This window comes from Eptesicus fuscus, chromosome 5 (genome assembly GCF_027574615.1).
Source record: "Eptesicus fuscus isolate TK198812 chromosome 5, DD_ASM_mEF_20220401, whole genome shotgun sequence".
NCBI lineage: Eukaryota > Metazoa > Chordata > Mammalia > Chiroptera > Vespertilionidae > Eptesicus > Eptesicus fuscus.
The window spans coordinates 17,652,308-17,724,396 of record NC_072477.1 but is presented as its reverse complement, the minus strand read 5'-3'; the positions used below and the strand labels follow the sequence as shown (position 1 = coordinate 17,724,396).

Genomic DNA, 72,089 nt, shown 5'->3' with positions numbered 1-72,089 from the left:
TAATTCATTTAATCCAGAAAAGAACTCTAAAAGGTAGGTACCATTGTATTCCCATTTCAAAAGTAAATAAATTGATCTTTGGTTAAGTAACTTTCTCAAAAAACATAGTTATTACATAGGAGAACCAAGATTTAAAATTAGGTCTGTATTAGTCCAAAGTTGAAAATTCTTAATTACTCACCTGGAAGATGCATTTTTAATGTGAGATATTTCAGATTTACAAAAAGTATAAAAATAATGTAACATAATCCATTGATTCATCACTCATATGAATTAAAGAAATAAGAAATAAAATATCACAGGTAAAACTGATAACTCAAGTTTCTTCTCTTGCTGCTAGAGTCAACAACTTACCTAAATTTATTGTATGATTTATTGTATGATCTCCATGTGTGTGTTTATAATTTTACTGCATATAAATGCATTCCTAAAGAATATGTGGTATTGATGGCATATTATATAAATGTCATCCTACTATCTATCTCCTTCTGCAACTTCCTGTAATTATTCATGACATGCATTCTTAAGGATGTGTGTTGTCTCTCTTTCATTTATGTTCACAGTAATTTCAGTATAACATTAGGTTCATACCAAGAAGGCCAATTAACAAATTGAAGGAGAAAGATTTCTCTATTGTTCTAATCTATGCATGAGAGAGAAAATAGAAAAGATGTGAAGAGTAGCATGTGTGACTCCCACAGCCTCCCTCCTCATTATACCAATGTAGCATTTAGGTTGGAAAATCAGCTAACTGCACTCTTTATTGTCAAGTCTGCTCCACTGCTTTTGGTCATGAGGAGATGCCTTTAGGTCACCTTATGGAAAATGCCCTAGTAACCTAGCTACTTTGCAAGGTTCCTCTGATGTAACACAAAATCCCTCCTGGAAAAAGAGAACTGTTTCTGGCATATCTGTCTCATCCCACAGCCAATTAACTCAAACTTTGATGAAATTTTGGATGTAGAATTTTTCAGAATACTTGGAAACCAAACATTTGTGGGAGTGAAACTTCTTTGTCAATTAATTAGTTTTGGAAAAGAAGCAATTAGGTAGAAATATCACACCAGTTTTTTGACCAACTAGTGCAAGTTTTTATACCAATGAATATAAATGGAACAACAACAAATCTCTCTCTCTCTCTCCAATCAATAAATAAAATGTAATATTTAGGTCCTTTGCCCATTTTTGATTGGATTATTTATCTTCCTTTTGTAAAGTTGTATGAATTCTCTGTAAATTTTGGAGATTAAACCCTTATCCGAAATAGCATTGGCAAATATGTCGTCCCATGCACTGGGCTTTCTTGTTTTGTTGATGGTTTATTTTGCTGTGCAGAAGCTTTTTATTTCGATGTAGTCCCATTTGTTTATTTTCTCCTTAGTTTCCATTGCCCTGGGAGCTGTGTTGGTAAAGATATTGCTACGACATATGTCTGCAATTTTGCTGCCTATGGAGTCTTGTAGGATTTTTGAAAGAGAACATACAGAAGGCCGAGAGTCATATGAAAACATGCTCAAAGTCACTAATCATCCAAGAGATACAACTCAAAACAATGAAGAGATACCATCTCACACCTGTCAGGATGGCTATCATCAACAAATCAACATATGACAAATGCTGGCGAGGATGTGGAGAAAAAGGAACCCTCGTGCACTGCTGGTGGGAATGCAGACTGGTGCAGCCACTGTGGAAAACAGTATGGAGTTTCTTCAAAAAGTTAAAAATGGAACTCCCATTTGACCCAGAAATCCCACTTCTAGGACTATATCCCAAGAAACCAGAAACACCAATCAAAAAGGATATATGCACCTCTATGTTCATTTCAGCATAATTTACAATAGCTAAGATTTGGAATCAACCTAAGTGCCCATCAGCAGATGAGTGGATTAAAAAACAGTGGTACATCTACACAATGGAATATTATGTCTCTATAAAAAAGAAGGAACTTTTACCATTTGCAACAGCATGGATGGAACTGGAGAACATTATGCTAAGCTAAATAAGCCAGTAGGAGAAAGATAAATATCACATGATTTCACTCATATGTGGGATATAATGATCAACATGATTTGATGAACAAAAATAGATCCAGAGACAAATGGCAGGGGAGGTGAGGGGGTTAGAGAGCAACCAAAGGACTTGTATGCATGCATATTAGCATAACCAATGGACACAGACACTGGGGCAGTGGGGGTTTGCCTGGATTGGGAATGGCTGGGGAGGGGGAGAGGGGAAGGTCAGACGGGGATAAAGGAGAAATATGTAAATCTTTAGACAACAACAACAAAAATAATAATAAAATAAAAAGTAAATAAAATGTAATAAGTAGTTTCTTTTAACTACAGGTTTGAATTGAAAATGCTGTTTGGTTTTTCTTCAAGAAAATCTTTTCTTTCTTTTTACATAATAATATTAAGTTGAAGTTGAGGACTGATTAAAAGAAAAAACAGAAGAGAAACAGGAAAAAGAGAAATTTTCATCCATCCTCTGTAAATTAATACCAGTGCAAGAAGAATCCAGTGTGGATATTTCTCTAAAGAAACTTGCAGACATTGCTTTTTTAGTACATGTCTCTGGAAAGGCCTTTTATAAGAAGTCCAGGGGCAGACTGACCACGGGAAAGGACAAGCCATTCTGGAAAAGTCAAGTGGACCTTACTAAATATCCCCAACTGAATAATGAGAGTACTTGGTTCCACACAGCTGCAATGAAAATGTATCCTGACATTGGGCACCAGTGTTTCCTCTTGTCTGGGATGTTTTCATACTTAATTTCCTACCTCCTTCCTCCCCTCCCATCCCCTATCCCTCTTCTATTCCTTCCAGGCAAAAAAGATTCATAATGGAATGTTGACTTGGTGATCTCATTCCAAAGCCCTGTCTATTTAGACACAATAATTTGAAGAGGAAATAAAACTAGTCATATTGGGAAAGGAAAACTAATAAAAAGATTTCAGCCAGTCACTTAAAAAGAATAAACTGAATTCAATCTCTGTTTCATTCCCAAGTTGGTCTGTACATGTAGGCCAGGCCTGGGTAATAACTCAAAACCCAACAAATTAAGATTCTGTTCCTGAGAGACGCAATATGTAGCTGAAAGGCCCTCATATTGGTGTCCTTCACTAATAGCTGATTTTCAGTCATTTCAGGGATGGAATGTGGCAGCTGTCTCACAGCTGGCTAACATCATGGGCTGGTGATGACACTAGGAAGTGACAAATAGCCTTTTGAATTTCAACTGTCAGGTTGATGAAGGAAGAAGAATTCAGTCCAAAAATACTTCAGGTTGGAATCTGGCTATAATTTTGTATTCAACGTTCCCAGTAATAGTCAAAAGGGGTCAAAGAGACCAATTAACCACAGAAATCCAAAGTTATATATTTCCCCCTTCAGGAAACTTGAGTTGTTTTCCCAATACATAATGTTAAGCCAATAAGCCAACAACTCGGGCATGATAACTTCTGACAACATATTTTTAAATGAAATGTAGCTTTTATATATATTTCTTGGTGGTTAAAAAAGAGAAAGAGAGAACTGACATGTATTTAACACCCACCCTGTGTCAGGCATGGTACTGGGAGATTTACATACATAACCCCATTAAATTGCCACAATGGTTCTGTGAGCTCCTGCAAAGAGAAATAAAAGCCCTTAGTAGTGTTCCATTTTGGAGTCATACACATAAAGAACTAGGTTACTTTCCAACAACACTAAATGAGATTAACCATGGTGATAAAATGTACTAATAGAGAACAGGTAGTTTTCTCATCTATCCTAGAGAGAGAAGAGCTTTTGAACTTGAGCTGAACTCTGATGGCATTACTAGTGGGTGAGATAGCAGGTAGCTTTGGAGGGGCAAAAGAATTCTCCATAAATGGTAGTAAGGAAGAGGTTATTTCGGTGGAAAAACTGTATGAATTAAGCAGACAGCCCCTTTAATAGGATCCCAAAAGACTTGATTTACAATTGAACTAATTGATAATTCTGACTCCTAAAGAAATTTGCCCTTTCATCTTCAAATTTGGATGAAAGTTCCATTCAAATAAAATCATGGGAAATTATTTACTATGTGAGACAGATAACCACAGTGCTGTCCTTTCTTTCGAATAACTTGCTGTATAGCTACTATTTATGGCTGTGTAAGGAGGGGGTAGAGTACAAGGAATCTGAGGAAACAACTCAAGCACAATAGCAAATGTAAAAAAAAAAAAAAGAGTTTAAATCAGCTTCAAAGAAGTAACTTTTAACCCATCCCAGTAAGTTTTTCCATTGAACTTTTCTAATCAAACACATCATCCATTAATTTCAATATTTAATAGATAAGGAAACTAGGACTCAGAACTCTGAAGTAACTTGCCCGTTTTACATGGCTTGTCAGAACCAGGCTTCTTTGTTGCCTCCAATGTGGTTTCTCTGATACTACTTGACTCACTGTGCCAAACTATTTCTCAACCAATTTTGAAACATAATTAATTAATTAAAGTGATGATTTAATGTATTTATTTACTTTTAGTTTTAGTGGGTTGGCCAACTGTTTCAGTGACTGTCCAACTCAACCCAAATGGTCAATCCTATACCTTAGATATACCCAGCTTCCAAAACTTATCCCCTCATGGCATTAGGAATGATGTCAACGTGCAAAGTTATTTGCCAGAGGACAGCATGAACTGCCAATCAGCCTGTTTGGAAAGATTCTAGTGACTAAATCTGGTGATGGTGTCAGCGCTTTGGCAGCATGGTCATGAAAAATTACAGGTCGAATCCACCTCCATCTGGAGTGATTACTCCATCTAAAGTCCTCTGATGAGAGAGGGCACGTTGTGTTGCCATGCCCATCTGAGATTAAGATAGTCATTTTAACAGTAAAAGACCAAAGGCATTGGGAAATATTTATTAGTAAGCTATTAAGCAATTCCTGCCTTGGATTTTGGCCTGAGTATTGCATTGTCATTAAAGTATGCTTGAATTATATTGCTTGGATATTTTGATATCATTAAGAAGGCATGTATCTTGTATTGGGATAACCAAAAATGTATATACATTCACTTCTCTCAAAATGTGGAGTGATATACATTTATAGACTGAGAATTCTGCTAAACACAGAGAAAAAAACATTTGGAATTCCACTGAGATTATCCCTAATATCCTTGAAACTTTTCACTGACTCATAGTTTTGGAATATAAACCAGGCAACCTTGTTCAAGAAGTTGATGCCTTCTGAATGAGTTGGGCAGTAATTGTTTATCTTGGGTAATTATCTCAACAATTAGCAGCCTTTGATATTATTGGGCCTAAAGTCAAACTAAAGTAACTGTGGTTTTTGGAAGAGATGGATAGATTTTATTACAGTGGTTCCTTTCAAATTTCTTGGAGAAGATCTAAAATGAATAGCTAGAAGAATAGTTATCTACCTAAAAGATCAGTTTATGCCTTTCCTAAGCATCACTAGCTGAAACTCTTAGGAAAGAAAATAGCAGATTGTCTCATTGAGTAGCAAATACAAAACTGGCATTGCCACATAGGACTTCCTACCTTGCATTCTACCCTTCACCTAATATACCAATTTCCTCCAAGTCTAATCACTCTTCTTCAAAGATCACTAGAAATTTCACCTGTTCCATAAAGTTTATAAGTAAGAGTATGATGGTCCTGCTAGGTAGTCTCCTTGATTGGAAGATGAGTGAGCAATGCCATTTTGATTTTCTTTGTATAATGACTTTTCAAAAAATATATTTTAAAATTATTTACTTAAATATATCTTAATTATTATATTTTAATTATATACAATTTAATTATAAATATATTTTCATTATATATTATTAATTATACTTACTAAAATATAAAATATTTTAAAACAAAATATTAAAATACTTAAAAATATTTTTTGAATATTTTTAATGAACAGGATAATGATTTCATGTTTAAAGTGCCAGGTTTCCCAAGTTTTCCTGTACTGAAGTGAATAGATCATTTAAAAGCATCTACAAAGCTAAATAAAATGGCAATGTGATTACATCCCATAGTGACATTTAAGGAAACAAGATGGCCTCCTGAGGTTCCTTTAAGATATTTTTGTCTATGGGTCAATTATATGATCATTTTTATCATGGATCAGTCAGCTATTCAAGCCCCAGTCTTCATACAGCTATGGTTATTGATTTATTACTTGGCTTCTGGAGTCATATTGTCTGAATTTGAAATCTGTTTCTTTCACTTTACAGGCAACTGGTTTTAAGCAAGTCAACTAATATCTCTTTCTAGGATTCCTCTTCTGCAAAATGGGAATAATAGTAATGTTTGTGTCATTGGTTTATTGTAAATTAGATTAATATGTCATTATATATATTTATGTATACACACACACACACACACACACACACACACATTTGTATTAATACAAGTGAAGTGCTTACTAGTAAGTGCCTGACACAAAGTCAAATTCAAACAAACAAGTTATTTGAAACTAGGTCACCTTCATCCACTTCAGTTCAGCATTTTTACTTTCCATCTACTTCATCTTGTGGCTAAATTCCACTTCTGATTTACCCATGCCAACACCTCACCCTGACTCATAGTACCACCGAAACTCCTTAAAGCCAGAGACCATGTCCTTTACCTCTTTGGTTTCCTATATGATCTAGCATTGTATTATGCATATTGTCAGTAAAAATTATTTATTGAAGCAAATTGCCCTGGTTGTCCCTTGACAACTAATTGTCAGTAGGCAAACATTCTTCTCTAGTATCTTAGAAAGATGACCCAACACCACTCTTGAGAATTATTAAATAGACAGTCTGTAATTAAGCCATTAAATTAAACCCTCACATTTTATAGGGTATGATCTGTGACATATTCATTACTTGGTACTCATTGAATTATGGGCAAAAGCACAAAGGTCAAGAACACATAGAAAGCTAGTTGCCAGCTAATAAACTCTGATATTTAGACTATGAACTATGATGGTCAAGTTATTGTTTCTGAAAGGATAACTACATTATAAATAAGTGATAGGTTAAAGAGGAATCAATTTACAAATTTCACTGACACATAACCAAGAACCTACCTTACCTCCTTACTTGCATGATCTGAGACAATAGCCAAAACTAAACATTATTAAAGCATGTGAATAATTCACTCATAGCAGAAAAAGATGAATTAGGAAAAAGGGTTGCCCAGCAAAAGTTAGGTCACTTTACCACTCTCTAGTTGTCTTTTTTTTTCTCCCCTTCCTCATCTATATAGTGTGGATGAAAAAAGAATTCTGTAGAAAGTAACCTCACAGGGTGATCTAATGGTGAGTAGTTATGCCCAGGCTTATAAAAAGGTTTATCTTTTGTCTTAAGCAAGCCCTGTCCATTGTTTTTGTACATCTAAGTTAACACACCTTTGAAATATCAGAATAATCCTCTTTCCCAGACACCTTGGAGGCATAACCACCCTCAAGAAAGCACAAAATCTTAACTATCCTGTAATCCAATTCTCACATTCCTTTTCCCCACTTTCATTTAATCTTCTTTATATTCCCTCCTTAATACCAAATGCATTAAAACACACACACACACACACACACACACACACACACACACACACACACAAACACCTACAAACCATCCTTCTAGGAAGCATTTTTCTCAGTCTATTGTGATCTTGCTTCCAGGTGTACCCTCTGTTTGGCTCAAATACATTTATATAAAAATTCTCTGCAAGTGTGGCCATTCTTGCATCAACAATAAAAACACAGGGGAGGTAGATTACTATGTAATATATAGGGTGTTCCTTCCATTTTAAGCAATCTATGATTTGAAGGGAAGCAGAACATTTTAGCCCAAAATGTGCACTTTGGCATGTGGATTACTTTGGTATTTTTTTAATATCTCAAGAAAAATGATTTTATATGTAATAATGTTACATCCAATAAACACCAATTATTCAACAAAAACAATCTGAAATATAATAATACTAGTTACCCAGTGCATGAATTCATGCACATTGAAAGGAAATTAATTAGAAGAAATAATTTAATATCGCTATTCGCCTTCCTCTATAATAGAAGTGTCAACAAAATTCATGATTGATAATGACAGATCGAAACACACATGTGCTGCAAGAGCTTTATATGTATCGCACATGTGCGAGTCAACTTAGCCTTTTGTCTATATATATAAAAGCCTAAGCAACCATCACGACCAAATGGACAACTGAACAGGCTGCGTGGGGCGACCAGGCCGGCAGCGGGGTCAGTGAGGGGCAACCAAATGACCAAACAGCAGGCTACGCAAGGCAACCAGGCCCACGAGTGGGGGGGGGGGGAGGAGAAGGGGGCAGTTGGGGGCGACCAGGCCAGCAGGGGTGGGCAGTGAGGGGCGAACAGGCCAGCGTGGGGGGGGGGCAGTAAGGGGCAATCAGGCAGGTAGGCAGGTGAGCAGTTAGAAGCCAGTGGTCCTGGATTGTGAGAGGGATGTCCCAGATTGGAGAGGGTGCAGGCTGTGCTGAGAGCCCCACCCCCCATGCATTAATTTCATGCACCATGCCTCTAGTCTAGATAATAAAAGCCTAAATGACTGTTATGGTGGAACCACCAGAACAACCAGTCACTATGATATGCACTGACCACCAGGGGAAAGATGCTCAAAGCAGTAGCTGCCCCCTGGTAGTGCGTTCCCACAGGGGGAGCACCACTCAGCCAGAAGCTGGGCTCATGGCTGGCGAGTGCAGCCCCAGTGGTGGGAGCTTCTCCCATTTCCATGGCAGTGTTAAGGAGCAGTGAGCTGAGGGGTAAGGAGCAGTGAGCAGGTGGGCAGTAAGGAGCGAGGGCTCCTGGACTGCAAGAGGGATGTCTGCCTGCTGGCTTAGGCCCAATCCCAGGGGAGTTGGCCTAAGCCAACAGGCAGACATCCCCCAAGGGGTACTGGACTGCAAGAGGGCATAGGCCGTAGTGAGGGACCCCCCACACACACACCCAGGGCACGGATGTTGTACATTGGGCCTCTAGTATATATAGAATAAACTTGCTTAATTAGACCTGCTTTCTGATGTAGTGAAACATTTTTCAGCCCAGTGAAGCACTCCAACTTCTCTTTCAGTTAATTCTCAGCAACATAGCAGTAAATATCAACATGAAGCAGATTATTATTGTAGGTCACACAGGGAGAACAAAGGGTAAAATATTTAACTGCAGCAGTGTTTGACTATATTCTGCACAGTGAGAAAACCTGAAGTCATTTTCAAGGTCTACCATTTCTTACTTCTTTTCAGTCAGGTCAAGTTTCTAAGTTTTCTAAAACTCTGTTTTCTGGCTAATGAAAAGAAAATAGGATTCAATCGAGTCTCCTATCTACCTACTCCAGGACTTCTGTGAGGATCAAATGAGAGGAGGCATGGGAAAATGCTTCAAAAACATTTGGTTAAAGTGTAAAATGTTTCCACCTGGCTATAAAGCAAGGAAACTCCAAGGAGGCTAGTCACTAGGGAAAAGAAGCTGGACATTGCTGCATAATGTCATTATCCAGCGCTCACAGCCACCGTTCCCAGGCTGGGCTGGGCTGTGGGCCACATTTTACACCATGGGGTCTCAGCAGCAGTGACTGCGATTTGGTGGGCTGTCGCTTTGGGGTGGTGGCGAGGCCGGTGTCCCACTTGGGGGAAGCCAAGTGTTGCTGTGTGGGAGCCAGGTCCATGGTGCCATTTCTCTGTAAATGGTCAGTGTGTGTCATAGTGACCGGGCAGATGGTTGGATACTTAGCATATTAGCCATATATATACATATATATAGATTACATGCAATAAACATTAGTATTTCACGTGGATTACTTTGAGCTGAAGGCAATCAAGACCCAGCAGAATCAAGAAAAACTTTCATTCTCCCTTAATTACCTAAAAGAATTTAGGTAGGGGGACTGGCCCAAAAAGGGAGCTATCACTAGAAATAAACCTTCTGTCTGAAAGAATTACCTGTATGGCAGGGCAAATATGTAAATATCAAAGATTTATTCTTCTGTGAATTGTCCTCCTCCCCTTCAAAGCTCCAGGCCCCCATCCTATTCGTTAGCTCAGGATGTCATATAGGCCTCAATTCCCTGCCTTTGGGAATAATTTTTATATGACTCTCATATGTACAAAATTAAATTGTTTCTATTGTTACTCTGTCTTATGTCAATTCAATTGTTAGACCCACCAAAGTACCTAGAAGGATAGAAGGAAAAGAAGAAAACCTTAAGTCACCCATTTAGTATCTAGTCAATTACTTTAACAATACCCCCAAAAACAAAAATCAAAGAAGAATCCTATTATTAGTTAACCTTATCTCTCTAAAGTGTAGCCAGGCATCTTTAGGTTCAGTAGTGTTCACAAACAAAATGAAAAGCACAAAGTATATAATTTTTAATTAAAAAATGATAAATTTTGAAAGTTTCTATATAAACCCATATTTTAAAAATCCAATCATAGTTAAAATGTGTTAGAAAAGTTTTGTATTTAAAGTAACTATAATTCTTTCCACATAGCAAATGATTGACGGTTCATGTATATGATTCATATATTCACTTTTTTCATTAAGCAGAGTCCAATTCTACCACAAAAAGAAGTGCCATAGTGCCAGGGTTTCTTATCAGGTTTATTCTTGCCTTTATTTGTGAGGATTAAGCCAGTTGGCATAGGTAAACCATTCAAACAGAACCTAACAATTGTAAGCATTCAAGAAATGTCAGCTATTGTTTTTCTTGTTGCTTCTTCTTTTTATGATAGTATCTCCATAAATTCCCAAAAATTCCCTAGTGAGGAGGGTTAGAGAAATATCTTTCTTACTTCTTTTCCATAAACTTTCCCTCACTACCAAATTCTCCCTGAAGCAAGTAAAAGCTCTAACTGGAAAAACAGGATTAAGTAAATTCTTTAGAGATTTCACAATCAAATTTAGCTTAAGTAATGCATAATTCATCATAGAGTTCATATTTTGGCTAAGATAGAAAGTGAGCTATTAGCCTTAGTGATAGTAACTTGAGTAGTAAAATCACACTTGTATTTCCATTTCACCTTTTATTGTTAAGTCTAATCATTTATTGGTTTAAATAAGTTCATCTGCCTTGCCACTTATGAAAATAGTTATTTTGTTTATGGCTTTGATTTTGTTTTAAATTCCACAAATGTTTTTGAATTTTGAAAACTTTACCACTTAAACCCACAGATATATATTTTACATGCTACTAGTTCTGATAAATGGTACAAAATGAAGAGTATAGCATAGAATTAAAAGACAGGTTTCAAAACAAAACAAAACTTAGTCCTTCCCTTTGTCATGAGGCACATTACTTATTCTCTTATAGCTTCAATTTTCTCATCTCTTCTCTCTCTCTCTCTCTCTCTCTCTCTCTCTCTCTCTCTCTATATATATATATATATATATATATATATATATATATATATGTGTGTGTGTGTGTGTGTGTGTGTGTGTGTGTGTGTGTGTGTGTAGAAATATGCTACTTAACCGGGACACCATAATGGGTCAACCAGACAGGAGGAGGTTGAGCACGCAGCATTGGGGGTGGGGCAGCAGGGGCCTCTGTGCATCTGCACTGGGGAAGGCCTGGTCAGCAGCCACCGAGGCTGCTTCAAGGGCCAGAGAGGGAGGCAGGGCCAGACCCGCAGTGGCCGCAGCTTCTGTGGGGCCCTGGGAGCCAGGCAGGGCCCAACCGGTGACTCCAGTGTGGGTGGTGCACCCGGACCCACCCCCAGGCGGGTCTGGCCACACAGCTTGACAGCAGATAGCAGGGCCTGCTTGGCCATAGACACAGTGACCAGGGAGCAGGCAAGAACAGCCCACAGGCAGCACCCAGCATGGCCTGCTTGCCCATCGCCACGGTGTGAAGCAGGCAGGCCCCACAGAGAGCAGAGAACCATGGAAAGCAGGCCTAAGCCATCAGTAGGACATCCCCTGAGGACTCCCGGATTGGAGAGGGTGCAGGTTGGGCGGGCTGAGGGACCCCCCCCCCTCATTCATGAATTTCATGCACTGGGCCTCTAGTTTTTAATATAAAGACAATAATAGAATTTGTAAAATTATTGTGGGAAATTACATAATTTAAAATAAATGTCAAGGACCTTGTAAATAGTTAATTCTCAATGCTCATAATTCTATAAAAATTGCAGAGATGTGCAGAATGTCAGAGGTCATTAGAGTAGCCTTTAAATAGAAAATTATTAGCCTCAGCAACTCGTTTATAAAAGAAACTAGAGGGCTGGTGCATGAAAATTCATGCACTGGAGGAGGGGTTCCCTCAGCCCAGTCTGTCCCTTATCATTGTCCTGGAGCCTTCAGGGGCGAGTGGTGACCTGGCGATCAGGGGAAAGTGAGGCCCCCATCACACCTCTGCTGCTGCCACTACTGGCAGCGCAAGCCTCAGCTGGCCCTGGTTACCTGCATCTCAGGCTGGCCCTGGAGGCTGGGCAGCCGCCATATGAGCCGTGCCTGCACCTTGGGTGTTGGCTGGGCAGCCAACATCTGAGGCTTTCCTGCGTCTTGGGCATCGGCTGTGCAGCTGCCATCCAAGGCTTGCCTGCACCTCAGGCCAGCCCTGGGTGGCTGGGGGATTGAGGGGACTGGGGGACTCCGGTGGCAGGCATGCAGAGCGGCCAGACCCACTTCTGGGTGGGCCTGGCCATGCTGCGCACCTGCTGCCCCAGTGGGGCTGAGGGGACTGAGCACCACCATCTTGTGGCTGTGGGTGCTGCCATCTTTGAGGGCGTGGCAGTCAATTAGCATATTCCCTCCTTATTGGCTGTGGGCATGCCATCTTTGTGAGGATGTGATGACCAATTAGCATATTCCCTCTTTAATAGATAGGATAACTGAAAATATAATACATATATTGTTCTTTATATGTATTTAAATACAAATATTTAGTTGGATTTTGTCCATTGATATTTAGTTGCATCTAAGAACACACACATATTTAGATAATTACATATCCTACCTAATAATAGACAAATATGCAAATTGACCGCACCTTCGCTATGCTCAAGCCATGCCCACCAGCCAAGCCACACCCACCAACCAATCAGGATACATATGCAAATTATCCCAACCAAGATGGCAGTTAATTTGCATATCAAGACAGCGTAGAAAGAAGTGAAGAGCTGCAGAAGGGAGCAAAGCTGCGGAGAAGCAAGCAAGCCGGGGGGAGGAGAAGGGAGGAGCGGAGGTGGGGTCAGGGGAGAAGGAAGGAGAGTGGTGGGCTGGCGGAGAAGGGAGAAAAGCAGGCGGGGCGGGGGAGAAGGGAGGAGTCCAGGTGGGGCCTGGGGAGAAGGGAGAAAAGCAGGTGGGCTGGCAGAGAAGGCGGGGCAAGGGAGAAGGGTGGAGAGCAGGCGGGGCGGGGTAGAATGCAGCAGGAAACTCTATTGCAGGATTCTTCCTGCAATGGGAACGCTAGTACTTTATATGTTGCATTTATGTATACAACATGTATATTACTGCTCTGTAACTTCTTTTGAACAAATTTAAGGATGCATTAACTGAGTCTCTTCTGAACTCAGGATTGACTAAGTTCTCATTGAAACTCAAATTTTCTATGATCTAACATCTTCCTACAGCTTTTAAAATACTTACCAATATATATTCTTAATCCATCATCTGTTTTAAGTTCTTTGTACTTTATGTTTAAATCTGCACCATCTATCAAAACTCTAGGAAGTGCATCCCCTTCTCATAACAATTTCCAACCCTTCAATTTGCAAATGTATTAATCGTGTTTCAAAGTCACTTCCAAGACCTATAAGTGTTTACTTGGATGGTACCCAAAATCTCTTTGCTAAAAGTATATGAAAATCACTCAAGAATGAGAAAGCATTCAATTACTTACATATTGGTAAACCTTGATGTTTGATCTTACAGGGAATATAAGGTTGTATAACCTACTGAAGTTTAGCAAATAATAATGTTTTGTCTTCTCTAATAAATATGGTGCTACCGATTTATTTCACAACACAGATGTTAGTTTTTCCAGTGTAGTGATGGATTATATAAACTATGGATATTCTTCTTTTTAAATAAATTCTGCTCTGCTTGCTCCCCACCCCCTGCAACCTCTCCTCCATTTTTTTCATGACCAAATACTCTTATGCCAGGAGTAACTGGGGTTAAGAATACAACATATATTCTCCAATAGGTAAAAGTTAATCAGTTCATATTGAGCTCCTGACCCTGACTTCATTAAGAGATTATAGTCATTAAGGGAACTAACTGGTTACATTAATTTATATTCATTAGGTTATTGAATAATTTGAATTAGTCTTAGTGTGGTTTCAACATCCTTATGGTCTCAGAAAAAAGAAAAAAAAAACTAACTACCAATTGAAGTTATATTACTTACACCCCTCTCTGTTACCCACATTGACTTTGAGGGCTGCAATATGACAATCTTTGAGTCTTCAGGGTTCTATTTTTTTTCCCCTCTAATCTGTGCTTTTCTAGATTTTTGTGTGTTTGTGTTGCAGAGGCCACTTATTCTGTTTTCTTGCTATTGTGAAGGGCAGGGAAGAGAATAGCAACCCAGAAAGTCAACACCTGTGATCATTATTGACCGAGGGTATTTCCGCTTGCTCCTGATTTCCCTGCTCACTGAGAAGGCAAAGACAAGACTTTTAGGAGAAAAGTAGAGAAAAATAACTTAAATAAATAATTTTCTCAATAGATTCTCATGGTAATTTGAGTCTATTATATGCCGGCCATCCCACTGAGCATAGATGGGATTAGTAGGGGCTCAACCAGGCTTCATGGCGTCTGCTGTGTACACAGTTTTCCAGGAAGGGTCTTTTTAGAGCTTGGAAAGTGAAGATCTTAGAAACTTAAGCTTCATGCACTTCACAGTCAATTTATCTTTATGTGTTTTTTTTGTTTGTTTTTCTCTGAGTTGAAACCCATGGTGGCTTCTTGTCACCCATCACAGCATTTCTCAAGCTTTAAAAAAAAAAATTGTTTCTTTAGACATGCATAGAAATTTCATGACTCTCCACACCTATCACTGTGATCATAATAAATCTCTTGTTCTTTCCATCATCACCCACCAACCCACAGACCACAAATCACTTAAATACAATTCGGACTTTTTGGAGTGACATTAATGTCCTTTCACAAGCAGACCCCAGTCTTCAATTGCAGGCTTATTTCCTATTACCTTCACACCCACCAGACAACAGAGCATGTCCTCTAGTCAAATCACACGGTTTACTGGGTATCTTTAACTTATGCTAAGTTGATTCTCAGGCTGTGAATTTCTAATGCCCTTATTTTAAATAACTGGCAAAAATTATCTTTCTTCAAGACTTAGTTCAAATGTCTTCCACTATATTATCTCTAAGCTTCCTAGACATTTATTCAATTGACAAAATTCTTTTCTGTTCTAAATATTCTACTTAGCACACACTAAATTATACTACTGTTATTTGTAGTTGTGTCTCTCTTCCAATGAAATATACACACCTACAGGGAAACTAGTACTTGTGGGGGGTTCAACAAATGTCCACAGTTGGAAGTCTTAAAGGAAGGGAGGAAGGGAAGAAGAGCTAAAAAGGAAGTAGAAAGCCCAGCAGTTGGAAAATGTATTTTTTTAAATGAAATTTTCATTCCATAATCTGGCTTTTGCCTCCTTCTTATATTTTTTTCTTTCCATTTCAAAGTGATACGATTTAACTGCAGAATTTTTAATATAGTTTAAAGAAAATAACCACCTGCAATCCCCTTAACATTTCTAATAGTTTTCTCTTTGATCTTTTAATTTCCTATATAACTTAAAAATGTTATTTTTGTGCAAGATGTGAAAAACATTTTTTATTATTGTTGGAGATTTGTTCATTTAAAAAGCAAAAAGAAAAAACCTGTAAAACATATCCTAAATATTTACATGATTTGTCTTAAGTTGTGACTGTACATTTTGTTGAGAAAATATGTTAAAATGATGAACATATGCTATGTTCTCTCCAAAATTTCATGCATTTAACTAGCTTAAATAGAAAATCAAATTTGATGTATTGTGCTATTTTTAGCCATTGTTTTATAATTGATAACATTATGTTTTATAGTGGAATGAAAGACAAAACTTAGCAAAATTGGCTGAAAACATTATTCTTTTAAAAAGGAAAGCAATTTTTATTTTTAAGTTAATCTTTAAAGTAATAGATGACCATGATTAAAATTCAGTCAGAAAAGACATGATATGAATGGTTTTACTCAAGATATAACTAATTTAAACAGCTTCTTGTTATCCTTTTAGAATTTTCTGTTTTCTTATATGCTTTTAAAATCAATTTTTAAAAATATATTTTTATTTCAGAGAGAAAGGAAGAGGGAGAGAGAGATAGGAACATCAATGATGAGAGAGTATCATTGATTGACTGCCTGTTGCATGTCTGCTACTGAGAATCTAACCTGCAACCTGAGCATGTGCCTTGATCAGGAATCCAACGGAGATCTCCCTGTTCATAGGTCAACACTCAACCACTGAGCCACACTGGCAGGGCTCAAATCAATTTTATAATATTAAAAATTGTCTGCAATGTATTCTTTTCAAATAACAGAATACTTTAGCCATATCTACATATTAGTGAAAAAAAACTTATATATCTCTATCTATGTTAGATGGATGGGTGGATGAATTAATGGATGGATAGACTAGATGATTGACTGATTGATAATAAATAGATAGATGATAGATATCTGCCTTTTTTTAAGTCTCTGTAGAATATTCTGAGGCATGAACTAAAATATGTTTAACTATCTTTAAACTAATTGAAATGTAGGTGTTTTCCAGGGTTTTTATATTCTAACTAGCGGCCCAATGCATGAAATTCATACAACGAGCTTGGCCCTCACAGCGGCAGCTGCCTCGGCCCTTACAGCCCCAACTTCATCCAGAAGGTCATCTGGAAGGACATCCGGAAGATTGTCCGGCTGTCCAGTCTAATTAGCATATCACACTTTTATTATTATAAACAATATGGATTATTTGTTTAATTTTTATTGCAGTTTGTTTTACAACCAAGTTGAAAGTCCTTTTTCCTTTGAAAAGATATTTTTTATTTATTTATTACAGCCATTTGTTATGACAGGTAAGTTGGGTCTTAAAACTATTTGTTATATGTATTTAATTTTTTTTGGTTTTCTATCATTATATGGTGCCTTATCTACTTTATTTTTACTCTTCTATATGGATTTTCTTCATGATTATATTTATAATACATGTGCTATTTCTTGATATTTTTTACCTTTAGGCAGTATTTATGCCATTCATTATTTCCAATTATGAAATATGACAAGATTTCCCCATCTACACTTTCTTCCATCTCTATTTTTCTACATTGTCAGATATTTATGTACCATATTTTAATTTTATGTTGTTAAGGCTTTTAACATTTACATTTAGTTTTGTCATTATAATCCCATTGTTGTTCAAACTGTGGGCCATATTTAAATTGATTCAGTGTTCCTTGACAATTCTTTCAACCCACACCCTCTCTTTCTATATTCATTATCTGATATATCCTTTTGGGAGATTTGAATTTATTCATTAAGGAAGGTTTTTTCAATTATGCTTTTGGTTGTCTTTTTTTTATATTATCCAAGAGAGGTTCATGAGTGCTATATTTCATGAGTCTTTGCTTGCTTGAAATGTTATTTTGTGGTATTTATACAAAACCAACATCTTGGCTAGCTATAAAATTCTCTCTCTTTCTTTCTCTCTCTCTCTCTCTCTCTCTCTCTTTCTCTCTCTTCTCTGTGTGTGTGTGTGTGTGTGTGTGTGTGTGTATGTGTGTGTTGCATGTAATGAGGAAGCTCTAAGACCAGATCACACTTAAAGGTTAACTGCTTTTTTTCTTTACAGGATTAATCTATCACCCCCACATCCTAGAAATTCTTGCTTTTTATTTGTGAGGATTTCTATTGTATTTTATCTTTGAATAGATTTCTAATGCTATAAGTTTTATACCTCAGGTACCTCCCTTATCTTTCAGATCTAGCAGTTCTCTAATTATATTTTCCTTTGTGACATCCTCAAGCCTAAATATGATATCATTGACATGATACTTTTGAGGTTTGAAATGTTTTGATTAATATCCATTTTATTTTTTGCTGCTGCTTTTAATGTAGTTTCTATTTATGTAACAGTGTTATTTTTTCTTAACCTCTTTCCTGAGCTTTGCCAATGCTCTTTCTATCTTCTAATACTGTTTTTCAATATCTTTTAATTTTTAAAATTATAATGAGATAAAAGCGATTAAATGGTAAGTCTTTTAATCATTTAGCTCATTACCTTATTCCCCCCAAAAATACCTGCCTCTCTAATTCTCTGAGGGTATAAAGAAATATTTGGCTGAAATTTTTCTTCTATTTCCTAGGAAATGTATATTTTTCTAAAATGTACTTTCATCTGTCCTTTAATGTAAATTATGTTCATTCATCCCTCCCCCCCCCTTTTTTGTGGCAGCTGTGCCAAGATCTTGTTTTGGAAGCCTTCTGCTTATCATTCATCTTTGCACATTAGCAATTCTAACCTGGCCTACTTTTTTCTAAAGAACAGTCTGAACAGGCAGGTGTGTGACCTGTGTCAACTGGTTTGTCATCTATGAACTTTTTCTCACTGAATCTGTGCTGTCTTCTGTCCTAGAGGGATCTTTTTGCAGCAGTTCAACCAGGCAGGTCTATGGGGCTTGCAAGGAAGCATCTTATCACAAAGGTGTTTTATTTGGAGATTGAGTGAATCTTTAGTCAGCAGTACATGCCCAACAATCATGTTCTTCACTTTTCTCATGGTCATCCACACCCTCACTCCCTATTGTTTCAATTTAAAAAGAAAATCATTAAATGAACCCATTAGGAACCTAACATATTAAGAAGAATCTAGACTCACAGGGGCATCCATTGGTTTTCAGTGACTTCCATCCATTTGATCTAATTCTCACTATATTTGATGGATGGTTACAATTCATGAATTATGTTTGGGGATTTTAATAATTTCCAACTTTCAATACAAGTAAGAGTTTACATTTCTAAATGAAAGTTTTATGTTCATTAACTATCTGGCATAGGGCAGAGGTAGGAATTAAAATAAATGTGCCTTTACCATGTTTATCAGGAAACCCTTTTCCCTTTTAAATTGTGTGACATCAGTCTGTTTTAGGGAATTTATTCTCACACATGTCAATCACAAGGTTGTTACTGGATTTAATTCAAAATGTCAGAATAGTATGAATCATTGATGTCTACTATCTATATTACATATCTATATTTCTGGTTGTGGAAATGTTCTAACTATTAAAAATTTAAATTTTTGATAATAAAAGTAATATTTGTCAACTTCTAAAAAATATGGAAACATGAATATATTATAAGAAAGAGAATTTAAACCATGTATAATTTCACTACCCTATAACCAGTATATTTGTTCATTAGAAGATAGATATTTTCTAACATTTTATTGTCTTATAATTGGTTACATGTCATAATTTAATTAGCAGAATATTTTTATTTCTTAGTGGTATATAAAATTATGGTTCATCATACTTCTGATACCATCTCATATTTAATGAAACATAGTATATTTTATTCTAGATATATGCACTATTTTAAACCATATTTAGGATCATAATTATATAATTTTTGGCCAACTTTAAATGAAATGTAATAATTTGAGCATCTTGTAGGATAAAATAAATCACTATCATAATGTCATGATCCTTCAATAATGTTATACAGTTACACATTTTTTATAGGAATAGAGATGATCATCTAGCCACAAACTATATGGTCACTAGCAACCCAGAAAGATTAGTTAGACAAAGGACATCAAGGCTCTAGAGATCTAAGACAGCTCTTATAAAAATCTCACTGAATACTAATGGCAATTACCAAATCACATATAGCTTGTGTTATATTTATTGTGAACAGTGCTGCTCTAAGCAATGTAGATAAGTAATGGTTAATAAAATGTTCCCAAATGAGCTGAACACTGCCAACATAGCAGAAAGAAAACCTAGTGGGAAAATGTTTTTGGTCATGTCCACAGCAAATGAGACTGCATTCTAAAAGCCTTGGTAATGACCATCACACAATTTTATAAATGAGTGAATCTAAACACCTACATATAAAGAGGAAGTATCGGTTTCAAAATCCACAGGTCACTTAACTTATCTAAGTCTCAGTTTTACTTATCTGTACAATGAACTTACTAATAATACCTGCCACCTAGAGAAAGAAACCAGGATGATTCAATTAAGTGCTCACTTGAATATTAAATACTGAGTAAATGCGAGTCATCAGAATTAATGCAACTAGTTGCAAATATCATTAGTGATGATTCTTCAGTAAATGGCCCCTTTGCATTTATCTCAAAGACAGATGATTTTATTCCATTAAATAGACACTAACTAGCACTGGGAAAACAAGGCCAACCACAACTTTTGCCCAAAGCCCACTATGAGCCAGTTTACTTTCAAGATCTCATTCATTTGTTTTGGTTGAATAAATTGATTTTCTCTGAACATTCAGTGTTCTTCACTAACCACAGACCAAATCTCTTTCATGCACTTTATATTCTCATGGAATATTTGCCATTTTCCTCAAGACACCCTTTGTCACCCTATCTCTGCAATTCTTATATATAGAGTGTCTTCTTCATCTGTAATAATTCTCTTCCTCTTTCCTATCTCCAGATACAAATCTCTCCTAACTCAAAGGATATTTTAGAGTTAATTAATAGGTTCCTTATCATTTACATTCTGTTCAAGTGAAAAAAGAGAAATAAGAACTTGAGAAGAAATTGGTTCACACTAGTTATTGGGCAATGCCATTCACATGCAACCTTTCTTTGTAGCCTTCCCAAGTCCAGCCACTCTGATGTCATTGCTCCTTCCTCCATACTCTCCAGAGCATTAATTGCATTATTTCTTATCACAGTTTACATCATAGTGTTTGTGTGCAAGTCTTATGTGGCCTAGATTGTGAGGTTCTTGAGGGAAGAGATGTTATTTGTCTCCATAGCATCTAGCACACAGCACATGCATAATAACTGGTTTTTTAATTGAATTACTTTAGTCACTTGATTCTTAAGACCACTATCAGTGTTATTTATCCCTTGAATTAAAGCACTCCATCCACTTATTTGAATAACAACCAATGTCTGACATTTTCATATCCTATATAATAAAGAGGTAATATGCTAATTGACCCTCATACCATCACAAAGATGGTGGCACCCACAGCTAATAAGGAGGAAATATGCTAATTGACTGTCCCACCCTCAAAGATGGCGGCGCCCACAGCCACAAGATGGTGGCGCCCAGTCCCCTCAGCCCCCCAGCCACCCAGGGCCAGCCCAAGGCACAGGCAAGCCTCAGATGGTGGCTGCCCAGCCGTCCAGAGCCACCTGAGGCTCAAGTAACCAGGGCCAGCTGAGGCTTGCGTTGCCGGCAGTGGCAGCAGCAGAGGTGTGATGGGCATCGCCTTCCCCTGATTGCTGTGTCACCTCCTGCCCCTGAGGGCTCCTGGACTGTGATAGGGGGCAGCCTGTTCTGAGGGACACCCCCTCTAGTGCATGAATTGTCATGCACCGGGCCTCTAGTATATATATATTAAATGTCAGTTTTCCAAGGCTTTCAACAAAAACAGCCCTCTCTTTGGTGTTCCTTTCCAGGTCTTATCCTCAGCTAACATTTATATCTCTGTTAGCTCTTCCTTTCCACTTTTTGTTTCTTTATGTCTCATAGTAGCACATGTACAGTGCTTTCTTAATGCATCCCATATCTTTAAAGGAAAGAAGAACACCAATCTTTTTGCATGCCCTCCTTGCCTTCCTTTTCCCCCCACGCATATGTTGCCTCCTTCCAAACTCCCAATAGAGTTAAATTTAATTCCTCCATGGGTCATCTACTGTCTTCTTCTGTCTGGACTGTCAATCTTGTGGTCTGTTTCACAGCTGCTATGCAGGAATCTTTCTTCATCATCATGTTGGCTATTCCTTTTAGTCCTTGCCTGTGTTGGTTTCCATGTTTTCTGGATCCCAGGTCCTTGTATTTTAGTTTATTTCTTACTTTAGTGTATCATATATTTGGTAGTTTTGAAGAAATATTTTATCAGAAATAGTATTGACTTTTTTGGTGGAAAGCTATTGGAAGTTTGACTTAGAATAGAATTCTAGGTTAGAGATGACTATCCCTCAGAATTTGGAAGGCATCATCTGCCTCAAGAGGACCTGATGAAGTTCAGGTAAAGGGTCTCTAGGATTATGTCAAAGGTAAAATATTTCTTGTCTGTGGGATGCAAGACACAAGGTCAGGGAAGGTAATTTATGAGGCAACATTGGAATTGGGAATGGTGGCACTGTGCTGAATCAAAAGCCAAGAAGATTTTTCCAAGTCACTGTTGATTCAATGACAATAGAACATGGTAGAAAAGCCTGCTAAAAGCAAAAGGAATGAAAGTAGAGACTGTGATGTGAAGCCAGAAAAAAAAAAGGTTCTGGGACAAAAAATAAAAATAAATATGCTATCTCCAGCCACTTTCAACTTGGTGTCAAGCTGGCTGAGAGGGAGCCTCTTCAGGGGCCAACCCAAATCTTGGCACCTAGACACTCTCCCATCCCAATTTCATTTTCTTAGATGAGGTTTGCTCGGCTCTTATGAATTCCTATGTGACCCTGAAACATAAAATGCAATCATACCAGGGAGCAAAGCCATTCATGTTTGCTCATAATTGAGGATCTTTCATTCCAACAACTAAGGCCAAGAACAAAATGGCTCCAGTGTTTTTTTTTTCCAATCATCGTGCTTATGAGGGCCCTTTAGTTCTACCTCGTTAGGCAGCTGCTATCTCTGAAATGGGAAGGTTAGGCATATTGGCCAGGCCAGCATCAACTACTGAGAAGCCTGAACAGCCACCAAATGCAGAATTCTATGAGGACACAGAATTCCATCTGAGTCAACACCAGCAAATGAGTATACAGTGACTGTGTTATGTACTGCCCCATGCTACTAGAAATTTTCTCTTTAGCGTTGGTGCTAGTGCACTGCCTGGCCTTTCAGAGTAGTGGTGACAGACCTTCAGGATCTAAATGGTGCCTTAGTGTGCCCTTCCCATGCACAGTGTAACCAAGTTTGGGTGCCAGATATTAACATGCAGTGACTATAACCTATTGCAATTACGTAAAGTATGCTTGGATCTCTTGCCTCCTCCAGAGCAGATGGGCTATGTATCTGCTCAGAGAAAGAAACATTCTTGTTACATGCTAATCTCCCACTTAAACCTTTTTGCTTAGAAATAATACTTATTTAAGCTTTGAGTATTTGTGATACTAAAAAAGCATTGGGGAAAGAAATACATCCCTTTGCATCTCAAGTAAGGTCAAGGGAAACCTGGAGGAAGGTCATTAAAGGGATAAGAATACTCTCTTGCCACCCAACTCCTCCTCCCCGCTTTGCCAAAAAGGTTTACAGGTTTCCCCTTCAGTCCTTGATTGAAAAGTGTGGTCCTCTTGATAGCAGCCTCAGAATCTCAATATTTCACTAGAAATTCAGAATCTCAGGCCCTATCCCTCCTCAATCAGAAACTTCATGTTTAACAAGATCCCTAGGTGAGTCGGATAAACGTTAAAACTTCAGAAGTACTGCCCATAGGGAGATTGCATAGTATTACGAGGCACAGGATGACAATGAGTTTTATTACTGGTGATGTTACTTTTAATCATTTTTATAAGGTGGTGTCTTCCATGTTTCTTTACTATAAAATTACTTATTTTCCCTTTGTAATTAAAAAGCATTTTATGCTGGGATACTTTGAAACTACATTAAGTGTTCTATTTCTCTTCATATTTTTGCCCACTAGTTTTAATATCTATTGACAACACGCAACCGCAACAATTACTACTACAGAATTTACCAAATGGGTGATTTAAAAAAATTAATAGACTATTTTTGGACAGTTGAAACATATACAGGTATCCCCCACCTAATTTCTCCTATAAATAACATCTTACATTAATATATTTGTTATAATTAATATTGCCCCATTATTAACTAAAGTTTGTTCAGATTTTCTTAGTTCTACCTACTGTCCTTTTCTGTCCAGAATCCCACCCAAGATACCACATTACATTTAGTTGACAATTCTCCTTAGGCTCCTCTTGGTTTGACAGTTGCTTAGACATTTTTTTCCACCAGGCCTTCCTCATTTCTTCATTGTTGTTCAACTTAAAGAGCTACCCCTTCCCCACCACTCATTTAATTATTTATGTCTGTATGGACTCATGGATATTCATTTTATGCCATGTATCTTAAGCCATTATTATAATTACTCATTTGACTACACAGATTGTCTCAGATGTGGCATTAGGAATTCCTTCAAGTTGACTCCCTGACATGCTCCCATCAGCTTTTGAGCACTTATGTTCTGGCATCATAACATGTTCTAGGCTGATCATGCTCTTTCTCTAACCCCAGCCTTTGAATCAGATTTTTTTTTTCGAGGAGTCTGGATCTTTTAACTGGTGAATGGTATTAAGAAACCAATATCTGTGGTCTGGGTGTTCTTTTTGCTACTGAGTTGTCATTACTTCTAGGCTCTCTCAGTGGCAGAGCTAGAAATAGATGGGTGTATTCTAACCCATACATGCATATGCTCCTTTACCTATTTCCATGTATATTAAAACTGGGAGATCATGCTGATATCTCTGATTCCAAACCAAAAGCATTCTCTGTAGCCTCCCCTTTTACTTATTTGCAAAATTTTTTTCTGACAAGAAGAAGTCTGGCTTTCATGATCATGCCACTATATTTACTTATTTATTCAATCCTAGAATACAAATAAAAAAAGTTGCAGAAATGCTAATTCATATCTCTGTGAACAACAAATTTACTAACTAGAGCACAAAATCTATGTACAGTTTTTTTCTATCTTTAGCCTTACAGTATTCATTGCAATAACATTTGCCAATATTACTTAGTTCTTTCTTTCCCTACCCTCTTTATTGTGGTTATGTGGTTCATTTGTAAGACAGTGAGATTCATTTTTACTGTTTGTATTCTACTTTGGGTCCTAGGGAAGGGGAATGTTTTGACTATTGAAGTTTCCAACCTTCAACAAAAAGTTCAAAACAAAGCAGGTAATATTCCAGTATTCCTTGACATTATAAAGTATTTAATAGGGAACAAGAGACGTAAGCCTCTTTGATCAGTATATGATTATCAGTATTTTGAAATTCTCATCTCAATATAATTTAAAGAAGCAAAGTAAGATCTAGTCCAGAAAAGAGAGACATTCCTAATTTAGGCTTGTTCTAAAAACAACAGTGTGCCTTCTTTCTGTAATTTAATGAAATTTCTAACCAGAATTCATACATCCAAATAAAACTTGGGAGGGGGCGGAAGAAGTGACAAGTCAATAAACCATTAGTGAGAAAACATATTAGGCACTTATTAAAATAAGACTTGGGAGTCAAAAACAGTGTTGTAGAGAGTCCACAAGGCACTGGCTACTCTATGTAGCAGCCAAGGCATAAATAAGTAAAATATTAACTTATAAGAATAAAATACTTATCTAATACTTATCCCTTTGGTCTGGATATCTAAAAGCCACTATAATATTCTAATTGTTTTTTAGCAAATTCAAATCAGAGGTTTAAGGTTCTAAAGTATCAAAGTATCAATGGAGTTATCTTCTTTTTCCTTCAAGGGAGGTATAAAAACTGTCCTTAGCTCCTGCACAACTGATAAGCTTCAGCTTGACCCCCTTGTTTTTTATCCAATGCCTCTTGAATACCTTTTTTCTCTGTATTCTTTCCTACTTGCTCCTAAATACCACTAAATCTCTCTCTTCGGAGTAAAATTTATGGCACCTGATCTGTCTCATTCTCCCCATGGATGGAGAGAAAATGGTTTTAATACCTCTCTGGAAACAATTAAACAGACATTTGTAAAGACATTTTAACATTGGTTTTAGTTGTTTCTGAAGGAGCCCAACTGCTTAACAGCCCTTCTCACAACTTGGTTGTTCCTTTTCCCTTTCTATTATGTAAGCTACCACAGTGTATTCAGTGGTCAATACCATTCCAAAATGTTAGTGGCTTAAAACTATACCATATATGTAATTTTACTTACATATTCTATGCTGGTTGCATCTTCTCCATTGGTTGACTTTTCTTTGAGCAGTGACTCTGAGACTCAGGCAACTTTCATCGAGTTCACCACTTCTCTTTGTCTTGAAGCTTTTTCCACTCGGGAATAAAATGGAGGAGTACAGGGTGGAGATTGCACAGGATAGGGATTCATGAGTCAGGCCAGGAAGTGGTATATATATCACTCCTGCCCACATTTAAGTGGCAGAACCCAGTCACATGGGCATGCCCAGCTGCAGGGAGAATGGGAAACGGGTGCAGCTGAGGGCCCATAGGAGTGAAGCAATGGGTTTGTTAACAGCCAACCCGTCTCTACCACACACAGCCAGTCAACTCCTACCTAATAGGTTCCTATTTTTGCTTAAACTCATTTGATTTGATGTGTTGTCACCTGCAATCCAGGGTATAGACTAATCCAGATCTTGGGTACAGGAATCTAAGTTCGGGCAAGAACAAGTCCTAAATCCCTTAGATAAGCATTCAGGTAATTGCAGTATAAATTTCATTGTTCATTTTTTGTTGTAAAAAGATAAGAACAAAAAATAAGAACATAAAGCAAAAGATGGTAAACACATTTTGAAAAAAGATTACAATATCTAGCAAAATATTAAGGAACTGGCATTTTGTTAAGAGCTAAACTTTTTCTCTAACCACTGACATGCATTACTATCTTATAGAGTGATTTATCACTTTTTAAAATATATATATATTTTTTTATTGATTTCAGACAGAGGAAGGCAGAGGGAGAGAGATAGAAACATCATTTATGAGAGAGAATCATTGATCGGCTGCCTCCTGCACTCCTGCTACTAGGGATTGAGCCAGCAACCTCTGCATGTGCCTTGACTAGAAAACGAACGGCGACCTCCTGGCTCAACCACTGAGCCACACTGGCCGGGCTGATTTACTACTTTCTAGCAAGGTCTAACTGAGGCATTCACTGTTTTTATAAACTTTCCCAGTTATTCTGCATATGTCTCCTCATAGACCAATGGTTCTTAGATTTGGCCATGCATCAAAATAACATGGATATCCAGACCAAAACCCCAGAGATCATCATGCATCAATCAATCTAGGTTAAGATCTATAATTATTTAATGCCACAGGTGATTCTGAGGCACAGGAAATTTGGAGAACAACTGTAACAGGGTATAGAAATAGATGTGAATCTGACCTAACAACTATATATTTTCCATTCTTCCCCAAGTTAAATTTTAAATCATTATAATACTGGGTTACAAGGACCACATGGAAGATATAAAAAACTATCTATAAGGATAATTTTCATAAAACGTATGGTAGGCACTTTGAATTTATAGATGCCCTGGCTGATATAGACTGTGCAAGCTTCATGGTGCAGTTATTTGACCTGTCCCTGGTAAGTAAGTTGAATCTGATGAGAAGACAGGAAAGGCCATTTCAGACAGGTTGAAGAAGAACAAAGTCATAGTTCAGAAAGCACGAGGAAAAATCAAGGGGATAACAAGCAGACCCAATGTGGCTGGAGCAGAAACAATGAAGAAAAAATACAAGGCAGCACAACCGAATGTTAAACTGCACACTCTGAGCTCAGAGTGCTGTGGGAATTCTAAAAGGAGAGCTTTGGGTTAGAACAGCCAAAGAAACTTCATGAAGAAAGCAAAACTTGAGCTGGGTTACAGAGATGCTGTTAACAGAGGAGAAAGCGGGATCAGGGTAAAGAAGGATATGTTGTCCAAATACAGCAATTATTAGTCGGGTGGTAAATCTGCCCATTCTTGACTCTGCACTCTCAACTTTGGTCTCCAACTTTGGCCCCTCCAGATGTAGTGTTCATTTTCATTCTCAACTGAAATTTGGTCTTTGGCTCTATTCTTACTGTTTTTGACTGAGCCAACTCATGTGGTCTCAGAATTTTTGTTGTCTTGGATGAGAAGGCCTGTGTAGCTTCAGCAATGCGTAACTCAACCATTAGGTTGATCGCTTGGCTGGGCCATCCCCATCTATCCTCAAGGAATAAACACATAGCACAACTCCCACAGGCAGTAAGGACTAGAATAGAACTGATATCAAATGGTAGGGTACAGGGAAGGGCTTGGGAAGCAGAGAGGATTGATTTTCATATACATAATATACATTGATATACCAAAGACAATACAGTTCCCTTACCCTGGGATAACAATATGTTTAGATGTGTTATGAATGAAATTCTGAGTATCGCACCATAAGCAAGTATAAATACAAAATCTTCTCCACTTTCGTTGACTTCCTTGAATTATTAACAAACAAATCATTTTCCACCACAGGAAAGTACACATTTAAAATCATGGTATCAATTGCCCTGTATAAGCAGAACCATATAGAATTCAGCCTCTTATCCCACTATTGTAGTCCTACTTTTACTCCCCAATTCACAGACAAGATCAGGTTTAGAGTGTCTTTAATTAAAGTGGTGTCAAAAATAAATAGACTGAGTGACACTGGATGGTAGCAGGGACAATTAAAACAAAGTTACTTGGTGTCTTATTTATCTGTCATATGGGCTGATTTATAAGCTTCCTACAAGGAGAAATGTAATGGCTTTTTAATAGAAAAAGACTTGATAAAATACTAGCAGACAGTATTGTGGGTAATGACCCAGGCTTTAATGATTTTAATAATGACTTGTCTTATCTATTTACCTGTTCTCAAATAAAGGCTGAAATTGCATAAATGAGCATACATGCACACACATTGTCTTCTGGTGGACTAGGCTGCCTAATAGCCTTCACTAGAGAAAATGTAAACATACTTAAGTAATTAAAATTATGCAATTCAAGAAAAGAACAAAACTGGAGAAAACAATAATAATAGTAATAAAAATAGATGATACCATCCAGACAAAAACTATTTAGTATCCATTCTGACTCACCTTGGATTTCCATCAAGAAATATGTGGCATCTTCCTAGAGAACAGGCCTTTTAAACACTCCCAGCAGGTTTCACAGAGATCTTGGGTTAGCTACTGCTAAAAAGGATGAATAGAAATGGCTTATATCCCTCAAGTAGCCTTTTGGCATCCATACACAACACAGGCAACTCTCATAAGCAGTAAGAATAGCACAGGACTCATACAAATGGCATCTCTTCTACTGATTGTCTTTCAATCCTATTATCTCAAATACAGATCTGGCAGCCACAGCCACGTGCTGGATAGCTTCCCCTGCAGGAGTAAGGGAATAATTGGGAACTTAGAGAAAAAGACCAGGTCAAGTGTAGTGACATCCTAGGTACTGTTTTATTTTAGGTATTAAAAGTGTTTGAGGGGCAGAAGTCTGGGTGCAAGCCAGAGGGTCAGTCAGGAGCAGAAAGCTGGAAAAATCCACAATAACCAGCACCCTTGGCCATCCTAGACAATGGGATCAAGGAACATCCAGGATCTTATGCCTCGGACAGAGCTGAGTCAGTTTTGGGCACCGTCTATAACTGGTCTCTCTGCAGGAAAATACCAGCTCATTATTTCAGGGACATTGAGCTCACCTCTGACCTTTGCTCCTTGTGCCCCAGACAGCAGTACTTGCCTCTGGCCAGAATGAGACGGTCCATGAGCTCATTTCTGGGCAAGGTTTCTATGAAACAGAGACAGGGTCCACTGGGGCTAGTATGTGAGGGAAATTTCAGGGCCTTGTTTCCTAAGAGAGCTGGAAAAAACATTATTAAGTACTAAGAAGAATAGCCAGTGGGCTTTTTAAATAAAATTAAAAAGGAAAAGCAAAATGAGAATTTTCCCAGGAAAACTTGACTTGAGCATACTTTCTGCGGGTGGAGCAGCAGACACCGGCACTGACCTTGCTGGCCAGCCTTGGGGAAAACCAGGAAATAAGCAAAGCTCATCCTCTGAGCTCCTGCTAAGCAAGCTGTCTCTTTCCTCTCCTTGCAGCCCCTGGGAACCTTTCCAGGTTTACCTTCCCAGCGGGTAGCCCACCCTGAAAATTAACAAGTCCTTTTTCTTACTTGTCCAATACAGTAGCCACATGTGTCTATTGAGTATTTGAAATGTAGTTAGCCTGAATTGAAATATGCTATGAAGTATAAAATGCATAACAGATTTTAAAGATTTCGTACAAAATAAGAATGTTAAATATCACTTAAATGTTTTTATATTGATTACATGTTGAAATGAAAATATTTCAATAATAATATATTAGGTTAAATAAAATATATTATTAAAACTACACCATTTTTCTTGACTCTTTTTTAAGAAAATATGGCTACTTTAAATTATAATTTACATCTGTGGATCATATTATATTTCTACTAGAGGCCTGGTGCACAAAAAGTTGTGCACTCAGGGAGGGGGGTCCCTCAGCCCAGCCTGCACCCTCTTGCAATCTGGGCCCCCTTAGGGGATGTCCTACTGCTGGTTTAGGCCTAATCCCACAGGGATCCCTTCTGCGGAATCGGGCCTAAACCAGCAGTTGGACATTCCTCTCACAGTCCGGGACCGCTGGCTCCTAAACGCTTGCCTGATTGCCTTCCTGATCACCCCTAACCACTTGCCTGCCTACCTGATCACCCCTAACCACTCTGCCTGCCTGCCTGATCACCCATAACCACTCATCTGCCTGCCTGCCTGCCTGATCACCCCTAACCACTCTGCTGCCTTCCTGATTGCCCCTAACTGCTCACCTGCCTGCCTGATAGCCCCTAACCACTCTGCCTGCCTGCCTGGTCATCCCTAACCCCTCTGCCTGCCTGCCTGCCCGATTGCCCATAACCACTCGCCTGCATGCCTGATCACCCCTAACTACTCGCCTGCCTGCCTGATCGCCCCTAACTACTCGCCTGCCTGCCTGATCACCCCTAACCATTCTGCCTGCCTGATCACCCCTAACTGCTCACCTGCCCACCTCTGCCTTGTCTCCCATCTCCACAGCTTCATCCGGAAGGATGTCCAAAATGAAATCCAGAAGGTCGTTCGGCTGTCGGGTCTAATTAGCATATTATGCTTTTATTATTATAGATTAGAACACACTGCTTTCCAACCTTAGAGCTCTTATCTACCAAATAAAAGAGTAACATGCTAATTGACCATACCTTCGTGATGCCCACCAGCCAATCAGGAGTGAGTATGTAAATTAACCAACAAAGATGGTGGATTGATTTGTATATGCAGGTGCAGATTGGCCGGGGGCAGGGCAGGACGCTTGCATCATTGCCATGGCAACGACGCAGGTGTTCTGCATCACCCCAGCTGCTCCAGGCCTCTGGGCAGCGTGGGAAGGCAGAAAGGCAGCTCCAGGCCAGAGCGGAAAGGCAGCTTCGGCCAGAGCGAAGGCAGCCAGGGGAAGAAAGGCCCATTCTTGCACGAATCTCATGCATTGGGCCTCTAGTTTCTAATAATAGAGGCCTGGTGCATGAAATTCATGCATGGGTGTGGTCCCTAGGCCTGGCTGGTGATCAAAGCATGAGTGCTGGCGTGGAAGGGCAGGTCCAAGCTGACCTCTGGGCCCTGGGCAGCACCTGGGCCTCCGAGCCCCAGCACACCCCCTCTACCTGAGTCATTGGGCCCCTGCCCAGCTCCCTCAGCACCTGGGAGCTGGGGGCCGGCCCCGACCCCCGCCGCTGCCACTGGTCACCATCTGCGGGGCGATCGGCGGGGCGATTGGGTCCCTCTTGCACCCGCCTTAGCCTGGTGCCACCCGCTCACCTGCTCCACCATCCCACCACAGTGCCATTCTCGTAAGGGCCCATCAGGGCCAGCAGTGCCTCCACTGCTACCTGCTGCCAGCGCCGCATTGACGATGCTCGCCATGTTCCACGCCGCTGCCTGGTGGTCAGTGCACATCATAGCGAGCAGTCGAACTCCCGGCCGAACTCCTGGTCAAGGGGACAATTTGCCTGTTAGGCTTTTATTATATAGGATAATAAATTTAACCTTGAGAATGACAAGGGTAAGCTTTTTCAAATAACATATTTGGTTTTAACAGGGCTGAGAGGAGAAAGGTATGTGGGGGAACATGTAATTAATTATCTTATCCTGGAATGTGTTTCCTTTTTCTTTACTCTGGCAAACTCTTTTTCACCCATCAAAATCCAGAAGAAATGTCCCCTCCACCAGGAAGCTTTCTGTAAATCTCCCAGGCAGAGATAGTCCCTCTCTACTGTCTGAACACTCCATGCAAATCTCTATCAAAACACTTTAAGTTAATACCCTAATGCATTTATTTTAATATTCATGTCTCCCCTAAGTTGTGAACTTCTTAAAAGAACTGCCTTATTAATTTTAATAATAATCGTAATACTTTAATAGTCATACTAAAAATGCTTTTCTGATATCTTAATTTATTCATTATACATTTATAAATTTAATTCATCCTTAAATCAAGCCAAGCTATTCAACTCACAGCAGTATCTGCCCACACCCCTTCTTCTTCTTCACATATCCCCTAAATCACCTTGTAGTGAGCATTCCCCTCATGAAATGCCAACCCAACTTCCAATGAATTCACATGGAAATAACTATCTTTGATAATGGAACAAGGAATTTCACCATGCACTTTGACTGCCTATGTAAGTGTCCTAGGTTTATCTCCTTGTATATCTTACACATTATCCAACCCAGGCCAGCTTTGTCCCCTGCTCTTGCTATTCTGTAGGTTCTGTTGTAAGCTATCTCCTTACTTCACCCCTATGAATATTCTCCTGCTTCCAAATACGATGTTTGTTACATTGTTTGGCTGTTGACTCTTCTCAAAGCCAGTGGAATATGGGATTCACTAGGAATATGATGAAATTATGATTCAAAAACTTAATGATTTAGAAGAATTGTGTCCTTTCTTCCGACAGCTGCCAACCTGAGAGCTGGTAAAGTCAGCTCTCTAATACATCCAAACTAGGCTATCAATTTGGTCCCACCTGTGACTTTGTTATTCTTTATCATGGAGACAGGTGTCCTGTGTGTAGTAAAAGGAGTCAGAACTTTGCTTAACTGGTTGGAGATGTTGCCCTTGTGCAAAACACCCCATGGAATGCCCAGGGAGAGGCCCTGCTCCTGTAGCCACCCTTTTTCTAAAGGTTGCTGTGTGAGCAGCCCATACCACTTGGCTTTGGAAAAAGTATGTTCCAGCCTTTGTAAAGGGTGGCCTTGAAAGAGGAGACAGCCACAAAGTTCTTGTGAAAGGGATACAGTCAAAACTCTATCTTCAGTTATCATTGAGATAGTAAAAACAAACCAGATTGCCAAAGAATTACCATTGAGTAAGTGAGAGGGTAGGGGAGAAGTGTTAAACTTTCTTTGCTCTTGAGAAGGTAGTGACAAAGCACTTAATTTGATTCTTAAAGAAAAAAGGAAATCTAATTGATATATATCTTCATATTGAAATCGGAGATTACACAGTTGTGGAAATTCAGTTCTTAGCTTCCTTGCCCAATTTCTACTTGTCAGGTCCATTGGGATACTTTAGAGATAAAAATGAGAATAGCCTGGAATGCTCCAAGCCCTCCCACTTTGCCTGAATAACATTTACCATTTCTTCCTTTCCTTCTCAGCTTGGACATCACCCCTACTCTGATTTCCCATGACAGACAGAGAAGTTCACTACTGTGTGTCCAGTTTGCAGCACAGTGCCTGATCCACATGAATGGCAGCAGGATACAGGCAAAAAATATTCAACGTGGAGGTCAAGAACTAGCTCCACCATTTATCATGTGCTCATCTGAAAAAAGAAAAAGAGGCAAGGGGGAGACAATAGTATCTACTTATAGAGCTTTCTGAGAGCAAGTAAGCTTATGTGTGTGAAAGTCATTTATAAACTAGAATGCCTTAAAAGATTTGAAACTCTAACTGCATTTACCCTTTTTACTACATATTTTGCTATGAGGGGTGAAATATAATGCAACATCTCAGCATGTGAGCCAAAATGATCTGGAAAACAGGTTGGAGAGAGCCTGCCAACCATATTCTCTGCTAAATGCAATTCTACAGTGAACTGCATATAATCAATGCCTGATATGCAGAGAATCCCTCTGGGTAATTTCAGCAGCCCAGCTCAGAGGTTCCTGGAAATCAGAAGAGGAGAAGATACAGGATATAGATAGTTTTATGCCTCTCATCACCTATGACTCTGTCCACAGTCAGGTTCGATTGAGTTTTGAGACCTGCAATCAGTGGGAGAGCTCTGATGTTCTGTTCAAATGTCCAGTGTTTCAATAGCTTTGTCAAATGATTGATTAGGTTGAAGATGAAGTTAAGTATATTATTTTGCCTTCCCAGGGAGCAGTTTCTGGCAGTCGAAAGGGTGAAAGAGATGCATACAGAAATTTTGCTCACTGGTCTCTTAATTCAGCATAACATTTTGAATAAGCTAAGATGAAGGGCAGACTAAAGTAAAGGAGAGGAAAAATTAGTCAACCAGGAAAGATTAAATTTGTTCATTGCACCAAGGCGAGTGTGGATATTTTGATAAGGTGATGATCCCATTTCAATTATCACTATTTATGAAGTAGAACTGAGTTGTGGAACAGAGCTTAGTATGAGGACAGCCAAAGAAAGAAAACCAAGCCAAATTTCTGACTCAAATCTGCTATCAGTTTTCTAAGTGACCTTGACAAGCTGTTTAACCTCTTGTGCTCCAACATTCTTACATGAGAGATGTAAGGTCAACATGACCAAATCTAGTAGAGTCAACTATTGAATCTTAAGGATCATGAATTAAGTTCCCCAAGTGTAGTGGACATATGTGTCTTTGTGATTCTTTGTTACAAGGAATAGGTACCTAGCCTCACCCTTAGAAAATATTTGTGCTATAAGAAAACACAAGAACTTTTACAGGCAGTTGAGAGAAGAAAAAGGAAAGCAGGCCACATGAGGATAAGAACTGGAACTGGGAAGTCCAGGAGTGAGGCAACTTTTCTGTTTCTCTTGGGCAGCATGGGCGTTGGCATCTTGGTCTATATCTCTGTCTCTTTTTTATTTTGATTGGATTCCTCTGGTTGCACATGATCTGACATGGCATCTTAGGCAATCTATCATCACTACTTTCTAGTACCTAGGAAAATTGACTCAAGCACCTCCACTTGGATCTAATCACCTGTGGTCATTAAATTTGGGGTCACGTGATAGAACAGGACAGTAGGGCTCTGTGTAGAGGCAGAGTTCTCAAAGAAGGGATGGAGGCAGATGTACAAGTAGCGAAATCTATTCTCTGAAAGCATATTGGGGCTTATGAAATGATATGGAAGGAGGCACAGATTGAGGAGAAGCATGAGAGAAATGGTCCTTATTCACAAACCAGGCCAATAAAGCAGAAAATCAGGGTAGACCAAAGTGTGATCATCTCTCTTTTCTCATGTGTGCTTTCACAAGGAAATGGTGATTACAGTCTTCTGTGAGTCATCAAGGGAAAGGAAATTCTGCAAGTGGGCCTCTAATTGTGGTTTAGAAGAAATGCCTTATAAAAAGTCTGTGTTTAATTTTCCCCTTACCAGCCAGTATACTCAGCAGATTAGCACCAGTAACCAAAATATTAATATACTCCTAGATTTTAAGTGCCCTTTAACTGCCCTGCACATTGTCTCTGCTTGACCTCTGCCAGGTATTTTGAGTGATTCAAGGCATAAGTACAAAGAAAGGCCCCATATTGTGGCCCTCTCACCTTCTTTCCCACACCGACCTCCATCTTTCACCACGGAGAGTCTTCGCTACATGGAGCATTCCTCCTCCAAAACAATCTATATTCTGCCTCCAAGTGGGTCATGGGAAACACAAATGTGTAGCTCACTCTTGGAAGAAAAGCTTGGGGAAAAAAAAGTGAACAAGCCCTGAGAACAACATCTCAGGTTCCCAGAGCACTAGAGGAGTGAGGAGGGGAGGTTTAGTGTGGGGGAACACCCTCCCTCCGGGCTCTGCAGACTCCTCACACCCTATGGGAGAGGCTGACCTATAAAGTGCCAAGTCCAATGTGGGGACACTAGCTGCCAAGGTCTAAGAGCAGATCTGGTTGGGAATGTTAGGAATCACCTAGGGACTCTTTGACTGAGGTGGGGCCTTTTATAATGGGAATAGAGCTATGATTTCAAACTCACAGCAGGGACAAAAGCTGGCATGTGTCTGTGTCATTGGCCATAGGGGGTTGGGAGTCTGGTTTTTCTGTCATGTGCTGTCAAGGAAGAGAAGGATCATTCAATGAAATCATTAAAACTCCTAAAGAGTATTTCCTACATGGAAGGCAGCTATTATCTAATAAAACCCCAAAGATGTGCTGTCAAATTCATCAAACTTTTTCCTATATCTTTTTCCTCTTCCTGCTTCTCTTCATTATCCTATCCCTGTTCAGAGCATCATTGTTCTCCCAATAAGGTTGTCCCCATATTTCTTTGGATCTCTCTTTCCCAAACTCTAATACTGAATGCTGTCACCAAGACCCCTGGACTGTTCCTCTCTATTATATCAAGTGTCTCTTCTTTTCCCTATTTGTGTTGCAGAGATGTAGTTCTGACCCTGTTACTTCCTGTCTAGACCATTACAATAAATTCCAGTCAATTTTCCACTTGAATCCAATTTAAACAATAACAATACTTCTGTCTTAATCTTCTCAAAATACAAATCTACTCATATCACTTCCCTTCTTAAAATGCTTCAGTTAGTGGCAGGAGAAGATTTGACTTTGGGTGGTGGGCACATGATGCAAATACAGATCTTGTAACATAGAAACCCACACTTGAAACCTGTATGTTCATGTTGACCAATGTCACCCCAATAAATTTAATAAATAAATGAATGAATAAATAAATAAATAAATAAATAAGCAAGCAAGCTTCAATGGCTCCCCATTGACCAAGAATGCATCTAAACCCCTTAATCTGCTATTCAAATCTACCACAACACAGCCCTAGCCAAGCTCTCAATGGCATTTGTTTGCTTGTTTGTTATAAAAATAACTCCAGATAACTGTAGAAAACCTATGGAAAAATATGAAAAATTATATAAATCAATCTTAATTTCACAATTCAAAGATATTTTGGTCTATCTACATATGTCCTTATTTACAAAAGTGGAAACCTATTTGTTTGTTTTTTCATTTGATAGTATATCAGTAGCATTTTTCCATACTTGAAAAAAATTTTTAATTATTTTTAACTAGAGGCCCAGTGCAAGAATTCATACACCAGTGGGGTCCTTCAGCCTGGTCTATGGAATTGAGCCAAAACTGGCTCTCTGACATCCCCCAAGGGATCCTGGATTGCGATAGAGCACGGGCCAGGCCAAGCGACCCCACTGGTGCACAATCAGGGCTGGGGAGGGACACAGGAGGTTGGCCAGCCAGGGAGGAACTACAGGAGGGCTCCAGGGCGTGTCCAGCCTGTCTTGCTCAGTCCCCATCAGCCAAACCCCAGCAGCAAGCTAACCTATCGGTTGGAGTGCCTGCCCCCTGGTGGCCAGTGCACATCATAGCGACTGGTCAACGAGTCAACTGTCTGCCCCCTGGTGGTCAATGCATGTCATAGCGAGCAGTTGAGCAGCCTTAGCATATCATTAGCATATTTTGCTTTGATTGGTTAATGGCTGACTGGCCAACCAGACACTTAGCATATTATGCTTTTATTATATAGGATACTATTTGCTGCAATGACTCAAAAATATAAATGATCTGTTCTTATTATGTAATTAATCTGCATTTATTATAAAATGTGTGTAAAATATAGACAAGCATAAATAAGTAAACAATTAAAGTTATTACATATTTAGATAACATAGAACTAATAATTGTGGACATTTTAGTATATATAGTTACTGCTTATTTTATTTAATTATTGTATCATGACATTTATCTGAGGTTACCTTTCTCTAAGGATTTGGAAGGCTTACATCATGTTTTCTTCCTAGCAATCGTAAAGAGATTAACTTCTATTTTAAAAATATTATAACCTACTTTTTCTAGTTAGTAATATCAATAATGAAAGTATCCATTTATTTTCACAGTGTATGTGGACATACATTTTTTACTCTTTTATTTCTTCATCAGTTCCCCTATTTTTGTTTCTTTTATTTCTTCATCAGTACCCCTAAAATCTGAATTTTTATACCAAATTATTATTTTTCCTTATCATGAATATTTTGTTTTAAAGATTTTTTGTAAAACAAAATGTTTTATCAACCAAGATGTAATTATTGATATTCAAATAGTTTTATTTGCTCAACACCGAATTTTGTTTTTTAAATTATTAAATAATTTTTAAATTATTTAAATTACTTGAGTTTATTATTCTTGAGTTCATTATTTTGTTTTAACTGTCCATTGTCTTCCCAGGATGTAGGTTCAAGTAATTTTTTTTTAGGAGGATACAGTGATGACATACTCTCCTAGCCCCTGAAAATCTGACATATCTTTACCTCACCCAAACACATTAATGACAATTTTGCTGAGTATAGAATTTTTTGTGGGGGAGATGGTAGATTTATTGCAGAAGATATATGAAAACTATCACCATTGAAAGGGCCAGTAATAAAGTTCTGGGCTTGGCCTTGGATTTCCATAGTCTTTAAGGGGAAGAGAATCTGCCTAAGAACAGGATGTTAGTTGAGGGATTATGTCGAATGAAAAAAATGAATGGATGATCAGCCACAAAATTTTTCTCTGATATAAGCATGCGATGCCAGCTGTGGCAGCTGCTGCCTCTGTGCCCTCCTCATTCACTTCCACAAAAGACTTGTGGACAATTTTTTATATAAAAAGATCTTTGGCTCTTGACATGCCAGACAGATTAGCCTTGCTATTAAGGAGGTCCTCTACACCCAGGCTGGCCAGGTGAGAGATGAAGTTGTAGCTCTCTTCCAGCTTGAACCTGGGCAGGTGGACATTGACTTCATGGAACTCAGATTATCAGGTTTGGTCCATTCGTGCAATTTTTCCAAAATCAATTGTTCTCCCATCTTCTTCAGCAGGATGTCATCTGGCAGAAGGATGACCATACTGAGCTCCCTGCCTTGGTAAGGCAGCTACAGCACTCAATATAGCCATATGAAAATCTGTTCTTCTGATACATCATTTTCTTATTCAATCTGAAAGGTGTATCGGTTGTGGCCTTTTTACTGAATTTCTCCTGCCAGTTTCCTTTAAAATAGATGGCATTAACTAGCACAATTTTAGTCATATTATCAACCACTAGAAGCCTGGTGCATGAAATTCATGCACTGGTGCAGTTCCCTCAGCCCAGCCTACACCCTGCGGGCCTAAACCGGCAGTCGGACATCCCTCTCACAATCTGGGACTGCTGGCTCCTAACCACTTGCCTGCCTAGCTGCCTGATTGCCCCTAACCATTCTGCCTGCCAGCCTGATAGCCCCCTAACCGCTCTCCTGTCAGTTGCCCCTTAACTGCCCCCTTGCCAGCCTGGTCACCCCCTAATTGCTCCCATGCCGGCCTGGTTGCCCCCTAACTGCTCCCTGTCTGCCTGTTCACTCCTTAACTGCCCCTGTGCTGGCCTGGTTGCCCGCTAACTATCACCCTGCTGGCCTGGCCGCCCCCCAACTGCTCCCCTGCCAGACTGGCTGCCCTGTAACTGCCCTCTTGCCAGCCTGGTTGCCCCCTAACTTCTCCCCCATTGGCCTGCCTGATTGCCCCTAACTGCCTCTGCTTGCTGGCCTGATTGCCCCTAACTGCTCCCCTTCCAGCCTTGTCACCCCTAACTGTACCCCTGCCAGCCTGGTCACCCCCTAACTGTCTGGAAGGAAGTCGGACATCCAGAAGATGTCTGGTCAACCCAGACTAATTAGCATATTACCCTTTTATTAGTATAGACTAGTGGCCTGGTGCACGAAATTTGTGCATGGAGGGGGGGTTCCCTCAGCTCAGCCTGTACCCTCTCCAATCGGGGACATCCCTCTCACAATCTGGGACCACTGGCTCCTAACAACTCACCTGCCTGCCTGCCTGATTGCCCCTAACTGCCCTCCCTTGCCAGCCTGATCTTGCCCCCAACTGCTTTCCCCTGCTGGCCTGATCTCACCCCCAACTGCCTCTGCCTGCCTGATCACCCCTAACTGCCCTCCCCTGCTGGCCTGATCTCACCCCCAATGACCCTCCCCTGATGACCTGATCTCGCCCCCAACTGCCCTCCCCTGCCAGGCTGATCTCGCCCCCAATGGCCCTCCCCTGCCAGCCTGACCACCCCTAACTGCCCTCCCATGCCGGCCTGATCTCGCCCCCAACTTCCCTCCTCTGCCGGTCAATTTGGTTCTGATTAGTCAGTTTCTATGCCAGTCAGTGTCAAAAGCTCCGCCTCCTAAGCAGCCATTGGCTCCTCACAGTTGACCCAGATTTGGTTCTGATTGGTCAGTTTCTATGCCAGTCAGCATCAAAAGCTCTGCCTCCTAGGCTGCCATTGGCTCCTCACACCACTCAGATTTCATTCTGATTGGTCGGTTTCTATGCCAGTCAGCGTCTCTGGGCCAATCAACGGGGCCTAATGAGAAAGGCAGGGCTGATCAGCAGCCCCGGTGGAGGCCTGGAGAGAAATGGAGGCACGGCTACTGGCCTGACCTGAAGAGAAAGAGAGAGGCAAGTGCTAATTAACAGCTGCCATACAGGCTATGGATCAGACCCTGCTTCTCTCTTCAGGCCTCTCTCTGGGCCTGATTCACAGCCCCCTCAGCAGTCAGTGCTGGGTCACCACGGCAACCCAGCACTGACTGCAGGACTGACCTCCAGTTGGTTGAGCCTCCGGTTGTGACGGACCCAGGGTTTTTATATATTAGGACTAGAGGCCCGGTGCACAAAATTCGTGCACTGGGGGGCGGTCCCTCAGCCCAGCCTGCCTCCTCTCACAGTCTGGGAGGCCTCAAGGGATGTCCTACTGACAGCTTAGGCCTCCCTCTGCTGGGAGGTGACTGGGATGATCAGGGGAAGGTGCCACCCCCATCACCCTGCTGCTGCTGCCACTGCTGGCCACTGCATCCGCCAAGGTGTTTTCATCAACATGGACTCCAATCCCTTCACCATGAAAAAATGACAACTTTCTTTAGGCATTTTCAAGATGACTTTTTCATAGGATATGGCATTTCTTTCTTTCTTTTTTTTTATCCTCACATGAGGATATTTTCCATTGATTTTTAGAGAGTGTGGAATAGAGAGGGAAAGACAGAGAGAAACATCAATGTGAGAGGGACACTTTGATTGGTTGTCTCCTGCATGAGCCCTGACCTGGGCCCTGGCCAAGGAGGAGCCTGAAACCTAGGTACATGCCCTTGATCAGAATTGAACCCAGACCCTGCGGTCTGCAGGCCGAGGCTCTATCCACTGAGCAAAACTGGCTAGTGCAGGATATGACATTTCTTAGCCCCTCCAGCACACTCCAGGAGTGTGGTGGAAAAACCCTAGATCACCTTCTTGGATTCTTATTACCCAAGTTACCAAGAACACTGCGGGTGGCATACAGGGAACTTAGCCAATGAGTGGTCAGAAAAGGTGGTTCCTCTACACCTCACGTGCAGAGGCAGGACTGCTGGCACATGGAGGCTGGCAGGCCCCGCTGTCTTCACTCCAGGCCTGCTCAAGCCGCCCCGGCATCCGTGGCTTGCCTCACCCCTCATGCAGTCCCCTTCAGCCCACTTGCACATGCAGTCTCCTCCTGAGTGGTTGTGATGTTACAGCGTCCTGTACAATTTGCATATTACCTCTTTATATATATAGATACTCCATATCAGTACATGCATCATTTCTATTCCACACCACAAGCATGAGCTAAGTATTATTTTCCCTTTTTGTAGAATAGATATCTAAGACACAGACAAGATTAATAACTTTAAGGTTATATAATTAGTGACTGAAATTAGGTTCACACCCAACTCTCTCTCCAATGTCTATGTGATTTTTCTGCCACACCATTCAGATTCAATTAAGTTTAGATGACCTCAATGGGCATAAAACTTGTAGAAGGAATACAATTGGGTTAGATATGAAACAGCATCTCCCCTCCCCCCCCCCGAGCCTACTTTTTATTCTCTTTCTTTGCTCAAAAATTGGAAGTAGACTCCAAGGTTACTACTAAATAGATGGGTATAGTACTTCTAAAGACCCCTGGAAGACCTCTCTTTTCTTCTCCCAAATATGACAATTATCTAATTAGGACAAATATGAAATAACTAGCCATATCACACCTTGGAAATCAAGAGAAATTTGGTCAAGATATAGTTTTCTCCTATGTCATAAGTACCATGTCATCCTAGAAACTAAACCCACACATATAATGATCCAACTCTACTGAACTGGATCTATGGTTTGTGGAGGCCGGAGGAAAATAATATACAGCAGCTGTTGTTCACTGACAAGAAAAATAGTTATTGAAAATGGTAAGGACATGGAAAAAAAATCCTTTAATGCATAAACTGGCAGCCCATGGGCCAAACCCAACCAGCTGTTGTGTTTAGTTTGAATTAAACAGTGTTTTAAAACTATTGGAATTTGTGGCCAATATATAAAAGTTTGAACTTTTAAATAAAAATCTACATTTATGGTTTCTTTTTAAAAAATATGAAGGTCTCATCACACCAGACTCACATTCTTGCATGGAAACTAACTACTCAGGCTGACTAGCAGCATGGATAACCAGTGCCTCCAACTGTGGACCAGTGAGTTTGGAATATACAACACATGTGGAGTAAATATCAAAAATATATGAATTTAGTGCTGCAAAGGATCTTAGCAAAATTCAACCAGCTTCTAAACTTAAAATAAGAAAACTAGACCAGAAAGGTGATTATTATTGTAGCTGGTAACATACAACAAGCAGCTAGGTATTCTGACTACTCAGGCCACAAGCCTGTTTATTGACAAACTTCATAATGCAATAAGGACCTCTGGTGAAATTATACTATTTGGTAATTAAAAAGTGAGGTGTATGTTAAAACACCTATCTTTTGCTTTCATGTTCCCTTGACCCCTTCCCTCTTCTTTATTTGCATTAGCACATTGCCTTATTGAATGAAAAATAAATTCTTTGAGAAATGGATGCCAATTTATTTGAGTGACAATATGTCAACATAGCTCTGAAAATAGGATACTGTGCAAGGTCTAGCTTGTATAAACAAAATTGTTAGTCCTATATTAACCTTACTATAAATATACACTATTTTGTTCATTTACTCAAGAAATAGTTATTGAGCATCTACCATGTTCAAGGACTGTATTGGGCATTCACTGGGGATAAACAGAGTAAACAAGGCAAATAAGATCTCTGCCTTCATAGTTATAAATTAGCAGTACCATCTGTAACAGAATCTCTAACAGTTAATAATCCAAATATGTATTTCTCCAAATTTAAAGGCAGAATTTATTTTTAGTAGTTCATAGAGAGAGTATATATAACACACAGAATCCATGACTATTAAAGTTCAGTATTATTAGTGGCAAATTAGAATCATAGACTCAAATAAATGTAATGAATTAATGGATTGAATGACAAAACAAGTTATCTGGAACTAGGTAAAAACATTAACTTTTAATAATTCATATTTCTAACCAATAATTTGATTCTTTGCTTGAAGCTGAATTTTAAGGTAAACCTATGATGCAAGAATGTATTAGACAAAAATGTTTCCAATTACTCATCAAGTCACAGAGTAATTATCTTCTAAATATGCATGTTGAATCAGAGATGTCACTGCAGTTGGTGGCAGATGTAGCAAGAATTAACTATTTTTCTCTTTATTTCTCAGGGAACAATCATCTTTCTACAAGATTTAGTCCAATAAACATGTATTGAGCAATAACTATGAATCAGGCATTATATTTATCCCTGGGATGATAGAAAGATGACTCTACCATATTTACTTTTTTATATTAAACATTAGAGATGAAGATTGAGGGAAATAGAAAATAGGTAATGCTTAGTTAGCTACATGTTATTTTATAATTTTGTTTCAAAAAAGAGAAAATAAATGTAATAGGTATCCAAAAATTGGAAGAAACAAATGAGTTAGAGGATCCCAGGCACACTTCAAGGGGACAATGAGTCTTGAGGATTAGGTAGTAACTACAGAGTCAAAAAGGAGGAGGGACTCTCAGGGCACTGCAAGATTGAAACCTCAATGAGGGTGGATAACCAAATTCTTTTTATTTTAGAAATTAAATCCAACTAGACCCCCAAAGGGAAATGAAGGCTGGCTAGAATATTAATTTTTGTTTTTAAAAGGTGAAAAAGAGGTTAGCAAGAAGTAGCTAAAGAAAAATTTTTAAAAGGGAGAAGGGAACTTCTGTGACTTATTTAGCTAAACTATATGGCTAGCTGTAAGCACTAAAATTATGTCATCAGTAAGCCATCTTTCCCAGCTCTGCTTTTCTTTATGTTCATTCCCTAACTCCAGCAAACACTGAAATCTTCTTTCTTGTCTCCACCCATACATGCATTACCTGATCCAGTTTATTAGGCAATTATTATACTTAGTCAATACTTAGTTAAGTGATAATATATGTGAATTTAGTAGATAACCCCTTTTTTATTGTTTGAAACCAAAAATTTTAAGGAAAAGGCCAAATAGAATGTATTTTGTATAAAACAGCTTGCATACTACCTTTCACAAAGCAAATGATCAATATGTGCCAGATGCATTGAAATTATATCTAATCAATCTTAAGTAAGTTGGTTAAGGTTTTATATTCTAGGTAAGGATTAAAAATGATAATCATAATATAGATATTGTAGCAAAAAGAAGAGATGTGACAGATTGCATACAAATATGAAGATATAGTAATTATTTCTAGTTCTTTCAAGGTTTATAGTTTAAAAATTAGGAATGATTTAGACTCATTAAAACAGCAACATTTGATAGGATAATAAAATTGTGGAAAAAGATAAATTCTACTTTGGACACCTTGAGCTTTAATAGTTGATGAAACATTCAAGTTGCTAGTTCATACTAACAAATGTCCATTGGAAATAGAAAGCAGATGAGAGTGTAGGTCTGGAGATATAGATTTGGGATTCACTGTCAGTAGCATAAAATTAATGATAATCATCATTAGAATGGATAACATTCTATAGGAATGAAAAGCAGCAAGTCCTGCTTTCAATAATAGAATTGGCTATATATTCCAAAAAATTCTTCTATACCAAACTCTAAGAAATTCTGGATAATATAAGACAAAATAGACTGTAAAATGCATAGATTATCAACAAAGAAAGTAAGAGAAATTCACAGGTAGAAGAGGAAGAAAAAGAAGGAGGAGGAGGAGAAGTGGAGGAGGGGAAGGAAGAGAAAGAGGAGGAAGAGGAAGAGGAGGAGGAGGAGGAGGAGGAAGAGGAGGAGAAAGAGGAGGAAGAGAAGGAGAAGAAGAGAACTTGAAACTGAGTATAAACAACTATTGAAATCACAACTGGCCAGGGTCATCTCCTGACATCAGGCATCTATATGATTAGATTTTAATGGTCAGTACCATGGAAGATGGTTATTTACTTTGGATCACAGTAATAAGGCAAGTAAGAAGAGAGATGGGTTACTGGGGAGGATTCCCACAATAAAAATATTAGGCAGAAAAAATTTCATCCACTGGGAAAGGGAACAGTAGAGGAACCAGTTTGCCTTGGGTCTTCATAGAAAGGAAAAATGATCCTTTCCTGGAAATTTATAATTAAAAGCCTGCCCTCACATGGGTTAGGGACTTGAACACTTATGTTTGCATTCTAGTAAACTGCAAGCAAAATTAGTTTTTAAGGGCTTTCAGGTTATTATTTGCCCAGGACATCTGGTAGAAGAAAACACTGGTTCTGTTGAGAGAAACAATCCTTTTAACCTAGATTCCTCAGAATCTCTATAAATTAATATCATCCAAAAGGAAGAATGTAATATAAAATTATCAAAAACACAAGTAAACAATGTCCTAGCAACAAGAGTCTGATAAACTAAAGAATGTACTTTATGGTAAAAGAAACTCATCTTATGAGGTAGGCCTGGTATTCAAGAAGGACTGGTAAGCAAATAAATTGGTCAATATGTAAGTATATAGAAATGAACAATGTCTGTGTATAAAATGATAGTAATTTGAAAAAGATAGAACTAAAATGTTGCACAAAAATAACATCAGAATGTGTGAGATATTTATTGAGAAAATTATAAAACTTTATTGAAAATCACTAAAGAATATTTAAATAAATGGAAATATATACCATGTTCATGAATAGGAAGATGCAATAGCATGTAGATGACAAGTATCCCATAAAATAATCTATGCTCAACAAAATTCCAATTACAGTGTTAAAATATATTCCTTCTAGGAACTTGGCAAACTGATTCTAAAATTTATATGAAAAATGAAAGTGTCAAAAAATAACCAAGATGCTGCCTAGGAAGGAAAGTATGTGTGATGAAAGTAAGAGGAATAATTTGTAATAATAAAGCTTATTATGAAACTATAGCATTAGTTTCAAAACATATGGAAATAACATTTTTATAGGCCAAAACCAAGCAATGCTAACCTTCTATGGTTCAATAATAAAGATATAGTATAGTACTGATTTAGAGAAACACAAATAGAAAATCCAGAATAGAGAGCATAGGGACAGACCCATGCATGTATGGAAACTTGTCAGAACTGACATTATAGATCATTGGGAGATGAGGGATAAAAGATGCTGCAATAATTAATTATCTGATAGGAAGGTAAAGCCAATTTAGATTTCTTACCTAATGTCATAAACAAAATTAGCTCTAGATAGATAAAACACATACTTATGAAAAAGAAATATTAAAACTGCTAGAAGAAAAAATATAGGCGGATGTCTTTACAAATATGTTTTTCCCTTGTAATAGAATTTTCAGAAAGGCACATGGCTTGTAGTATAAAGAGTGCATTTTCTAAACTTCTTTGCAGGTAGGATCATCTTGTGACAAAAATCCTGGCCAATGGGATAGTAGAAATGCCCATGAAACAGTTTCTAAGACTCTCCTTAAAAGATGAGGGTCTCTTTTTCTACCCTTCTGCCTTGGATATGGGTATATACCTTGAGGGTGGAGCAGAAAGCTGGAAGGAGCCTAGATCTCTAAGGACTACATGGAACCAGTCTTCCATACCTGCTGAAAATTCTCTACCTCAGGCCTTTCACATGAGGAAGAAAAATAAGCTTCTGTCTTATTTAAGTCATTATTCATTCTGGTCTCTGCGCCTTACAAGCAAACCTAATGCTCGCTATAACTAGTGCAATTTGCAATGACATTTCCTCTCTTCCTATTTCATAAAGACTACAAGAGATAAAACTGAATACATAGGAATAATCGTATAGAAACATCTACTTCTAATAGACTAAATAGGATGAGGGAACACTAAAGGAGAAGAAGCTGTAAGAGCTAGAAGTGCCAAATGCTGTGAAATACAGAGTGAGGACAGAAAAAAAAATTACCTCTGGACTTGTCTAGATTAGAAGGTCACTGGTGACTTTAAAGGACTGTTTCCAAAGAGTGACTAAGAAGCCAGTGAAGCAACTCAGCACTCAAGGGATTATTGCCACTTGCATGTTACTTGGAGGCCTCCCAGCTCCACACAAAACCAGCATACAAACACGTTTGGTGTTTCTGGGCTACAGGTGTAACTAGATGTACCTGAATCATTAGGAAACAGAAATAGCCCTTACCCTGAGTAATTTCTTGATGCCTTTTTCATGGCACACCCAGTAGGAACATGCTTATTGTCTTCTACCTGGTCACTAGGATGGAGACTGTCAATTCTATTGGGATTCAACCTATCTCTCTCTTTAATTATATGAAGGGGATTCTTTTTTTCCTCTAGGGTTTAGAAGGTAGCCATTTTATGTCATGGGATGAACTACATAGATGACTATTAGTAATACATTTATAGATGTGTATATAAATATTGACCAGTACTATAAAATGACAAATATAGAGGTATAACTGAAATATGAAGCTGACATTAATCACCAATCTGTGTGGAAGCCCTGAGCACCAGAACAAGGGAAGAAGTAGATGCAGACCAGAACTTTGAACTTTCCAAAATGTGATTAGGTATTTCTTGATGTACCCAAGAGAGGTGCTTTTAACAACCATGCAGAAACTGAAAATACATATGACAAAAGAAATTTTTTCCATAAGGAATAGTGGTAAATAATTAATTTAAAGGAATTCTGTCATTACAACATATACTAGCCTATACTTATGCATCCTTGATGTATAATAGGGAGCACACTTAAATGGATAGAGTCAGTAGTGAAATTGAAAAAAAAAATAGTGTTGGGTTTGGTGGAGGAAAATGCAGCTATTACAAAAGCAAATGAGGTTTGTCTCCACAGAATAATGATAGTTGTAAATGTGGGATTCGATTCTCCTAGCACCATCAGAGAGTGGAAAGTCCTAGAATTTCCCTTAGGATTTTCTTTACTTTAAAGAAACTTTACTATGTCAAACATTATGCACTCGTTCTCCTATTAGAATTAGTGGAGTCCCTAAACCTAAAACAGTTAAAATAACGAAGGTAAACTGTGAAGCATAGATGAGCATAAACAAAAAGCAATAAAAATTTAGTGACCCATGCAGATAAATAACCTTCTGCAGCACTAAGCAGAGATGCCACCTCCTATAGGAGTGGCCTGTGAGGATTCCTAGGGCTGTCATCTGCACCTATGTTCATAATTTACCTAAATTGCCTCACATGTGTCATCTAAAATGCATAAATTGAGATTTTTGCTGGAATTACATAGAGTTTATTAACTATACAATCCACTCCATCCTATCTCATTTCCATGCTCACTGTATTCAGGTTAAAGTTGTTAACTTTTCTGAAGAGAGATGGAAAATATGAAAGTGATGACAAAAGCAGGTGAGGAAACAGAAGTTAAAGTCCCTTTTCTGAAGCAGAAATGGGAAGGAGTAGGCTCCTGGACCCCTAGCATTCTCTGGGTTCAAGCTCCCCGGTTTGGGCCAGTTAACATAACAACAATTTATCAAGAAGTACCCGAGATCTCTGTCACTACTGTAGAAGACCTAGGCAGCTATAAGACCCATAATTGTCCCCCCTGGATATTTAAGCTAAAAGGTAAAATTGAGCCCAACTGTAGCAGAGCTCTAACCAGCCTTGGTTCCTGAAGGTAGACCCCTTGAATTCCCAATGGCTAGATGTGCAAGTTCACCTAGGACATATCATTAACTTCATAATAACAGACCTTGCATCTTCCTTATTAAAAGTTTTCAAGTTTTTGTGCTAGTGTATATTGTGGATTTATTTTATGCCTCATGAGCTAGCATATCTTCCTTTTATCTATTGCACAAATCTAGGATATAGCAGTTGACTAAGATGACTAAGCCACAGTGAATCTTAACCTATGTGAAAATTGGAAAAGCATTCTGAATGCTTTTGCAAAATGCCCAGTACAATGTATTATATTTAAGAATTTTATTAAAAATTTTCCTGGAATCTTGAAGGGCTCAACACTCTCTAGAAGACTCCCTTATTTATATATATTTTTTATTGATTTCAGAGAGGAAGGGAGAGGTGGAGGGAGAGGGAGAGAGATAGAAACATTAATGATGAGAGAGAATCATTGATTGACTGTTTCCTACATGCTGCCCCCCATCCTCACTGCCTAGGGATTGAGCCTGCAACCTGAGTATGTGTCCTGACCACAAATTGAACTATGTCTTCCTATTTCATAGCTCGATTCTCAACCACTGAGTCATTGAGGCTGGGCAACTCCCTTATTTTTAAAATACTCTTGTCTATGTATTTTTTTTTTCTTCTTCAGTTTCTTCTAAAGTTCAGTCTAGATGGAGTTAAATAGCAAAACTTCAAGGTTTAAGGTTCAGTATATTTGGAGATTAAATCTGGTACATTGATATTATTATGATTAGATTTTTCACTTGCCAACTAGAATGCAAACACTTATAGTATGGAAAACCATATCTTATACCATTTGTATATATACCCATATACACACTGAATGTAGTGTTTTGGTGGCTAGTGCTTTCTTTATGATTTAACTAGAGGCCCGGTACACAAATTCATGCATGGGTGGGGTTCCTCGGCCTGGCTGGCAATCGGGGCTGATTGGGGCCATCTTGCCCAGTCCTGATTGGGGCCAACAGGGCCAGCCAGCAGGGGGGAGGGACCACAGGAGGTTGTCCAGCCACAGGAGGTTGGCTGTGGGAGTGCACTGACAACCAGAAGGCAGCTCCTGCATTGAGCATCTGCCCCCTAATGGTAGTGCATGTCATAGCTACCAGCCAATCATCTGGTCATAACGATTGCTTAAGCTTTTATACATATAGATAGGTGGTAAAAACACTCATTGGTGATTGAACTTTAAATATCTGCTCACCCCAGAGAGTGAAAAATACAAAGAAATATAAAACACAGCTTCTATCCTCAGTTCTCTCAACTTTTACTGAATTGAATTCTCCTTTCTAAGGATGATGAACATATTTAGTGTCTTATCATTTTTACTAATTTGGTCTCTTGAATCACAACTCATGGGCACTTAATATTGACTTACTAAGTGGAAAATAGGCCATCTTCTTCCCTATTTAAATTGTGCCCCTCCTCCTAACTCAAGTTTTTTTAACTCTACAAAGTCTCTTCTGACAGCTCTATCTATAGAGTCCCTTCTTTCTCTGAACTTGTTCTTATTTGCTGTCATATCACTTAATGAGGTGTTCTTGTATCTTTACTTAACCTTTATTATTAGGGAAGTTAAAAATACCAGGGACTCAAAGGATCTGAATAGGCATTTTTCCAAGACATACAGATGGCCAATAGGCATATGAAAATATGTAAAACACCACTAATTATTAGGAAAATGCAAGTCAAAACCATAATGACATATCACCTCACATCTGTTAGAATGGCTATGATAAAAAAGACAATAAATAACAGTAACAGGAAGTGTTGGACAGGAAGTGGATAAAGAGGAACTCTTGTACACTGTTGTGGAATTATAAATTGTACAGCTACTAGGAAAAACAGAAGTTTCATTAAAAATTTAAATATAAAATTACCAAATGATATAGCAATCCCTCTTCTGGGTATTTATTAAAAAATATGAGAACACTAATCTACACTAATAAAAGAGAAACATGCAAATTGACCATCACTCTGCTATACCACCAGCCAATCAGGAGCAAGTATGCAAATTAGCCCAACAAAGATGGCGGCAGCACGGAGCTGGAGCGAGTAGGAGGCTTGGGTTGCCCCCAGCAATGGAGGAAGCCAAGCTTCCCACCTGCCCTGGCCGGCCCTGGCCTCCGCTCAAGGCTACAAAGTTTCAATTATAGAAGATAAATAAATTCCAGATACCTGCTTCCAGCCAGCCCTGGCCTCCGCTCAAGCAGGCACTGAAAAAAAAGAAAGAAAAGAAAAAAAGGAGGGGCTGGGAGTCTGGATCACCAGGGGACATGGCCAGCCTGCAAACAGCCATCAGTCCCTCACCCAGGCTGGCCACACCCCCCCAGTGGGGACCCTCACCCCATGGGGGCATGGCTGGCCTGAAAACCACCACAGGCCCCTCTCCCAGGCCACCCCACGCCCCAAGGGAACCCCCACCCTGATCTGGAACACCCTTCAGGGCAAACCAGCTGGCCCCCACCCATGCACCAGGCCTCTATCTGTACTAATAAAAGGGTAATATGCTAATTTGACTAGGAGACCTTCCAGGAGACCTTCCGGACGTTCTTCTGGACAAAGCCATGGTGGTGGGGCTGAGGTAGAGGTGGTTAGAGGCCAAGAGGGAAGGGCAGTTGTGGGTGATCAGGCCAGGATGGGACGGCAGCTATGGGTGATCAGGCTAGTGGGGGGCGAGGCATTGGGGGTAAGAAGACCAGCAGGGGGGCCAGTTGGGGGCGAGAAGGCCATAGTCGGGGTCAATTGGAGGTGATCAGGACAGCAGGGAGGGCAGTTTGGAGTGGGCAGGCCGGCAGGGGAGGCAGTTGGGGTTGAGCAAACTGGCATGGGGGGTAGTTGGGGGTGATCAGGCTGGTGGGGGGGGGCATTTGGGGGCAAGCAGGCCAGCAGGCAGAGTGGTTAGGGGCAATCAGGCAGGCAGGCAGGTAGGTGAGCGGTTAGGAGCCAGCAGTCCCGGATTGCAAGAGGGATGTCCAACTGCCAGTTTAGGCCTGATCCCTGTAAATTGGCAGTAGGACATCTTTCAAGGGATCCCAGATTGGAGAGGGTGCAGGCACTGGGCCTCTAGTTTTTCATATATATATATATATATATATATATATATATATATATATATATTCATTGAAACATTATTAACAATAGCCAAGATATGCAAAAAACCAAAGTGTTCATCAACATAAAAGAAACTGGCAGAGAGAGAGAGAGAGAGAGAGAGAGAGAGAGAGAGAGAGAGAGAGAGACTACACAGCAATAAAAAAGATTAAATAATTAGGGAATACAGTCAACAATGTTGTAATAACTAGGTATGGGTACTAGACTTATCGAGGGATGAGTTCGGAAGTTTTATAAATATTTAACTACTGTACTATGTGGAAGGCTCTCAAAGGTATAGTGCTAAGTGAAATAAGTCAGATGGAAAAAGGACAAAAAACATGATTTCACTTAAATGTAGAATATAAAACAAAAAAGTAGCAAATGAACTAATAAAACCAACCACATAGATACAGACAACAGAATGCTGGTTAGCAGAGAGGAAGGGTTTGGGGAGGATGAATGGACAAAACAGGTCAAATATATGTTAACAAAAAGAAACAACTTTTGGTGGTGAGCATGCAGTAGAGTACACAGATATTGAATTATAATGTTGTACACCTAGAATTTATATAATGTTATTAATCAATGTTACCTCAATAAAACAAAAATAATAATGGCCAAGGAGTTAACTTCTGATACCTTTGTATATTCCCAGCACTTCTTGTTCTCCTTCTTCTGGTAACAGATCCTCCTCTCAAGGCAACACAAGTTAGTCCTGCAGGTAGGGTCAAACCCTATCTGAGCCATCTTATAGTTAGAATGCAAGTGAGGAGCTTGGCCCAGCCAGGTCACCCAACATAAATAAAAACCAGTCTGAACAAAAAAAGCTGACTTCCCCAAAAAGAGACAAGACAAAAGACCTAGCAAGCAAAGGGAGTTTCTAAGTCTCTGGATCCAGTTGTCCCTGAGGCAAGTTTCCTCCCAAACATTCCCAGGGTTTGGTTATATCAGTCAATAAATTTGGGTTCTTTGTTTTGTTTTGTTAAGTTGTAGACTAATTTGAGTTTGTTGGTTGCAGTCTTGACAAATCGATTATAGATTCCTTGAGGAAGTCATACCTTTCTGGGTTTAGTTTTACTGTTTTTGGTCATCCCATTGCACCTAGCACCCTACAAAGAATAGAAAATCAGTAGTTGTCAAAGTAATAATTATTTGTTTCTATTAAAATTCAGGAATATTATGTAAGACCCTACCAGTATTAATAAAATTATTATGTGTAGGAAATCATGAGCAAGAGTCTCAAGAGATATTAATACTTTGGTTAAGTCACCTGTTTTCAGGAACAAAATGCACATATTTAACCAGGTTGCAAATATATCCTTGTCATTAACAGGCCATTACCTCTGTAAACCATTATTCAAATGCTTTATACCTTCTCACAGTGGAAAATGCTTAATATAAATGTGTTCAGATGTTGATTTTTTTTCTTTCCCCATTAATGTACTGACAATTGTATAACAAAGTATATATATGTATATATATATTTGTATATATATATATATGTGTATATATATATATGTACATATACTTATACACACACATACATACATACATACTTAGTCTGTGTGTGTGTGTGTGTGTGTGTGTGTGTGTGTGTATGTGTGTGTGTATGGCTTTAACTACCTGCCTGAAAAGTTTATTTATTGCACTTAGAAAACCTGGGGTGTAAATATAACCAAGTAGAAGTTTGCTCCACAGTCTCTTTTACAGGCCCCTTTCCATGAATTCTATGTGCAACTTGTTCATGAATATGGAAAGTATCTGAAGATTTTCTTTTAACTTGTCTTGATTTCCTTGAAGACTCTGGCACACAGCATGAGATTAAAATAACCTGGCCTTGCTGGCCACTTTGCCCACAAATACCAAGGAATAAATATTAGAATGATGGATTCTCTTTCCCTTGTCAACCATGAATGTGTCCCAGCCAAGGGCAAGGTCTAGAGAGTAATTCAAAAATAAACAAATAGAACCAAAGAGTAACTTTATTCTTTTATTCAAAGTTTATTAAAATACAAGGACAAATTGTAAAAGCACACATACCACTCAGCACCAATATAATAACACTCTTTCTACTGATAGTCTCCAAAGCATTTCTGTTTCTGCAACCAAGAAGCAAAGATACACACATGCATTCTCACCACATTTACCCAGTACTCATAGTATCATGCCCCGAATATTCTCCTTGCTAGGAAGACAAAGATGGGCAGAAGCAAACGAATGTGACTACATCCAACCACTAACTGAGTCGATGACTCTTTGGTCAGTAGTTATCATTCACACACTGGTAGCCTCCACACATCTCAATCTCCCTCTTCGGGGGCCCGATTACTTGGGCCAGTGATGGAGTCTGGTAATAATGTGATGCAAAACTAAAGAAAACTGGCCAACATTCCCTACCCAATATCTTTTCATGGCTTTGGTTGTATAGTACTAGATACTCATGTTTTCACATCCTCCAATTCTAACACACATGAAAACCACACCCACCAGTGACATGGTCTGGAGAAGTCTAGAGAGAATTTTATTTATTTCCCAACCCTTTCTGTGGGCTTCTTTCATTTATGTGTTTACTTGTTTGTGTTTGGGGGTGTAGGAGGAGTTTTGAGCCAAAATTATGACTTCATTAAACATTGCTTGGGTCTTCAAAGTCTCCTCAATAAATATTAAATAAACTCCCTGGAGCTCTGGTGCTGCTGCCCAATACAAGCAGCAAGCCCTGACTTGCATGAACAGTATTGTTTGGATATCTGTACCTGTTTGCTTTCTATTGGTTTAGACTCACTGTGGAATAGAACTGGGTCTCTTAAGACTGAGGCCTTGCTTCTGGTGCTATCCAGAATGTAAGGCATTAGGAAATGGCCCTTTGGCCCATCCTAAAGTCACTCAGGCCTCCTCCAAAGGTGTGAAGTTTCTTTTAGAATTTTCCCAAATACGTAGACCAAGGTCTTCCCATCTAACAACTTCCTGACTCTCCCAGGCCCTGCCCTCTTCTTTCCTAGAGGAGCTCAGGATACTATCAAGAGAGTGCTGATCAGCAAGCAGAGGTTGGTACTTGTGCTGCATTCTAGAAATGCATATAAAGACTGGGTTTAGCTTCTATTTTAAAAATAAAGGAGGAAGTAAGGAGGAGGTTTAAATATAACAAAAAACACTTTAGCTCTGATTTTTGGCAATAAAATTTTTGTTTGTTTGTTTTTAAAGCTCCTAGAATTAAAAGGCTCATTGCTATTCTCAACTGCTGAGAGACCCGACATTGGACATTGGGAATGTTCTGAAAAGCTCTAAATGCTGGTAAAATGTTTTCATTAACCCTTCAATAGGACAGACATCAATGTTCACATTTTTCTCTTTGCAATGGCCGTGTGATTCTAATTGAGCTTATTTTTCAAACCATCAGTCAGAGGTCAGGTGGAATAAATGCCCAGCTTGATCCTCTTAGGATTTACAGAATGGGAAGTCCTGTACATCAGTGCATTCCTCTTGTTATGGACATAGCCCATAGGACATGCTGAGGCTACCTTGCATCCATCTGGAAATTTCCCCAACGGCCTAGATATTGTCTTTCACCTGCCTCTCTGGTATTTTATGTAGCCAGTCCTCATGCATGACCTCACCATATCTCCTAATTTTTATTCAAGAGCCCAACTAGTGAAATACACTCAGGCAAAATGAAAGGCAGCAGTCTTTTCTCCTTGGACATAGAATAGGCATTTCCTGGTTAGTGGCAGAATTTAAATAAACCAATATGCCATTTAGAAGTTGATATTACCAAAAAAGCAGGGGTACATTCTATAAACAAGGTGAAGACATAGGACCAGAGATACAAAACATAAATATAAAAAGTCAGATAAGTTAAATGACAGTCACTTTAGCTACACAAAGCAAGAACAGAGGTTCTAATCTGTTTCTAAGGAGGTCAGTTACATTTTAATGTCTATATCAAACATGTCTACTTTACTGCGCAGGCATTTTATTCGTGCCCAATTAAGAAAGTCATTGTTGATTCCACTAATATTTTCAAATATAAAATAAAAAAATAAAGTAAGATTTGAATAGTTCCAAGACATAAGTCTTTCAAACACTACCTGTCTGAGACAATCCAGAAGCCATGACAATATCTAAAATTGCTCAGAAACTATTTCAATAACAGACAAGCTAATTCAGTTTAAGAGGCTAAACTGATAGCTCCATGTAAACACAGGGGAAAAGATGCTTAGTTGCTAAGAAGAACACCTCCAAGTTTTACACATAAAATTTTAAATATATAAAAGTTTTGCCTTGTGAAAATAAGAACTACAGTTTTTCAAAGGAACATACTTTATACACGATAGGATTGGTGGGGTGAGTACTGACAATCTAATAATTTCTCTGAGCATATCAGCTAAGCATCGATTCCCCTCTACCTCAAACTATAAGTTCTCGTTAAGTTCATAAAAGATACATCACAGGAAATCATAAAAGTTTATGTTGAGATAAATAGGTTACATAAAGACTTATCATAATTCTGATAACACCAAGCCATTCTATATATTGTAGGATTCCTGAGCTTTGTCAATTCATTTTCTCCATTGGCCCTCAACAGTCTTTCTTCCAGTGACTCTTCTATGTTCTATCGAACATATCTTTTTCCCTGATATTCAGCCTATGCCTTTGTATGTCTATTTCCACTGCTTCATTTCTCCATTGGATGATCCTCAGCCAGAGGAATTGCACGTACACAACTTTCTCTTTCTTTAAAAATGTATCACAACTGGGTGATTTTTTTTTATCATCCTTTCCCCAGACAACTAGCACTAACTGCCTTCACTGAATCTCATCCCCCCACCAGCTTCTCTAACATCCTGTTCCATTATTGTACATGTAGAACAAAGGGGGAAATTTAAGGACAACAGGGTGGGTGTGCTGTAACCAACTGATCTTTTATGTACCACAGAAATCTCAACAGCATTTTGAAGATAAAAATCAATGGGCCCACTGATAAGCCTTGAGTTACAGAGTTTAACTATTTAACTCTTAAATAATCCATTTTCAATGTGATTTTTCAGAAATTTGTTACATAGTGTCACATTGTCAAAATCTGCTTTGTTTCTTTGTGGGTGGTGCTTTGTAGAATTTAAAATACTGAGAAGCTTAAATGTTGTTGTATAAAGAGTCAGTTAAAATGGCCTTTTAATATCAAAACAATAAACTGACCAGTGATATGATTACTATATTACTCCAATCTAAAAATAAAAATAGACTTCTGGTTTTTGCAAACACAGTTCGCACATTTTTTTTTTTCATTTCAGGAAACTAGTTCAGAAAGTTATTTTTAACTTTAGATATTTTTATATTAGTGTTATTTTATGATTCAATTATTAATGGAATGGTCATAAGAACCTTTGATTTTACATATAAATAAAAACATATACTATGTTTGATAGTGTCCTTACATTTATGATAGAAAATTTGTAGGTTTATTACTTATGTTACTTATAGGTAAAACTATCATGTTTTCATTTTAAAGAGATTTATGAGATATATATATATATATATATATATATATATATATATATATATATATATATATATATATATATATATATCTTTATATGAGTGTACTATAAAGGCTTTAGATTACTAGACCTTAGCTAATAGAAACAAAGGAAGACCCAATTCCAAATTCAAATGTCAATGGGAATTCCATTTTATCAAATTCCATACTAGTGAGGATTGTCTTATATCAAAGCTTCCAAAATTACTGATGGGAATTATCTCAAACTAATTTTCTCTTCCTCTATTTTGCTACTGAAGAAACCATGTTTGTTTGTACTGGTCATTCATTATAGTTCACCTACTTTGAAAGAAAAACAGTGCTGTAGTTGAATGGGTAGGACATCTACCTCCCACAGCATCTGAGAGTGAATGTGTATACATATTTTGAGCCAAAGAGCTCAGCATTGATTAAACACTTCTATAAAGATCAAGAATGAATAGGGCCGGGTGGGGGGTTTGGGGTGGGGCCTGGCTAGAAGGGGTCAATGGGGGAAAAAGGGGACATATGCAACACTTTCAACAATAAAGATTAAAAAAAAAAAAGAACAAGTACGGCCACATCACAATTGTAGAAATGGAGAGGGACAGATCAGCACTACTGGACCCATTGGCTTTACCTCTCAGTGGTATCGGGTGTAATTCACCCACTGAAACTATACGCACCACAAATATGTTTCAAAAAGTAATTATTTTAAAAAAAGACCTCAGAAATACAAATATTAGAGTGTGTTTTCCCTTTCAATTCCCCTTTCTTCCTCAATCTAGGAGTACACTATGATAAATACATTGATTCCCTGTGTAGTGTATATTCTCTATGTTATTTTTAATTGAGCTACTTCTTTTTCTGATCTTGTGTATGTTTTCATGTTTCTGTGGATAAAAAATTAGTCTCAAGGTGAAACTCTATGATGCTTCCTAATCCTTCTGCCTCCTTTTCCTAGCTAGTCAACTTGGTTTTCCTCACCTGCCTTGAAAGTAACTCTCAGGTTTTAGATGATCATTCTAAATCTCCAGGTAGGAAACATTCTTGATATCTCTGGGATGTTTAGACTGGTATAGAGCATTACATGGCTAGAAACTAGAACATCAGAAACTAACATTTCAACACCAAGGTCCTAACCACCTGGCCTTGGTTCAAGGCACCATTATAAATAAATATTTAATAATTTTCTAGTTGAGCTCTATCCATGCTGAATAAAGCCTAGGCAATACCCCTTATGCTAACAAGAACAGTAACTTCTTCCCTAACATGGTAGTTATTCAGGTGAGTCTTTTCTTCAGGTCCCAAAGCATGCATAAGCTGTCGCAAACAGGGCTTCTTCCTCTCCATCTTGGGATCTTTACAGTCAGAAAAAATTTGAAGTTTTTTTTTTTTTTTTTTTTTTTTCAGAAAGAGAAGTAATGGGGCTACTATTTAGCCAAATGCTCTTTTGAGTGTCGAAAAAAGCATTGAGATGTTAGAGGTTTATGTTCTTTTGACATATAAATTCCTGTCTTTCAGTGAGGCAATGAGATTCAGTGGAGGCAATGAGATTCAGCTGAACTAGTGGATTCAGTTCTTAGTTTCCTATATATATATATATATACTTAAAAAAAAAAAAAAGCTCCATTACAATCATACCTTTAACCAGTTAATCTAGATTTCATCTCTTGTTGAAATTCTTCTCCAGCCAATGCCGGACTTCTTGGAGGTTGTAGAAGAAGGGACCCTTTCCTCCCAGATAAGCAATTTTCTGTCTCTGCACAATACACACACGTTCAAAGGCTACCCCATAGGCTACATTGGCATTATTGTCCATGCAGTCAGCCACAACTCGGCACTGGGGCGGCAAGGAGAAACGCTCCAGAAGCTGGTGGGCAGCTGCACATCGGTCTTCCTGGTTCCTGTGCTTCTTCACCTCAAAAGACAAAGAAGAATCCCCAGGCACCGCCCAACCATCTGAAGGATGAGCCTCATCAATGTAGACCAACAGGAAGTCAGCCACTGATGAGAACTCCTCTATCAGTTTGCTGAAGGCTGGCAGCTGGTTAGTAAAAGGAGGTCAAGTGGCTGAGCCGAAGTTGACCACCAGTGGGCGCTCAGGGCTGGCAAAGTCAAGAAGGTGGCACTCCGCTCCATCAGTTATCTTCTCCTGGGCACCATTTTCCTTGTCATTGCCTCCTTCATTATTGGAGACATGTACCACACTGGAATTGGGGGCATCTTCACCCAATTTCACCTGGTTGAATAAAAGAAAGAGGAAGAGCATACCATATTAAACACATTGTCACTTCAATTCACTCTATATGAAAACAAGTGGCTCTAATAAAATGTGGTGAACGTATATTGATTTGAGTAAAGAGGCATCGTGGCAGGTAATGTAAAGAATGGCCCTACAGAGAATAAAAGTCTTTTTCATTCTGTGTAATCACTGAAGGTAATTATTTTTATCACGGAAGGCACTGCAGTTAATGCTCTTCATAATTAAGTTGAGGCTGGTATTCTTCACTGTTCTTACTTTGCTGTCAATGCTTAGCACACATTATATAACAAATGATTAATTGACTTCATTTAAAAAGTTAAATGGTCTACTCTAAGACAAATTGTCAGAGTCATGAAACATAGTACCTCTTTCTGAATTCCCCCTTCTAAGTTCTAAAGTACGAAGAAAAGACCTTTACTTTATTGCATGATGCTAAGCCATTTATTCTCATTCAATGGACAATGATACCAATGGGCTCTATTCCTGGCCAGAGCTATAAAATGTGGGGTCCACCATTTATAAAAAGAGGCTAGTCCCACTTAGCCTCTTCAGTACTTCAACATTCCCACCTGTAAAATGGTAATAATTATGCCTCTCTTCCTCATATGGTTATAGAAGGATAACAAGGAAAATAGCTCTTTATACATGATAACTTACTGTGTGGATGTAGGCTGCCATTATTAGATGCCATTGAAATATGTAACAGAATGCTACCTTTCCCGGGCAATTCTATGTTTAAATTATTTTTTCCCTTAGAAGTAATTTGAGTTCTCATCAGCACGACATCCTCCTATAGCTACTGCCTACTTTGGGCTCTTATGACTAGAACCTTATTATTTTCATTAAACAAACAAAAACATTAAACCATTCTAGAATTCTTGTAATTTTTCATTTGTGTGTGTGTTTTTGTGTATGTGTGTGTTTGTCTATTCTCCTCTTTTTATCTAGGAAGACACAAACCATTTACTCTTCTATCAACCATTTTATTAACAAGCTCCTCTGAATTATAAAATACACAGGCAGAAGAGATCTAGAAGAAAATTGTTCCAGGTGCCCTCTTTGCATGTGTTATAAATAGTTGAACACAGACTGAAAGAAAGTTTGCTGGCCTTTGGGTCTGTAAATTGATAATAAAAAACAGGCAACATAAAAGAGCCAATTACTTCAGTTTGAATGAACACAATTGGATCTTCCCTTAGAATGGTTTAATCAAAGCCAATAACATCAGGGACAACTTATGAAAGTACAATTGATTTTTATACACTATCCTTAATATTACAAAACACTTCCAACTGGATTGACTTATTCTCCTCATATAAATACAGCCACATATAAAACTGCTGTTAATTGAAGTCACTTAGAAGTGAATTGTTAAAGATTCAACAATCCAGACAGATATAAAACACTCAAGGGCTTTTGTTCAGAAGCTTCTATCTAATGTTAATGCATAACTCATTTTAACTGTAGGGAAAGAATTAAAGAAGTCCTGTCTCTCCCTTCTGAGTTCTTAAAAAATCTTAACAGGGATTTTTTTACTGGTATTTTTCTAAAATAAATCTTAAAATAATACTCTGCTTTCTTGGGAAAGCAAGCTGTTGGTGTGATTTCAACAGGTACATTTGTTTTTCAATCACTATCAGGGAAAATGTTATTTTAGCTATATTAATCTTTTTGGTTAATCTACAAGTTACCCTAGATAAAGAAAAATAATCCCCTTAGATGGATTATTTCATTTATTTATTTTTTACTCTTCTATTGAATTTATTGGGTTAAAATTGGTTAATAAAATTACATAGGTTTCAGGTGTACAATTGTATAATACATCATCTATATATCATATTGTGTCCAATATCCCAAGTCATCTACTCCTATCATCATCTATCCCCTCTTTACCCTCTTCTATCTCCCCTCAACCCCCCTTTCCCAGTGGTAACCACCATATTATTGTCTGTGTCTATGAGGTTTTTTTGTTTGTTTTTTTTTATTTAATCCCTTCACCTTTTTCACCGGGCCCCAAACCTCCCTCCCTGCTGACAGCTGTCAGTGTTTTCTATCTATGAGTCTGTTTCTATGTTGTTTGTTAGATTCTTGTTCATTAGATTCCATATGTGAGTGAAATTCACTTGTCTTTCTAAGACTGGCTTATATAAGCCACACTTGTCTCAGGTATTAAAATATACTTAAAATGTAAAGATATACATTTCAAAGATATTACAGACCTATAATCTATGTGTTCTTTTTGTAATTCTTTGTAGATTTAGGTGGTAGGTAGCATTATCATTGCCTTACTAGGTCTGTTCCACTTAAGATAGCAGTAACAATTCTAGCATGGCTGCTTTTAATAATTTGGTTGGGCTGTGTTCCTCAATATACTTATACCACCAAGATCTGAATGCATTCAATCAGTCTGAATCATTAGCTCTTGTACTTTACATTAACTGAGCAATCCATACACAGGAAAAAAATCATGTCTTGACTATAGACTTGTAGGTTTTTGGTCAGTGAAAACATCCATCTGCCTTTTGGAGTCATTTTTAAGACTAACCAACAGGTGTGTGATCTTGTTAGGTGGGCCTCTGATGCCCATAGCTCTCACTCAAGCAGCACTATTGGTCCTTGCATTATTCCTGACTATTCAACTGAATAATCTAATCTGATGTTTCAGCCACTGGTGACTCTCTTATTACCTGTAGTTAATTTTCTTGGAAAGTTAAAGCACTTTTTCTTTTTAGTGACAAAGAATAAGTCAGACACATAATTCTTTCCAAAATACAGACATACTAGTTTACCTTAGAAAATGTAGAGCAAGTATAACACCTTCACTCTAAAATTAAAAATTAAGAAAGTTATCAGCCCTAACCAGTTTGGCCTGCGGACTGAAGGGTACCGAGTTCAATTCCAGTCCAGGGCATATGATCCCTAGTAGGGGGTGTGCAGGAGGCAGCTGATCAATGATTCTTTCTCATCATCGGTGTTTCTATCTCTCTCTCCCTCTCCTTTTCTCTCTGAAATATATATATATAGATATATATATATATAGATATATAGATAGATAGATAGATAGATAGATTGAAATATATATATGTTATCAAATACATAATGTTCTTTGTGTCTGAGGATTTGGCATTTTGTTAAGACCAGCTTAATTATTGAATTATTGAATGAATGATAGTTGTTCTATTCCTATGTAGGGGTCAGTGAAGAATTTTACACTTAATATAACCTTCACCTGCAATCAACATAACCATCGTTGGGTGATGAATGAGCTCACTGAGATAGATAATTTAGAAATGTAAACCTATTGTAGAGTACTACCACCATCAACACCTAATGTTGTTGATCTGTTCTGGATTATCTCGGCTGGTTACTTTATAAAATGAAAGTTAATCCTCTTTATTTTGTTGAGCATCTATAGGACCCTACTGCAGATTAGCATGTCATAAGCAGATATCCTGCTCATGAGAATGACCAGATAAGAGGAATGCATAGGTAAGATCAATGTTATTAATACTAGTAGGGGAAAACACACACCCATGATTTGTAAGTCCAAATGTGAGTAGACCAGTAGTCTGCTTTTATACCTATCATATATTAATCATAAAATTTGTCCATATTACCTAAAAACCTACTGATGGAGGATAATTTAACAATAATAGTAAAAAAATTAGAAATTTAAAATATTAAAGTTTGCATTTAACTGCAAAGAACTGTAAGGACATTTAACTGTAAGGACATTATTGTTCATTTCTCAATTTTCCCATTTGGTCACCATGAAAATTAAATTCCTATTATGACCAAAGTTTCAAATGGAGAATTTCTTGGTTTGCTTGGCTATGCACCCTGCTGAGATGGAATGGGAGAATCACCACTGTCTTCAATGGTGAAAGATTCTTTGCTTTCCCTGGGAGCAAAGCATTCCTTGACAAAGAGCCAAAATGATGAAGAAAATAAAGCTGGTTCCATAATAATAACATTTAGGCTGCAGGAAAGAAGCTAAACAAAAACAAGTTACCCCCTGATATTCCCAAACGTTGTTTTAATTTCCCACAGTGGCACAGAAAGTGTCCTGGCCACAAGTTACCTATCATCTTAATTTCTCCTTCTTAGAGGGTTTGTGTTTGGTTTTTGTCCTTAATGAGACATATTTGCCAAAGAGGCATTCAAAAGGCATTTTTTACTCTTGCGGAAGAGTAATTAGGTCGGTACCTCTTTCTCTGCCAGCATTAGCCGCTCTAAAGAGAACCCTGCCCAGTACAAGAAGCCCAAACACAAGAAGCATCATTTCCACTAATTGGTCTTGAAGTTCTGATGTTCCCAAAGGGTCCCTTTATTGTGCAACAATCAGAAAGGACGTACGTACGTACGTAAAATGCAATATCGTCATCACTGACTTTTATCTCTCTCATCTACACCATTACAATGGTCCTTTCTTACGTCTTTATAATCAATGTCAACACGACACCACCGACACGGGAGGTACATTAAGGGTTTGCATTTTTACGACAGGGAACATCTCTGGGCCAAGCTCAAGTGTTGCGAGAGCCATGTTTATAAATATGAGCAAGAATGTAACTACATGGCATGTTTATAAATCTGATTCCCTTGATGACGAGGTTCCTTTCACTCACAGTGTTCAGTGCACGGGGGAAGGGTGATGCTGCTTGAACACGTGGACTGTGAAATGCAGGGTGAAAGGAACAAAGAAAGTAGAGGCTGGAAACAGAACATATACTACTAACCTTTTTTTTTTTCTTTTCCACTGGACAAAATACCACCTAATCTCATGATAGAAAGTAAAGCAAATGATAAAAATAGAAGGGGGTGGGTAGCAGAATAGTTTTTTCACATCCTTCTTGCTGTTCAAAGCCCAGGAATGGCTTCATTCACTACCAGGAAATTTCCAATTCTTTGACATAATGACCAGGCTGCATCAATGTCCTCACAAACATAGCCAAACAATTATTAAGCAGCGGTTTAACCATTTACATTCAAATTGGCCAAATAAATCAGAGTTGGAGAATAAACTACCTACTCTTTCCTCTGAATTCAGTTCCCTTTTGGCCATTTTCTTTTGGATTCCTACCTTGAAACATAGATCTGAGCTTTATCAGTTCCCACTGCTTTATCCAAGTGATGAACAACCTCTGGCTGTGGCCTTCTTTGTGTTCTTTGGAGAATGTTTCTCTCTTAAAAGAGCCATTTTCCATGGTAGAAATTAGTGTCAAAAGGCTTGAGGTGAATGAAGAGGAGGAGGAGAATGTTAAAGAGACCTTTTCAAAACCAAAATTATATGTTCAAATGAATATGTTTTCTGTACCACTGCCATATTAATCGTGAGAAGCTAAACTGCTTCTCGGCGTCTATACTGTTTGTTTACTTTTATACTTCATTTAGGTAGGGGCTAGGCTCCCAGACAGGGCAGTTTGCTCATTGGTTGCATTTTTAGTCTTTGAGCATCAGCCGAAGGATGCAGTGTTAAAAGCAATGACACTGACAAAGGAAACTTAAATGACAAATATCTGTTATTCACCTCAATCTCTCATAAGTTTTTGTAGACTTGCTTTTTCATAAAAGCAGTGCCTGGAACACTCTCTAACCAAACCCAAATTATCTTTGCAAGGTTCCCTACAAAGTTCATTTCAAATCCCATTTAACATGTTCATGAAGAAGGGTTTTTTGTTGTTGTTGTTTATTTGTTTTATTTTGTTCCGTTTTAACTTCTTTGTTGCCTCGTGTAACAGCCAAGCCCAAGGATAACACTTTCACTTCACTTTCTCTTAAAATATTCCCAAGTATCTGACATTCAACAAGGAGAATTAGAAATGACATGTTTCATCGTATCTCATATGCACACACTCATCCTGGAAAACTCTGCTTCTGGGGTGGCAACCTCAAAATAGTGCAAGTCGGGATTGTGAAATACTGTGATGCTATCTCAAACAGTACCTCCTCCAGTGTGTCCCTAGAAATGGCTACACCCAGAGATGGTGGCACAGAAGACAACAGTATTCAGGAAAGAGATTCTGAGTGAACCTCAAATGCCACCACCAGCACCACCACCCTTGCCTTACTGGGTGGCAGAAGGAGACCTAAGTTCAGTGCAGGTTGTGTTTGCCATGTTTCCATTCATTACACACCCAGTCCAGTCTTGTTTCTGGACATGCGGGTTCTTTGGTTGTTTCTTCTCATGGTGTTAGCGATTATATAAATCATTAAAAGCAAACTTAATAACATCAGTCATGAACTTGGTCACTAATCAAATCAGTAGGCAGAAACAATACAGGGGAGGAATGCACAAACCATACGCAAAGAAGAAAACAAATCACTCATCCTTCTCAATTTCCTGGAATAGGAATAACAAAATATTGCAACACAATGGAACACTATACATTAATGAAAAAATAAAGTCTATTACAGAGGTATTTGTTTGTTTTTCCCTCTTAATTTCAGTAAGTTGCTTAATAGGAAAAACAACCTCACTTAATATTTGTGGGCAACCTCACAGTCCCTGTATTTTATGTGAGAGATGTTTACATAAGTATACACTCATATTAGTCAAATTCTCCCAGGCAGTGACTTTTCTTTTCTAGGCAAAAGTCAATCCTCTTTCAAAAAAAGTAAGAGTCTAATATGCTGAGATTAAACCACTGACATTGCCATGTTGTCTCTTAAGATCTACAAATACAAAAACATAAACATCTCACATTCAATGTATACACTTGTGGAAATGAAATGATCCCCTCAATAGCTTCTTATCATATCTCCCATTGGCCCCACATACACAATATACATGTGTTTTCCTGTTAGAACTTTGAGCATCATTTCCTATTATTATAAAAGAAATTTTCTTTATTGACAAGAGTTCTAACTATTCTACCATCTTTAGAAAAAATGCAAACCTTCTGCAGGTTTCTCTCAATAACAAAGGCATGTGTTATAGTAAAACTTTCCTAATGCACAGTGGATATTTTCTTCCTGAACACTTGTTTGATTTTCAGTGAAATAACCCTACTCTGGATTCTTTGTGACTAGAAGTTACTTCTTTTCCTTTCCGGGGGCATAGGTTTAGTTTTCTAGTGCTTACTATAGAGGTCTCATTCCCTTCCCCCTCTTTTATTCTGGTTCTGGGGTGCTGCCTGCTTAAGGTGCACTACTTCATTGGCTTGCATACTCCTCGCAAACTCCCCTTCCCTGGCAACTTGGACAAGGTCCCCCAATACTATGAGGGAAAACCAAGACTGTATGCTTTGATACCACCTTTTGCCAAGTGAGTCAATATATTCTTCTTGCTCAGGGACCTTCAGGAGTTATATGGGCACAGAGGGGAAGGGGCAAATTGACTCAAGAGAAAATGTTCTACTTTGTTCCTAAGATGAGTTGAGGATCCTCCAAGCATAAAAAAGAAAAGAAAAAAGAAAAGAAAAGGCTAAAATGCCAGCATTCTTCACTTAGAAACAAAGATCCCAACTCTGGCTTTGAGAGAGCAGCCCTTGGGACCTGACTTCCTCAGGTAAGTGAGGTTACTGCTCCAGCGATCAAGGCATGCGTTAGAACAGCTTTGAAACTGATTGAACCATAGACCCATCTCCTCTTTCTAAGACAACTTATTTCACTTCTGAGAAACAAAGCAAATGTGGTTTCTCTTACAAAGTCTGGAGTTCTGACAGCCAGTGCTAAGATCTTCCTTTTGCAAACTGTTACCTAGTAACTCGGGACACAGGGTCTGATAACCCTTTCAAAAGGGTTCAGGTTGGAATCAATACAGAGGATGATGCTAAACACGGGCTCACTTACGTTAACTCTTACCTCTCCCAGAAATGAAGCAGATAGTATGCCAAAGCACACCTGCTGTGACCATTTCATGCAGCCTTGTCCTCTCCCTGAGTTTTGGTAGCATGTTCTCACCAGCCCCCTACCACCACCACTTGCTTTTCACTCATTGAACTGTCTTCCCCAACATAGCTCACTTAGCATTTCATCAAGCAAAACATCGGAACCCCAGTTTATAACAAGAGTATGTGACATGCAACAGTTTGCCCTCCCCCAGCATCTTCTTACTTTTCCCAAAGTTCTCCTGCCAACACCCTCTACTCTGAAATCACAGCAAGCCATTAAATGACCCTTATTACAAAGACTCCTTATTAGGTCACACAGTCAGCGTGGCTTACTACCTGTCAAATCTGACTCCTGTGACAGGTGTAGAAAGTCAAGGCAGGAGCTCACTTGAGTATAACCCCTCCGCTCTCCCACAGGCTCCACAATCTCACCCCCAAACTCTCAGCGGCCTCCAGTCCCACACTATGCAGCCCCAGCCCCTGCTGACCCAAGCCGCCCCTTGGCCCGCTCACCTGTTTGTAGGCATCCAGGAGGAAGCTCTTCCAGATGCAGCGCATCCCCTCTGAGGTCAGCATGCGCCTCCACTCCCCGCGAGTGGACTTGGAGCGGCTCAAGAGCAGCACCACGTGCTTGAGGAGAATGACCGAGTCATAGAGCGCCAGGAAGAGGCAGTTGGAGAAGAAAACTGGCAGAATCTGCAATGTGATCAGCAAGTCTATGCTGAGGATGCCCATCTTCCTTGCCTTCCAAGTCAGTTCTGTGTGTGCGGTGACTCCCCTTCACCCTCTTACTTAAAAGGGGGTGGCAATAGAGGGGTGGGGGAGGTAAAGGGGAAGGTGGAGGGAGGGGGGAGAGAAGGAGAAAAACTAAATTAAAAGGAAGCCCAAGATCTCTCCTCTTTCAAAGAAGCAGAAATGGCAAGACCAAGTCCAGTCTCTCCAGCCCAGCAGTTGGAGTGTGCCCATCAATTCATTCAATTCGAAGCTGCTTGCATTTTTTTTTTTTTCAGGATTTAAGATGTTAAAAAAAAAAAAATACTGGCGTACCGGTCCCTAATCCAGTTACCCTCTCAGAGTCGGTTAAAGACAGGCAGTTCCACTTTCATTTCCTAGCACCTATGAGACTGTGGCAGAGACAGCAAAATTTTCTGTAGTTTTTCATTGTCTCTATGTTCAGATACGTAGCCTGTTTCTTTCTTGAGTTGCCAGAGTTTTTAAAATGTGCTTTAAGGGTAGGGGTTTTTTTTAGCCCCCCTTCTTTACTCCGTTTTACACACACTTTCTGTTCTCCTTCCCTCAGCCTGTCTCACTCTCTCCCTGCCCCTGGAGCGACTGACTCCTCTCCTCTCCTCACTCCCTCTGGCTTTGCTTCTGCTATCTGTGGTGCAAAGTGCTCTCTGCAGCCCAGTGAGTCTCCCTGAAGCCTTTTATACATTCCCTGGCTAATTGCTGCAATAGAGAAATGAAAGCCTAATCTTGGTAAAGATCTTGACGTCATTGAGAAAGAGGGCTTTACTTTGGCCAGGACTGCAGTGAATAGAAAAGCAAAACTCGACAACTTTTTTTTTTTTTTTTTAGAAGTGGGGGGGTAGTGGGGGGTGGGGAGAAGGACAGTGGAATTTTGCTTTGTGATTTAAAGAGAGAGAACAAAATTAATACCTCTGACGGTTTTCAGGAAATGCTTTCAAACCTTGGGAAAAGTAACTTACTACAATGTGTAGATTTGATAAGTTAACACTTTATCCTCTGATTATTATTATTACTGTTATTATTATTCATTTAGGAGAGGGGTTAGAAAGAAGGGATCCTGGAAGACAGATAGAGAAGAGGAAGAATAAGTCACCTTTGCTCTATTTCTTGGAAGATGTGAATGCTTACATTTGGTCTTTATACTTATACAGTATGACTCTCATCAGATTTGTGACCTAGGTTCCTTAAATATTTTTGAATCAGGATTTTATTTAACAAAATTCAGAGTGAGTTGTGAGGTGGAAAACTTTTCAACTCTTTGAGTACCACCACAGCATTTCTCTAAAGCTGCTTGCTGAAAATTAATACAAGTATTCTTTTCAGTTTTACCAGTTTCTAATGCCGCCGCCCCCCCAAAAAATATTCCAGACATGAAAGCAAGCTAGGTGACCAGACCTCCTTTTACTTCCATTTTGACTATATGCAGATTAAATTAAAACTTTCCATCAAATGGCATTAAGATGCCATAAGGTTGAGAAATAAATTCTTTATAAGAGAACTCATTGCATTCTGCACTTTCCCTGCTTCTGTTAGCACAACTCCTAAGAGACCTGACACTTTAGGGACTCTATCTTTTTGCTTGAAAAAAACTTTTAAATTAATTTGTAGGCAATTAGGAGCAGACTTTGAATTGGTTCAAGAGCCACTCTGGCCATTCCTCAGTGGCCTACCTGTCCCATCAGTCTCCAGCACCGACAGGTATTTAGGCAGACAATTCATGGGCAGAATGTCATGACCCCACCTCATTCTAATTTTCCTTCCTCACTTACCTAACAGATCACCTCTAGGAATTATGTCTTCTTGGAAAAAGGAGTGGCAAGTATACACCTTGGAGTGGGGATAGAGAATTTTAATTGAAAATCAATTAGCTGACTTGTCTATGTACATAGAGTTCCCATTAAACATGAGCTAAGTAGTGGGTGCTAACCTTCAGTTAGTACATTTCTGTATTTTGTCCCTGTGGCTAAAGCCTTCAAGATCACAGAAATAATTTAAAAGACTGAAACAGGGTCATTATTTGGTGGGCCCATGGGCCAAATTCTGCATACAGATTCATTTTATTTGGTTTGTATGGTGTTTTTTGCCTTTAAAGAAATAATTGAATGAGAATGCCTTTAGGTTCTGTGAGACCAGGTATTCCTGTCTGCTTTGTCCATTGTTGTCTCCCAGTAGTTAGAACCATGCCTGGCACATAGCAAGTTCAAGGAGGATATACTGAACGGATGAATGGGTAGGGCATGCATTGTTCCACAGTAGGGGGCACCATTCACATACAATATGATATGACAGGGGTGCCCCAGAATTATATATATCCTAGTGGACTTGGGTATGGCCCTCCCTAGTCTCACAACCTTCACCACCCCATTATCTAAAAAATCTGATTCTTTCGTTTTTATCACCAGTTTAGCCTGTGATGAGTTTTGAATTTGCATTCCACGGACTAAATGTTTATAGAAGACTTTCAGAGCTTAGAAAAATGGATATAAACCACACAGAAAAATATTTTTCCTATGACTAGCATACAATGTTAGCAAAAGAATATTATTCATATATGTAATATACATTTACTCCATTTATATTCTAATCTTCCGGTGTCCTTATGGAAGAAAACAAAAGATGAAGAGAGGGAAGTGACAACATGGTATTTTAACCAGTGTAAATGGGAAAGCTACGGGCCAGAGTCCTAGCCAACAATGACAGGAGAAGGTGTGGACTCAGGAAATGATGCTTCCACTTACTGCCCAAGTCTTAAAATTTCACCCCTGCTCAGCCATTCATGTTGTCCTGTTTGAATTAAACCAGTGCTTCTTTGAGAAAGAGACTTCAGCATCTATAAACTGATTATTCCTCACTTATTATTTGCTTTCAAAGAGAGAGGTATTTTTGGAAGTGGTAAGCTAAGAACGGGGATTGGTAGAAAATCAGAAAAATGCTTCCTTTTTCAATGCAAAGTTCAAGACACACCCAGACTACAAACTGTTATAAATCAGAATGGTATTTTTTCTTCTTTTTTACTTTTTCTTTTCACTTTTTTTTTTTTTTTAAGCCAGAAGTGTTTGAGGATTTTTTTAAAAATAGAAGAACAGCCCAGCTGGTATAGCTCAGTGGTTGAGCATTGAGCCAGGAACCAAGAGACCAAGCAAGAGACTGGTTGGATTCCCAGTCAGGGCACATGCCTGGGTTGTAGGCTCTATCTCCTGTGGGGGTGTACAGGAGGCAGCCAATCCATAATGTTTCTCTCTCATCGATGTTTTAATCTCTCTGCCCCTCTTCCTTCCTCTCTCTCTCTAAAAGTCAATAAAACATATTTTTTAAAAATAAATAGAAGAACAAATAGGCACATAGCCAACCTGATTGTGTCATTTCTCAGATTTATTCTATCATTTTTTACTAAATGAATAAATAAGTG

At 38.8% G+C, this 72,089-nt stretch overlaps 1 protein-coding gene, 1 non-coding gene and 1 pseudogene across 3 annotated transcripts; all 3 read right to left on the bottom strand.

Annotated features, from left to right (window-relative positions):
* Positions 1–19,969: 19,969 nt before the first annotated feature.
* LOC114234064 (small nucleolar RNA SNORA32) lies at positions 19,970–20,088 on the bottom strand. Its single transcript, XR_003620259.1, has one exon. It is a non-coding gene; the product is annotated as a small nucleolar RNA SNORA32 (small nucleolar RNA).
* Positions 20,089–38,650: 18,562 nt separating this feature from the next.
* LOC103292272 (leukocyte elastase inhibitor-like) lies at positions 38,651–59,182 on the bottom strand (annotated as a pseudogene).
* Positions 58,524–69,315, bottom strand: DIO2 (iodothyronine deiodinase 2). 2 transcript variants are annotated; one of them, XM_054715856.1, is made up of 3 exons: positions 68,978–69,315; positions 68,444–68,721; positions 58,524–60,071 (listed from the first exon to the last, which is right to left on the bottom strand). In XM_054715856.1, the coding sequence occupies exons 2-3, from the start codon at positions 68,663–68,665 to the stop codon at positions 59,484–59,486; spliced, it is 810 nt and encodes a 269-aa protein (XP_054571831.1). In that variant the 5' UTR covers positions 68,666–68,721; positions 68,978–69,315; the 3' UTR covers positions 58,524–59,483. The 2 variants fall into 2 exon arrangements, with proteins under 2 accessions (XP_054571831.1, XP_008146610.3); XM_008148388.3 differs by having other exon boundaries at positions 59,496–60,071; positions 68,444–69,315.
* Positions 69,316–72,089: the final 2,774 nt, after the last annotated feature.